Source organism: Pipistrellus hanaki, assembly GCF_964339955.1.
Source record: "Pipistrellus hanaki genome assembly, chromosome: 11".
NCBI lineage: Eukaryota > Metazoa > Chordata > Mammalia > Chiroptera > Vespertilionidae > Pipistrellus > Pipistrellus hanaki.
The window spans coordinates 14,484,660-14,556,748 of record NC_140513.1 but is presented as its reverse complement, the minus strand read 5'-3'; the positions used below and the strand labels follow the sequence as shown (position 1 = coordinate 14,556,748).

Below are 72,089 nucleotides of genomic sequence, written 5' to 3'. Positions count from 1 at the left end.
AACATTTGGGTACTTGGCTAGAGACCTTTCCTTATCTTTCTTAATTAAATCCACTCAGCAAACTTACATTCTCCGATTTTTAAACAATATAATTGAGTTCATGGAAGTTCGGAGAGGGAGAGAGATAGAAATATCAATGATGAGAGAGGATCATTGATTATCTGCTTCCTCCACATGCCCCACCTCCCCCTACTGGGGATCAGGCCCATAAGCCAGCCATGTGCCCTCACAGGGAATTAAAGTGTGACCTCATGGTTCATAGGTCAATGCTCAACCACTGAGCCAATGTATCTGGGCACATTCCCAGATTTTATAACCTCTTCACAGCTGTACTAAGAATTTGCTTTCTTTTGCCTATTTTAGCTTTTAAGAAATAAAAATATAAATGACACAAATCTGTAGTCACACTATACATTACGGGACAGAAGGGCACATATACACATGTGTATATATCTGTATCTAAATATATGGGATATGTAATGTTTAGAAATGGATATATATGTATTATTTTCTCTGTATGAAATATTTCTAGGTATTAGCTAATTCTTCAGGTTTCGTCTAATATATTTGTGATCAGTAACTATTATACATGGAAACTTCCCTTTTCTTGTTAAAGGAGTCAAAAACAACGTATTATTTTAGAGCTGTGAGGAACAAAAGTTGTCAAAAGTTCTTGGTCCTCTTCCAAGGAAATTTCTTTTCTTCATATTTATATTCTTTCCAACTGACAATAAATTTTCAAGTACATTAACTTTTTTATACAATAAATATTTACTGAGACTCTGTGTAAGGTTCACAGAAACAAGGAAACTGAGGCCAAAAATTTATGTAACTTGCCCTAGCTGGTTTGGCTCAGTGGATAGAGCATTGGCTTGCATACTGAAGGTCCCTGGTTCAATTCTGATCAAGGCCAGGTACCCTGGTTGCAGACTCTTTCCCTGTCTGAGCCCTGATCCGGGTGCTTGTAGGAGGCAATTAATTGATACGTTTCTCTCATATCGCCATTTCCCTCTATCTTTTCCTCTTTCTTTCACTCCCTCTAAAATCAAAGGGAAAAATATCCTCCAGTGAGGATTAAAAAATTTATGTAATTTTCCCAATGTCTCACTGCTATATAGTGGTGATTCTGCCCTATTACTTCACACAGCATGATACCTTGAGTTTATTTTGCTTTCATGTTTAATAAAGTAAAGAAGAGGTTGTAAAATTCTGGTCAGTCCACTTGGGTACATGGAAATGAGGACAGATTTGTTTTATAGAATCAAGGAGAGACCTGGCTGGTTTGCTCAGTGGATAGAGCGTTGTCCTGGGAACTGAAGGATCCCAGGTTTGATTCTGGTCAAAGGCACATGCTTGGATTGTGGGCTTGATCCCCAGTAGGGGACATGCAGGAGGTAGCTGATTCTTATCATTGATGTTTCAATCTCTCTCCTTCTCCCTCTCCCTCTCTGAAATCAATAAAAATATATATTTTATAAAAGAATCAAGGGGGGACTTGGAGTGTTGTTATCTCAGCTAATGGTGCCCCAGAAGGAGGACACTTAAGAAAATTCTTGAGGTCCTAAATGCAACTCACATACAGAGATGCACACCACACACACACACACACACACACACACACACACACACACACACCTGATTTGAAGATTCCAGTCACCAATGCCCATAACCCCATCCTAAGGGAAGTATAGCCTATCTGTGGTTCACACATGAATATTCATATATATACAAGTTATAAGTAACATACTAAGTGATATATGCACAACACTCAGCAATGTTCCATTCACCCACAAACACACTAATACATATGACCCATGACAATCTGGTAAAGACTTAACTCACCATATATACATAACTCAAACACTACACACACTTCACCAAAAACACACAAGACCACAAGCAATTCAAAATCTCACAAGAAGCACAAACCAATGACACATATGCTCACCCAGCCACACTCCCTACAGCAAACAGCATACATGTTCCTATTAATCAAAGACATGTCTCCCCACTTCTGACCACCCCTTTCATGGGGGAGGGCAGTCAGCATGGAGTAGTTCAGCCTGTTTAATCACGGGCAGCATCTTTAAAATACCCCTATGCCCCATGCACGTGGTCACATACACATGGTCACATACACAAAGAAAACGCAACAGTACACCTTCATACTCTAAATATGAGTGTCTCCCCCATAGACACAGCAACCCACATTGCTGAGCAGAGGTGTGAGCCCTCTCTGACCTGACCTGACCTTGATTCCTAGTGAGGTGGGCATCTTCCTGTCCAGCAGCAGAAACAATAGTGTGATTAGAGACATGAATCAGGAGTCCCTAATCACACGCCTGAAGGTGATAACTTGTACTACCTGTGCTAAAACAGGACTGTAGTTCACACACACACACACACACACACACACACACACACACAACTATTAGCACATACACAAACACACACAGTACATGCACCCACACAGTCATGGACACAGAGTCTCACACATGAACCCACTAGCACTCAGGCAGATCCATCACCAAGGGCAGATTTGCAGCTCCTCTCACCTGGTGAGTTCAGACACCTTCAGCTCCTCAGGTTTTCTTTAGGAGACCTCACATCCAGATACACAGAAGCAATATATGGAGACTTGGTCCTTCTACAGACTGTTTTTCCCCTTAACCAGCTCTAGAGAAATGAATCCAATGATAACACTTAATTATTAATGAGAGACTGCAACCAAGTCCAAGTCCACAAATTTCTGGCTAATTAATGACTGCCCGTTGGGGAGTTGTGGGTCCAAGAGCCAGAGGAATCCTAGGGGACAGTGTCCCTGATTCTACAATAGTGATGCCCTGATGCCTTTCTTCTTGGGCATTATTCCAGCTAGGACAAAGGATTTTCAACCTAACATTATAAATTATTTTAAACCTAGAGAAAAATTGTAAAATGCCATATATTATGGTTGGAAAAAGTAAGTTTCCAGTTATGAGTATGCAAAACAGTTTATTCACATAGTAGAGGCCTGATGCACAAACATTTATGCAAGAATTGGTCTTTCTTCCCCTGGCTGCAGGCACTAGCTTCCCTCTGGCACCCAGGACCTGGGCTGTTTCGCTCCAGCTGCTGCCAGGCACCCAGATCCCGGATTGCTTCACTTTGGCTGCCGCTGCCATCCAGGACCTGGGCTGCTTTGCTCCAGCCACCGCTAGGCATCTGGGACCGGAGCTGCTTCTCTCTGACTTCTGCCATCACCCACCAGGGGTGTGCTGCAAGCCATGCCGCAGTCGCTCTGAGCACGCTCCCAGCCCTGGTGTATGTCTGCTCAAAAACACTTGTCTACACACATGCAAATCATTAGTAACACACTAAGTGAGACATGCAGGGGGTGACCACTTGGAGCATGCCCCCACCCCTGGTGTGTGTCCGCTGGGGCTGGGGGTGGCATGCAGTCCCCTCCTGCTCATCTGTGCGCGAAGCTCCTTCTGAGAGATAGTGATGCAGCCTCCTCCTAAGCCAGTTGTGATGCCCAGCTAATTTGCATATCACCTGTTTTTATATATATTTAATTATTGTTGTATTATTTTTCATGCTAACATACATACAGAGAAAACCAAACACATTCTCCATCTCTCTAAACATACTTTTGCCCTAACTTATAATTGGCTAATGTAGTATCTGCCAGGAAACTTACTATTTTTTTAAGTTACTATTCTAACCTTGTAATTAGTAGATATTATTTTGGTAGATATTTTGATACTATACAAACATTTCCTTTACTAAAATTTCAACTCACTATATTTGACATCCATTGGTGATTCTTATATTAGAAAATTATTGCTAATGTTGTTGTCAAATTGTGATATTATAATTCCACTGGAGGCCCTGTTCATGAAATGCGTGCACTAGTAGGGTCCCTGGCTGGTGCCAGCTGCCAGCCAGTACTCCCTCCTTTCCCCAGCTGCTTGTTGCCACTGCCACTGCCACCAGTTGGGGCCTCCCTCCATTTCCCATTGCTTGCTGCAGGCCAGGGCTTCCCTTTCTTCCCCTGGCTGGCCTTGACCCCTGGTCGAACTCTTGGATAAACAATCTGTCAAGGGGACAATTTGCATACTATGTTTTAATTATATAGGACTGGAGTCCAGGTGCACAAAATTTGTGCACTGAGGCCAGCGGGGAGTGTCCCTCAGCCCAGCCTAAACTCTCTCCAATCTGTGACCCCTCAGGGGATGTTCGACTGCCACCAGGATCGGGTCTAAATGGGCAGTTGGACATCCTTCTCACAATCCAGGACTCCTGGCTTCCAACTGCTCGCCTGCCTGCCTTCCTGATTGCCCCTAACCACTTCTGCCTGCCAGCCTGATCACCCCCTACCAACTCCCATGCCAGCCTGATTGATGTCTAACTGCTCCCACACCAGCCTGTTTGCCCCCAACTTCCCTCTGTCAGCCTGGTCATCCCAACTGCCCTCCTCTGCAGGGTTGATCGCTTCTAACTGCTCTGGTCCGGTCCATCTCAACTGTCTTTCCTTGCAGGCCTGGTGCCTCCCAGCTGCCCTTCCCTGCTGGCCATCTTGTGGTGGCCATCTTGTGTCCACATGAGGGCATCTTGTGTGTTGGAGTGATGGTCAATCTGCATATTACTCTTTTATTAGATAGGCTAGAGTCCTGGTGCACGGGTGGGGGCCAGCTGGTTTGCCCTAAAGGGGTCCTGTATCAGGGTGGGGGTTCCCTTGGGGCCTGGGGTGGCTTGGGCGAGGGGCCTGTGGTGGTTTGCAGGTCAGCCATGCCCTCCCGGCAACCCAAGTGGACACCCTGGTATCTGGAATTTATTTACCTTCTACAATTGAAACTTTGTAGCATGGAGCAGAGTCAAGCCTTCTCCTTGCTCTGTGGCTGCCACCATTTCTATTTGGGTTTGTTTACCTTCTATAATAGAAACTTTGTAGCCTTGAGTGAAGGCCTAGGCCAACCAGGGCAGGTGGAAAGCTTAGCTTTCTCCATTGCCCGGGGCAACCCTAGCTTGTTCTCTCCAGCTCTGTGGCAGCCGCCATTTTTCTTGGGATTTATCTTCTATAATTGAAACTTTGTCTCCTTGAGTGGAGGCCTAGGCTGGCCAGGGTGTGTGGAAAGCTTGGCTTCCTCTATTGCCGGGGAAACCCAAGTCTCTCAACTGCTCTCTGTGGCTGCAGCCATCTTGGTAGGGGTTAATTGGCATACTCACTCTGATTGGCTGGTGGGCATGACTAGTGGATGTGGCTGGTAGACGTGGCTGATGGGTGTAGCGGAGTAATAGTTAATTTGTATATTACTCTTTTATTAGGTAGGATTATTTCTTCTTGATTTATTATTTGTACTCTCTTATAAGACGAAAATTACTGTTTTTCCACACTCATTAGTTTTTTATTTATTTACTAGAAGCCTGATGCATGAAATTCATGTAAAAGTAGGCCTTCCTTCCTCTGGCTGCTGGCACTGTTTCCCTCTGGCACCCAGGATCAGGGACCTGGGCAGTCAGACATCCTTAGCGCTGCCTAGGAGGCAGGAGAGGCTCTCACCACCACCCCTGCTCTCTCAGCCATTAGCCCAGCTTGTGGCTAAGTTGAGTACCCCCTTTGGAAGCGCACTGACTTCCAGGGGGCAGCTCCTGCGTTAAATGTCTGACCCCTGGTGGTTATTGCACTTCATAGTTACTGGTAGTTCTGCTGTTAGGGTTAATTTGCATATCGCTATTATGGACTCATAGATTCTTATTCTCTAAGTTATAATCATTAATCATTTATTATTCATTTTGAAACTTTATTTCTGCCATCCCCTGCAAACCTGGTCCCCCCAACTTCTCTCCCCTTCAGGCCTTGGTCCCCCCCAACTGCTCTTCCCTGCAGGCCTGGTTGTCCCCAACTTCCCACCTCTACCAGCCTGGTCACCCTTAAGTGCCCTCCCCTGCAGTATTGATTGCCCCTAAATGCCCTTCTTTGCAGGCCTGATCCCTCCCAATAGCCCTCCCCTGCTGGCCATCTTTTTGTGGCCACCTTGTGTCCACATGGGGGTAGTCATCTTTCACCACATGGGGGAAGCCATCTTGTGTGTTGGAGTGATGGTCAATTTGCATATTATTCTTTTATTAGATAGGATTAGATAGGATAGAGGCCTGGTGCACTGGTGGGGGCCAGCTGGTTTGCCCTGAAGGGTATTCCAGATCAGGGTGGCAGTTCCTTTGGATTGTGCAGTGGCCTGAGTGAGGAGCCTGTGTTGGTTTGCAGGCTGGCCATGTCTCCCAGCAACCCAAGTGGAGGACCTGGTATCTGGGATTAATTTATCTTTTATAATTGAAACTTTGTAACCTTGAGTGGAGCCAAGCCTCCTGCTTGCTCCGCGTCTGCAGCCATTTTGTTGGGATTTATTTATCTTCTATAATTGAAACTTTGTAGCCTGGAGTGGAGGGCCCGGCCAGCCAGGGCAGGTGGGAAGCTTGGCTTCCTCCATTGCCAGGGAAACCCAAGCCTCACTCTTATTCTCTTTGTTGCTGCAGCCATCTTGGTTGGGTTTATTTGCATATTCGCTCCTGATTGGCTGGTGGGTGTGGCTGGTAGACTTGGCTTGCATGTATAGCAAGGTATGGTCAATTTGCATATTACTCTTTTATTAGATAGAATGTTACCCCAGTTGACTCAACTGGAATAAAAAACACACAAGAAGACATGAGAATCCTAAATATATAGGTACCTAATGACAGAGCTTTAAAATGCATAAGCAACACAACAATGTGGATTTACCTAATGCTGTTGAACTGTATACTGAAAAATGGTTATAATGCAAATTGTGTATTTTAACACAATAAAAAAAACTACTTGAAGAAGAAAAAAATTCCCCAGGAGGGAATCATGTTGCAAAAATCAGTGTTCTCAAAATCATAGTATAAAAAATAAATAAACAAAAATGACATATCTCAAAGGACAAAGTAAAAGCAGATCCGTAGGTATAATTCTGCAGTGTATTTTGCATATATCTTATAAGATATGATGGACAAGCAAAAAATAACAATGAATTATTAACAATCCAAGTAGCAAATGTGACCTAGTTGACATATTATAACACTTGTACATGACAATAAAATGTATATTATATTAATGTTATATGGAGATGTCGACCATAAATAATTTTATATCTATTTCCCTGTGCTTCTGTTTGCAGCAAGGGGATTTAATGATTGTCACTTTAAAAAGTTAATTCTATTCATACACATCTCTAGGGCTTGTTTTATATCTCTGTTCCTCAGGCTGTAGATGAAGGGGTTCATCATGGGGGTAACTACTGCATACATGACTGAAGCAATTATGTCCTTGGAACCCCATGATGAGGAGAAAAAGTAAATACCAGCAAGTGTCCCATAGTATAAAGACACAACAAAGAGATGGGAGCCACAGGTAGAAAAGGCTTTAGAGATTCTCTTAGCAGAGGGCACCCTCAGGATAATAGTTGCTATACAAATGTATGAGCCCAAAACAATGCTCAGTGGCAGGAAGTAAAGCATACCTCCCTCAATGAAGATGACCAGATTATTGAGGGAGATGTCTGAGCAGCTCAGCTTCAGGAGTGCTGTGAGCTCACAGAAGAAGTGAGTGATGCTATTTTCAGCACAGAAGGACAGTTGAACCAAGAGGAGGGTATGAGTAAGAGCATGAACACAGTTAACCATCCAGGATCCAGCCACCAGCAACGTGCACAGTGCCTGACTCATGATTGTGGAATAGTGCAAAGGGTGACAGATGGCCATGTACCTGTCATATGCCATCACAGCCAGAAGAAAGTTGTCAAGACAACCAAAAAGTATAAAAAAATACAACTGAGAAATGCATTCCACATAGGAGATGGTTTGTTGCTGAGTCTGCATGTTCATGAGCATCTTAGGGACAGTGACAGAGGAGAAGGATATGTCAGTGAGGGCCAAATGGCTGAGGAAGAAGTACATGGGCGTGTGCAGGCGAGAGTCCAGCCTGATGAGCAGGATGATGAGCAGGTTGCCCAGCACCGTGGTCAGGTACATGCCCAGGAACAGAGTGAAGAACACACCCTGCTGCCCTGGTGGGATGGGGAGCCCCAGGAGGAGGAACTGGGACACGCTGCTCTGGTTCTCAGGCCTCATGCTGCTCTTCTGTCTGCTTGGGATGAAGAAGGGTTGCGAGTCTCAGGCACCTAGAAAGGAAGATCAGAACCATCACATCTCATACTATCATTCTCTGAGAAAGATATTCATTTTTAAATAGTTTCATATTCCCCACACCTATGGATTTATATATCTTCCCTCTCTCACAGTCTGGCTCCTGGAAAACATTGAACCTTAAAGTAGTCCACAAGACAGTAGCAAGAAGGGGTTCTTTGTTTTATTCAACCGTTACTTTTAACATCACGTCTGTGTCAGGATCTCTACTAAAAATTGAGATGTAGCAGTGAACAAGAAAAGCAAGGTCTCACTTCTATGAAATTAGATCTTGATGAGCATGGAGGGATAATTTCTACACCAGCCCAGAGATAATTTCTACACCAACCCCTATAATAATTCACTGTGGCAGAAACAGAAGATGAGCCCCAGAAACTAGTATCAGTTGTTGGTGTATTGAGTTAATGTGAGACTTCAGAGATGAGTTGGAGTTCTCAAAGCATTTTCACACTCCTCCTGAGAACCCTCCAGAGAGTCCCTCTGGCTTACAGCTGTAAACTCAGACACTATCAAGTGGGTGGCCACTTAAAACCAATTGGTGCCAGAATAGCTCTGAAACCAAAATACGATAGTCCACAAACTGTCACAATATGGTTGAACATTAAGGAGAACATTTGGGTACTTGCCTAAGGACCTCACCTACATTTCCTAATTAAATCCACACATCAACCTGACATTACCAGATTTTAAAACCTCCTCACAGCTTCAGCAAGAAAAGGTGTTTTTTTCACCTATTTTAGTTTTTAAGAAACAAAAACATAAATTATACAATTTTTAGGCCCACATAAATGTAGGAAATAGAAGGGCAGATGTGTATGTATCTATATGTATAATGTATGTAATATGTAAGTATATAACTTGCTAGATATATTATCATTTCCTATATAATAAAAATCACCAAGTATTAGCTACTTCATGGGGTTTGGTATAATATGTCTGTGTGATCAGAACCTATGATTTTAACATTACACATAGAAACTTCCCTTCACTTGCTTAGTGGAGCCATGCACATTGTATTACTTTGGAGCTCTGAGGACTCAAAGTTGTCCAAAATTCTGAAACCTCTTACTAGATAATTTCATTCCTTTAGATTTATATACCTTCCAACTGACAAAAAATCTTCAAATATATTAACTTTATATACACAATAACTTTTACTGAGAACCTCAGTATCATTCATAAAACAAGTGAAATTCTTTCCATTTTATAAATGTGGAAACTAAGACCAAAAGTTTAAGTAACTTGCACAATGTCTCTCTGATATTTAATGGTAATTTTATTTTATTTAATAACTTCATACAGCATGATGTCCTGACATTTTTTTTTCCTGGGATATTTCATAAAAGTAAAGAAGAGGTTGCAAAAACTCAGGAACTCAGTCCCACTCAGATGCATGGAAATAAGAGCAGATTTGTTTCAGGAAACCAGGAGTTGCTTAGAGTGGGGCTATCTCAGCTAATGGTGCCACAGAAGGAGGAAAGGTAAAGACATACGTGATTTCTGACACCCATAAGTGTGTGTGTGCATGTATACACACACACACACACACACACACACACACACACACACACACTGCTGATGTGAGGATTCTAGTCACCTCTGCCCATGTTCCCATCTTAAGGGAAGAATAGACAATTTGTGGTTCAGCTCAAAAACACTTGTCTACATACATACAAATCATAAGTAACACACTCAGTGAGACATATGCAACATACAATGGATCACCCACTCAAACATACTAACACAACCTGTCTCAGGACTCATCTCATAAATACTCAACTCACTGCATATACATAACATAAGCATTGTACACACATCACCAAAAGCACACAGACCACAACAATTAGAAAATATCACAAGAGTTGGCCAGTATAGCATTGACCTATGAACCAGAAGGTTACAACTCTATTCTCAGTCAGGGCACATGCTAGGGTTGTGGGCTTGATACCCAGTGGGGGGGAGACATACAGGAGACAACTGATAAATGATTCTCTCTCATCATTTGTTTCTATGTCTCTCTCCCTTTTCCTTCTTCTCTGAAATCAATAAAAATATATGTATTTTTTCAAATTTCACCAGAAGCACTCACCACAACACATATGGACACCCAGCCACACACTCACTGCAAGTAGCATACACCCTCCTATAACAGAGAGGCAGGCTTCCACCTTTATAGCCATCCCCTTCCCAGGGACAGGTGTCTACTTGGTGCAGGGAAGCCTATCCAGTCACAGGCAGTCATTAAACCAGCAACAACATCCAATGCACCTGGTCACATAAACATGATAACATACACACAGAGAAAATCAAACAAAACCCTTTCATCTCTCACACACAAGTGTGTCACCCACAACACAGCTCCCAGGTGCACCAGCACATGCTGCTGAGCAGAGGTCTGAGCTCTCTCTGAACTGACCTTGGTTCCTGGTAAGGTCGGGCATTTTCTTGTTCTACAGCAGAAACAACAGTCTCACTCTTGATTCTCAGCTGTGATGCCAGTGTATTTCGATGACAGGCATTACTGAGGAGTCCCCAATCAAACACCAAGAGCCTGATAACTTGTTCTACATGCATTAAAACCAGGCTGTGTGTCAGTTATATAGCACACTCATACACACAAACACACTCATGCAACTATTAAGTGACATGTGCACAACCATATACAATACACACATACATACATAATCATGGACATAGAGTCTCACACATGAACCCACTAGCACACAGGCAGATCTGTAGCCAAGTGCAGATTTCCAGCTCCTCTTACCTGGGCTCATCGGTGAGTTCAGACACCCCTGCTCCAGATTATTGCCCACCTCCTCAGGTTTTCTTCAGGAGGCCTAACATTCAGACACACAAAAGCAATATCTGGGGCCTTGGCACTTCTTCAGATGTTCCTTTTTCTTAACCAGCTCCAGAGAGTTGAGTTCAAAGGTAACACTTAACTGCTAATGAGAGACTGCAAGCAAGTCCCCAAGCTTGTGGCTAATTTCTAACTGCCCTTTAGGGAGCTGTGTGTCCAAGAGCCAGAGGGACTGGAGTCCTAGGGGACAGTACCCCTGATTCTAGTCATGCCCTAGATTTCTTTGTCCTTGGGCATTGCTCTAACTAGGAAAAACTTTTTTCAGCTTTTTATTTTGAAATGATTTCAAAGATATGTAAAAGTTGTGAAAATGATATCAAGAATTCCTGGACAGTTTTTAAAGATACTCTTTTAAGTTTGTAAATAATAGGTACCATTTAGTTGTTATTTTGTTACTATAAACATAACATTTTTCTTATTAAAATCTCACCTACTATTTTTCACACCTACTCCTGATGCTTATATAGCAAATATGGTGGTATACTGGTGATTTTTTTTTAGTTATATAATTTTTTCTTTATTAGTTGTATTCTTTTCTTTTTATGAAAAAAATTTGATGTTGACATTATTGCAAATTCCCCCTTTTTTCCCTCTTTGCCCTGTTATCCTCTCCCCCGCCTTTTTCCTTCATTACACTATTGTACATGTCCATGAGGTATGTAAATGTGTTCTTTAGCTAAGTCTTCTTTATCTAGTCACCACAAGTCTTCTCACCTCGGGTTTCTGCCTTTCTGTTCCATTTTGTTCATAAGTTTATTTCTTCATTAGATTCCACATATTAGTGAGATCATGTGATATTCATCTTTCTCTGACTTGCTAATTTTGTTTACCATAATACTCTCCAGGTCCATCTATGCTGTTGCAAAGGGTAAGAGTTCCTACTTTTATACAGCCATGTAGTATTCCATTGCGTAAATGTACCACAGCTTTTTAACCCACTCATCTGCTGATGGGCACGTGGGTTGTTTTCAGTTATTAACAAATATAAGTGGTGTTGTATTGAAAATAGGGGTGCATATATTCTTACTGATTGTTGTTTTGGGATTCTTAGGATATATTTCCAGAAGAGGGATCACTGGGTCGAAAGGCAGTTCCATTTTTAATTTTTTTGTGGAAACTCCACACTGTTGTCCACAGTGGCTGCACCAGTCTGCATTCCCAGCAGCAGGGCCCTGGGGTTTTCTTGCCTCCACAACCTTGCCAGCAGTTGTTTGTTGATTTATTGATATGAATCATTCTGGCAGGTGTATGTTGATATTCATTTATAAGATGGAACTTATCCTTATTTCATACTCATTTCTTATTTATTCATTTATATCATTATGGATACATGGATTATTATTCTCTGAGTTATAATTCATTGCTAATCTTACTTATTTTGAAGCTTTTGGTGTCTTCATTGCTTAAAAGGATTCTAAATGATGTCAGAGATGCCAACTAGAAAATATGTATAAAAGCAATACCAGGAAAAAACCTAGATACTAAGAAACTAAAGGAAAGTTTACCCACAGGAGGTGAGTCAGGAGTGGGGCCGAAAGAATAGGGAAAGAGAACAGTATACGTGTTCATATATAACCTATAAATTGCAATCTATTTATACATTTTAAAACCCATGAGTTCGAATTGATATTTCCAATTCTAGTTTGATACCATAGAGTTCTTCCCAGCCTCTCCTTTTCCATATACAGAGCTCCTTTCCCTAAGAGTGAGAGCCACTCCCTGTTCCTCCAAATTTATTTAATTGTTGAGTCTTTGGATACATGGTGAGCTGTTTTAGAATCTTGAACACATGCCACAGTTAATGGCACTCTACAGCTTAAACTTTGTTTAGAGGTATTTTTTTTTAGTTATGAGATTAAATTCTGACAAAATATAGACAACATTTTGGTTTTAAGAATTTCTTAGGTTACTTATTTTATTTTCCCCTTAAGAGTAATTATGATGTTAGTTCAAAATATAATTTAGATTCATTTGTATTGTTTTAATGTAGTTTGCTTTATTCACCACCTCTCCTATTTATTTTTTTTAGTGGCAAAATACAGCATAGTCAAAACTATATAAGTAATTCTACTCATCTCCCCGTTTCTTCTATCCTACCTCCTATAGGTAAACAAAGATTCTAAATGATCTCAGAGAAGCCAACTGGAGAATACATATCAGTTTCTTATTAATTCTTCCTATGCTTCTTTCTGATCAGATGGGCAGACACATATATATTTCATTCCCCTTCATTTTTATATAAAAAGAAGCATGCTATAAATGTTCTTTTATACACTGCTTTTTTTCATTTAGCAATATATTCTAATATTTCTCTATTGGTTCATAAATATCTTTATTCTTATTTTTCTCACAGTTGAAAAATATTCAGTTGATGTTTTATAGAGTTTTTTTACGAGTCATAAAATGAGATTGTTGATATGTGTCCTAAATGCCACTGAATCACATACCTCAAATAGCTAAAAAGAAAGAAAGAAGTGATCTCTGCATACAGCACAGAAATGAATAATAAAACAATAATAATGATGTATGATTAATAAGGTAATAGAGGGATAATTGAATTTGAAAACATGTATTTACTTTAAAGTGGAAGATGAGAGAATATATGTAAAACAGATGTATCAAATAAAAAACAGTAATATGGAAAATATACATTCAAATGTATTATGATTACATTAGAAGAAAATAGACAAGATTCTCCAGAAATATAATTGTTGCTTTGCATAAAATGAGCAAAATTCAGCATTGCATTTTTAACACTGCACACCTCATAGAAGAACAAAGAAAAGTTTAAAATGATAGAAAAGAAATACCATTTAATCACTCACCAGGAGAAAGCTTCATCTTGACCAGCTATACAATACTATAATAGTAACTATATCTCTACCCATATCTTTATCCTTATATCTATAACTATAGCTACAAAATATCTATACTACTATCATAAATAAATGAGGTATTAAGGTAGGACATATTACTAGAAAAGTTTTCATAATTATAAATGAAAGTGGGTGATCTTAAGTGCATTTTTAAAAAGTCTCTTTCTCTCTTTTTCTAACAGCCTGGCTTTGTAGTACATAACAATTTTCATACTGTAATTATTCTTTTTTTAAAAAAATATATTTTATTGATTTTTCACAGAGAAGAAGAGAGAGGGATAGAGAGTTAGAAACATCGATGAGAGAGAATCATCGGACTAGCTGCCTCCTGCACACCTTATTGGGCATGTGCCCGCAACCAAGGTACATGCCCTTGACCGGAATCGAACCCCGGACCTTTCAGTCCGCAGGCTGACGCTCTATCCACTGAGCCAAACCGGCTTCGGCTGTAATTATTTTTATCATGGCTGATTGCAGTCAGATAAAATGATGTCAGTGATTGTGAGTTAGGAAGAGATGCACAACAAGCAGCTTGAAGCCAACAAAAGCCAGCTTAAAAAAATCAAGTTATGCCCTAACTGGTTTGGTTCAGTAGATAGAGCATTGGCCTGGGACTGATGGGTCCCAGGTTCAATTCCAGTCAAGGGCATGTACCTTGGTTGTGGTACATCCCCAGTGGGGGGTGTGCAGGAGGCAGCTGATTGATTGAGAGTTTCTAACTCTCTATCCCTCTCCCTTCCTCTCTGTAAAAAAATCAATAAAATATACTTTTTAAAAATAAGGTTATAAAATAGAAAGAGCACCAGGAGAAAATTATGAAGCTAAATAAGAGGCTCTTTAATAACATAAAAATTCTTTAAATGCATTAGCAGAAAATGACATATCACAAAACAGAAAGTCACAAAAGCACATTATGATTGTGCAACATATTTTGCATATTCTATATAATAAAAGCCCAGGGACTGAATGGCAGAACGACCAGTCAACCAGTTGCTATGATGCACCCTGACCATCAGGAGGTAGACGCTCAATGCAGGAGCTGCTCCCTGGTGGTTATTGTGCTGACCGGGGTGAGCAGTGCTCCAAAGCAGGAGCAGCTGCTCAGAGGGTGGGTCCTCAGCCACCTGACTTACCAGGATGAGCAGCGCTCCCACAGTGATGATCTCCATAGGCCACACCCCACACCAGTGCATGAATCTATTTACAGGGCCTGTAGTCTCTATTTAAAAGCCTAAGTGACCATTATGATGGGATAACCAGCTGGTAGCTATGATGCTCACTGCATAAGCTGCCCCTGGTGGTCAATGCACTCCCACAGCCAACATCCCATGATGGCCAACCTCCCACGGTCTCTCACCCCGGCCTGCCGGCCCCCATTAGGATTGGGTGAGACAGCCTCAATTGGCCCTGATTGCCAGTCAGGCTGAAGGACCTGAATTCATGCACTGGGCCTCTAGTATATGATCAGAGATGATATATCTACAAGCAAAGACTATCAATTAGGAATAAAAAAAATTAACAATCCTAGAAGCATATATGTGTGACCTAGTGCACATATAACACTTATACATGATGAGAAATGGATATTCTATGAAAGTTGTATGGAGGTGTCAGTCATACAATAATTTTAGGAGATCTATCTCCTTGTGCTCCTGACTACAACCAGAGGATTTAGTGATTGCATCTTAAAGAACTTAACCCTATTGACAAACATGTCTAAGGCCTGTTTTATATCTCTGTTCCTCAGGCTGTAGATGAAAGGGTTTAGCATGGGGGTAACTACCGTATACATGACTGAAGCAATTATGTCTTTGGAACCCCATGAGGAGGAGGAAAAGTAAACACCTGCCACTGTCCCATAGTATAACAGCACCACAGAGAGATGGGAGCCACAGGTAGACAAGGCTTTATAGAGTCTCTTAGTGGAAGGCACCCTCAGGATGATGGTCCCTATACGGATATAGGAGCCCAAAATTACACCAAAACACAAAAATAAAATCATTCCTCCCTCGGTGAATATGACCAGCTCATTGAGGAAGGTGTTTGGACAGCTCAGCTTCAGAAGTGCAGCGAGGTCACAGAAGAAGTGGGTGATGGTATGGTCTGCACAGAAGGACAGTTGGGCCAATAGGAAGGTGTGCAACAGGGCACTGCCACAGGAGAGAATCCAGGAGCCAGCCACCAGCAGCACACAGAGCCCCTCCCTCATGATGGTGGTGTAGTGCAGAGGGTGACAGATGGCCACATACCTGTCATATGCCATCACAGCCAGAAGAAAATTGTCAATACCAGCAAAATGTATGAAAAAATACAACTGTGTAATGCATCCCACATAGGAGATGGATTGTTGCTGAGTCTGCATGTTCCTGAGCATCTTAGGGACAGTGACAGATGAAAGAGAAATGTCAGAGAAGGCCAAGTGGCTGAGGAAGAAGTACATGGGCGTGTGCAGGCAGGAGTCCAGCCTGATGAGCAGGATGATGAGCAGGTTGCCCAGCACCGTGGTCAGGTACATGCCCAGGAACAGGGTGAAGAACACGCCCTGCTGCCCTGGTGGGATGGGGAGCCCCAGGAGGAGGAACTGGGACACGCTGCTCTGGTTCTCAGGCCTCATGCTGCTCTTCTGTCTGCTGAGAATGAAAGGACAGTGAAAAATGATAAGATACTTCCATGGTGTGATTCTGGCCACCTCTGTAGGGTCTTCTACTTCCTTCTGGAGAGAAAGACTATCCTTGCATAAATATAATCAGCTTGAGCTGCCATAGCAGCCAACACACTCTCAATGCCCAACATTGTGTTTTGTGTTGTTTTTTTTTCAAATGAAACTAGAACAAATTCATTCTTAATTTTTTAATTAGACAGGTTACTGGCACTGTGCTATCAATTGGAAATGCATGAATAAATGGGGCACACGGGAGCTCTGACCCTCTGGGTACCCCTGACACAGGACTGAGTAAACATGAAGCTCTGCAGCCAGCTTCCTTGTGCTGTAATTCTGGCCCCACTACTTTCTGGGTGGATGAGTTGAGGGGGTGATTGTCTTTGCCTCATGTTGTGCCATTGTCTGTGGTGATGCCAATGTCACACATTCTTAGAGGATTGTAATTCAAGACACATTAATATCTAGGAACAGTGTCTTGTATAAAATAAACACAAAACCTTACCAATTATTTTTATCTGAGCTCTCACCCTCTCAAGAACCATTTTGGAGCTCATATCCTGTCATTGGGTAAATCTTCTGGTGAAACAAATGTAAATGCACATCCATCTTGTTGCCAAGAAATAAATTACCTCAGTGCATCTGTCTCCATCTGCCAAGCTGGCTCAGAAATGAGGATCCACAGGCAGGAAACACCTGAGATCTGAGATCTGGCATGTGAGAACTGGGGACCCTGAAGGATGGGAAGTGTCTTTTAGGATTCACAGTTACCTGATTGACCATCACTATTTCTAGTACGATCTTCACATTTATAATAATTGACATTTAGTGAACACTCTGTCAATGTCTGAGGCATTTTTGCATTATTGCCTCACTAAATTTTAAATAATCCCAAAAGGTAGATGTTCTAAAACTTTATTATATACATACGCAGAAGGAGTGAGAACTATCATGATCACATAATTTGTAACTGCTGTAGTCTCAATTCTTTCATGTTTCTTAGATTTATTGGAATCTCTGCTCCTATAACCCTGCTGTTTATATCTCTCTTTAGTTAGACAAAAGAGCCAGGACTTTGAGAAATATAGTCTCAGGATTTCAGAAAATCCTTCTGCTCAGACAGCAATCATATTCTTATAGCCCAGTAGTTTGCAAATGATTTTCATGAACTTCCAGTTTCATTCCATCCACCAATGTTTGTTCTGTGTCTGATAAGTAGGGAAGACAATGATTTTTGTACCTTTACTTACTAACATGAGTAGTGAGATGGCTTACATAATTTCACATAGATACTACCCAGCAAGGCCTGGTCTCAAAGGTAGATTTTCTGATAATATTTTCACTGGGAAGAGAATTCACCCATTTCTTCCTGTGGAAGTTAGAAAGGTTAAGCTAAAGTTAAATGTCAAAATGCCAATACTTTTGGGAGAGGAACTCGGCATTTAACAATGTTGTGTGGGTATCTGACAAGGTTAAGTAATCTCAGTAAGTAAGTAGGATCTCAAACATCTCCTGGAAGAGACCCATTTTGAGGGAAGGGAACAATACTGAAATGGTGCCTTGATTCTGTCAGCACCATGAGTGAAAGGGGTGGCTGGGAGACACTCAGTAATAGAGGAGAAGCGGCTGCCTGAAGGTCAGGAGGAGTCTTTGTTGGACTAATTTTCCTGTCAGTGTACCAGGTATTGTCCTCTAGCACTGAGGAAATGGAGAGTCAGGTGTCATGGCCTCTACAGGCTACAAATTACTAAGTGCTTACAATGTGCTAGAAGCTAAGCACCTTACAGACCAGATTCCACAGTGATTGTCATCATTCCCATTTGACAATGAAGGCTGCTGAGCATGTACGACCACAAAGCTATTAGGTGGGAAAAAGACAAAGAGTTGAGTGTAGACATATGTGACCTCAGATATGAGCATTTAGTTTCTAAACCATGTAACAAAGTTGAAGAAGTTCAAAAACATTGGGCCTCCAGGGATGCTCCTGTAGTATTCAAATCACTGGAAATGGCCCCCAATAGCTCTTCAAAATGGGCTTTTTTGGAACTGCCTGTGTGGGTTCTAATCTGTAGCTATGGTGAGACCAGACATATGAAATCAGGATATTTGTTGGCCTTTTTCAGTATCTTGGTTTTAAGTCTTCATCCTACATATCTTCTGTGTGAAGGAAGTCAAGATGTGCGTTTGTTACACACAAGAGCACTCACACACTATCATAGCCACAACCTTGCCAAAGGGAGACTTATAGACTTCCCTGGCTTACACTCAAGCTAGGTAAATACAGCCAGAGTGTGAGTCAACGTCACACAAATCTATCACACGTAACTATCAAGCATTCCCTACCACACACATTGCAGTCACAGACAGTCACACATTCAAATCACAAGTGATGCACAAGGTCTTCTATGCAGCACACAGGCAACAAAACACAAGTAAAATAAGGCACACATCGCTGAGGAAACTTACCACCTTCTCTGAATTATACATGTCCTCGGTGGAGGCATTCAGTGTGTGAGTCAGTGACACACACACACACACACAACTATGGAGATTTCTGTGTCCCTTCTAATCTATACCAGGACTACGAGTTTTGATACCTTTTGCTTTGTGCTCTTTCCCGAATCCTCAGTCTGTGGATCAGCAGGAGACCCAGGATTAAATGAAAGGGAACAAACCTTTGTGGCCCTAGGACCTTTACAGACTCTCATGTCTGTTCAACAGCTTCAAAACAACAGGCAGAATCTCCCCTGTTAGTAGCAGAAAGAGACCTCAGAAGGAGACAGCCCCAAATCCCTGAGTAGAGCAGCAATCAGTTGGGATAACTGCGCACCTTCCTCCAGGCCCCTTGGGAAGGAACATGTTTAGAGGCCAGAGGAGCTGAGCTGTACCTGGAGTCCCAGGAGAAAGTGTTCTTAATGCCAGTGATACCTCAGGCCTCTGGTCAAGTCTCTGGATGGGAAGCAGGAGGTTCTCAATTGCCAGTGGCCTCTGCATCACTATTTCAGCTTCTCCGCACAGCAATGTATGGCCCGGGCAGTGTTCCGGCTTCAGCAAGCTGGCAAAACACTACTCAGTTCTCTGTTCTAACACAAAGCCCCTTCAAATGCACTGGTCTCCCCATTCTCTGTGGGGCCTGTAGGGTAGGGTCTGTGCCTGGAATGGAGTCTAAAGGCTCTGGGAAAAGACTCTGGGCTCTGTTCCTTACTAAGAAAGCATGTCTGAGAGATTTATCAAAGATCTCTGAGACCTGGGTCCTTCAAAGTAGGAATAGTAATACTACTCTTCAGGTGAGTTTGAGGGATGATTCAATGAGCACATTAATAGAAGGCTAATAAATGTTTAGAATTACTGTCAATCTCTGTGTAACAATAACTATGAGCTATGACTGAAATAGGCACTTGGTAGTGTTTAATGTTTCATTTGTTCATTTATGGATACATTCTCTTAAATAATTACTAAGGTTCTCACAAAAGTAAATATACTCTGGAGACACAGCAGTGAATAAAACAAACACAAATTCCTCTTGGAGAGCACACATTCAAGCAGGGGGAGCAGTAAACAACTTTTAATTAAAAATATGGTTGGCAAAAAGTGCTCAGGTACAACAAAAAATCAGGGTTGCAACTAGGAACAATCTCAAATGTCCATCCACAGATGAATAGGCAAAAAGCTGAGGTACATCTAAACAATGGAATTCTACTTGCCAATAAAAAGCATGATCTAATGAGCTCAAAGAATGTACCATGTATTGATACATATTAAATATAGATGAATCTCAAAATGCTTATGCTGAGTGAAAGAAGGAAGCAATGAAAGAATATATTCTGTATGACCCCATTTAGGTAAACTTCTAGAAGGTGCAAACTAGTTGATGTGACAGAACCACATCAGCGGTTCCCCTGGGGGACAGAGGTGAGGAGCAAAGAAGGAGCAGGAGGTAGGCTTGGGGAAACTTTCTGGTCCTGACAGCCTGTAGTGATAGCTTAATATTTTAAAATTTATTATGTCACTTAAACCTCAAAAAATCTTGGTGTTTTTATTTTTTAAATGTATTTTTATTTAGTTGAAAGCATTATAGATGTCCCCTTTGTATTTTTTTATATTGACCCCCTCCATCCCACAACCCCCCTTCCAGGCCTTCACCACACTATTGTCTGTGTCCATGGGCTATGCAGGTCTCTGGTTAATCACTTCCAACCCCCGCTCCCCCACCTTCCCTCTAAGATTCTTCAGTCTGTTCCATGCTTCTATGTCTCTGGATCTATTTTGTTCATCAGTTCATCTTGCTCATTAGATCCCATATATGAGTGAGATCGTGTGATACTTCTTTTTCTCAATTTTTAAATAAAAAATTAAGTTATAGTTTACATACAATATTATTTTGTTTTAGTTTCACATGTACAGCAGAGTGGTTAGGCAATCATATACTTCCCAAAGTGTTCATCCTGATATTTCCAGTATCTAATGGGCAACACACAGTTATTACAATATTATTGACTATATTTCTTATGCTGCAGTTTATATCTTCATGACTATTTTGTAACTTCTTTTAATTTTTTCTTTATTGTTGAAAGTATTACAGATGTTCTCTTTTTCCCCATTGGCCTCTCCTCTACCTTGGTGCCACCCCCTCCCCATGTCTTCACTGCACTATTGTCTTTGTCCATGGTTATGCATATATGCATATTAGTTCTTTGGTAAATCTCTCCCAGCTCCACCTCCTTCCCTCTGAAATACATCAGTTGCATGCTTCAATGTCTCTGGATCCTTTTGTTCGTCACTTTATTTTGTTCATTAGATTCCATGTATAGGTGAGATCATGTGTTACTTGTCTTTCTCTGACTGGCATAACACTCTCCAAGACCCACCATACTGTCTCAAAGGTTAAGAGACCCTTATTTTTATAGCTGTATAGTATTCCATTCTGCAAATTTACCACTGCATTATTTTTTTTTTTTTATTAAATTACATACTGATGGCCATTTCAGTTGTTTCCAGATCTTAGCTATTGTAAATAATGCTGCTATGGCTATGGGGATGCATATATTGTTTCTGCTTGGTGTTTCAGGCTTCTTAGGATATATTCTGAGAAGTGAGATTATGGGGTCAAATGGCAGTTCCATTTTTTATTTTTTGAGGAAACTTTACACTATTTTCCATAGTGGTTGTTCCAGTCTACATTCCCACTAACAGTGTACTAGGGTTCCTTTTTCTCCACATCCTTTCCAGCACTTGCTGGTCATTGATTTATTGATGATGTCATGCTGGTAGGTGTGAGGTAACATCTCATAGTGGTTTTAATTTGCATGTTTCAGATGATGTTGAGCATTTTTTCATACGCTCAATATCATCTGTATGTCCTCTTTGGAGAAGTGTCTCTTCAGGTCCTTTGCCCATTTTTTCATTGGATTAGTCTTCCTGGTGTTGAATTATAGACATTATTTACATATTTGGGAAATTAACCCCTTATCAGATGTATTATTGACAAATATGTTCTCTCATAGAGTGGGTTACCTTTTCATTGATGTTGATAGTTTATTTTGCTGTGTAGAAGCATTATATTTTCATGTAGTCCCATTTTTTTCCTTATGTTCCATTGCCCTAGGACATATATCAGCAAAAATATTGCTATGAGAGATGTATCAGATTTTATTGCCTATGTTTTCTTCTAGGATTTTTATGTTTTGCTACTTACATTTAAGTCTTTTACCCATTTTGAGTTTATTCTTATGTATGGTGTAAGTTGATGATCTAGTTCATTTTTTTTGCATGTATCCGTCCAATTTTCCAGATACCACTCAATGAAGGGATTGTCTTTATTTCATTCTATGCCCTTCCCTCCTTTGTCAAAAACTAATTGACTAGAAAGCCATGTGTTGACTTCTGGGTTCTCTGTTCTGTTCCATATATTCTATATTCCTGTTCTTATGCCAATTACAGGCTGTTTTGATTACAATGGTCTGTAGTTTAGTTTGATATGGAGTATTGTGATGCATCCAACTTTGTCTTTCTTAAGAATGCTAAGGTTCTTGGGGACATTTTGGTTCCATATAAATTTTTGGGACATTTGCCCTAGATTGTTTTGGTTCTATGGACATTTTAATGATGTTAATTTTTCAGATCTGTGCATATGGTATATACTCCCACTTATTTGTATCTTCCTCAATTTCTTTTGTTTTTCTTTTTTCCCCCCATTCTTTTTTTTAAAACCTTTATTGTTTAAAGTATTACATATGACCCCTTTCCCCCTCCCATTGACCTCTCCATACCACCCCCGAATCCGCACCCCACCACAAGCCTTCACCACTCTAATGTCTGTGCCCATAGGTTATGCATACAATTTCATTGGTTGATCTTTTCCCACCCAATCCCACTCCCCTGCCTTTCCTCTGAGGTATGACAGTATGTTCAATGCTTCTATGTCTCTGTATCTATTTTTGTTCATCAGTTTATGTTGTTCATTACATTCTACAAATGAGTGAAACCATTTGATATTTGCCTTTCTCCAACTGACTTATTTCACTTAACATAAAGCTCTCCAGGTCTATCCATGCTGTTACGGATGGTAAGAGTTCTTTCTTTTTTAGAGCTGTGTAGTATTCCATTGTGTAGATGTACTATTGTTTTCTAATCCACTCATCTGCTGATGGGCACTTAGGCTGTTTGCAAATCTTAGCTATTGTAAATTATGCTGCTATGAACATAGAGGTGCATATACCCTTTCTGACTGGTGTTTCTGGTTTCTTGGGTTATATCTCTAGAAGTGGGATTACTGGGTCAAATAGGAGTTCCATTTTTAATTTGTTGAGGAAACTCCATACTGTGTTCAACAGTGGCTGCACTAGTCTGCATTTCTACCAGCAGTGTACAAGGGTTCCCTTTTCTCCACATCCTCACCAACATTTGTCATTTGTTGATGATAGCCATCTGACAGGTATGAGATGGTACCGCATTGTCATTTTGATTTGCATCTCTCCAATGGTTAGTGACATTGAGCATTTTTTCATATGCCTTTTGGCTTTCTATATATCCAACAGGTGGGCAGAGAGGCATAGATTATGTACTGGAGGTAGAGGAGCCTCTTCCTCTTTCCCACACCACAGTTTAGTCTCTGCCTGGGTCTTCACCCCAAAGGCTTTCAAGAAAATAGATGGCCCCTTAGTCATCTAGGTGTGGCCAGCAGACCCCTCCACATGACCTGAGTATGGCTGTGTGGCCTCTGTAGCAGTCAGAATTTGGTGTGAACTCCCATCTGAAAACAATAAGAGTGCAATTTCCCTGGGGTGATATGGTCCAAATCTCCCAGGTGGACAGAATCCCCACCACAAGATGCTACTCAAGCTCCTCTTCCTGACTTTGTTGCCCAGGGTTGGGATCTCTATGTGGTGTTGAGACTCCTCGCCCCTAGAGGGAGTGACCTTCACAACTGCCATATTCCTCAGATTCTCAGCCACAGTCCCACCTGTGTGAGGGGTTCTCCCTTCCAAGGTCTTTACCCTTCATGCAAGTTTCTATGTGGTCTCTTCTATACTCCTTAGTTATAATTTTTCACATCAAGTCTCCTTCAATTGGTCTTTCAAGTTGATTTCCCTGCAATTTAACTGCAAATATGTTTTGGAGCTTGTAGCTAGTGGGCACAGATTCTAGCTTCTCAGCAGCCATCATGAAATCTCTAGTGCTTTTACCCTTGATCAATGAACTAAGGCAGTCTGCCAGATTCTCTACAGAAAAGCCTCCATGTTAACCTTATAATTAAGAGTTCTCAAGTTATTTATTTGTAAATATATGAATATAATTTTTTTTCTTTTATACACACACACACACACACACACACACACATTCAGAGAGGAAGTGAGAGTGAGATAGAAATATCAATGATGAGAGAGAATTATTCACCAGCTGCCTCCTGCACACCTCACACTGGGGATCAAACCTGCAACCCAGGTAATATGCCCTGACTGGGAATTAAACTTTGACTTCCAGGTTCATAGATCAATGCTCAACTACTGAGTCACACCCACTGGGCTTCACTCTTTTTTTTAAATTGATCTATATAGACAAAATACTGAGTTCAATACTTACTTCGGGTATCTACTTTATTTTCCATTTTTAGTCAAATTTTGGAGTTAATTTGAAATGTATTTAGGTTCATTTGATTTGTTTTATTTAATTTTTCTTTATTAACCACTTTTAATATTTATGTTTTACTTGCAAAAGACAATATAGTTAAAACTACACAAATAATTCTACTCATCTTCTCATCTCTTCTGCCCCACCTCCTGTAGGTTAACAATTTCATTAGTCTATTTATTTATTTTAAAGTCAGTAATACAATATTTTATTTTGCTTTAAGAAGTGATGAATTTTGTGCAGCAGGCCTCTAGTGTATTATAATTATGTTAGACTAAAAGCCTAATGCACGGAATCCGTGCAAGGGGCTCGGTCCTTGTAGCCCCTTGCAGCCCCAGCTTCTTCTGGAAGGTTGTCGGGACTGTCATTCTGCTGTTTGGTCTAATTAGCATATTAGCTCTTTACTATATAGGATGTGCATAGGCAGTATATCCAGAAATATAATAATTGTTGTTTCACATAAAATGAACAATATTCAGAATTACATATTTATCAAAGCACACCTCACAGATATAAGGACAAACAAAAGTTTAAAGTAATGGAAAAGAAATGCCATTTAATTTTTTTTGCATTTACATTTATTTATTGATTGTAGTATTACATACTTGTCCTCATCCCCCCATTACATTACCAATCCCCCCACTCATGCCCTCACCTCACTGTTGTCTGTGCCCACTGGTTAGGCTTATATGCATGCATACAAGTCCTTTATTTGATCTCTCCCTCTAACCCCCACCCTCCTCTACCTTCCCTCTGAAGTTTTGATGGTCTGATCAGTGCTTCCCTGTCTTTGGGTCTGTTTTTGTTCATCAGTTTCTGCTGTTCATTTTTCCCATAAATGAGTGAGATCATGTGATATTTATCTTTCTCTGACTAGCATATTTCATTTAGCATAATGCTCTCTAGTTCCATCCATGTTGTTGCAAATGGTAGGAATTCCTTCCTTTTTAGTGCAGCATAGTATTCCATTGTGTAGATGTATCATAGTTTTCTAATCCACTCATCTGCTGATGGGCACGTAGGCTATTTCCAAATCTTAGCTATGGTAAATTGTGCTGCTATGAACATAGGGGTACATATATCCCTTCTAATTGATGCTTCTAGCTTCTTGGGATAAATTCCTAGAAGTGGTATTACTGGGTCAAATGTGAGTTCCATATTTTAGTTTTTTGAGGAAACTCCATACTGTTCTCCAAAGTGGCTGCACCAATCTGCATTTCTACGAGGGTTCCTTTTTCTCTGCATCCTCACCAACATTTGTCATTTATTGATTTGTTGATGATAGCCATTTTTAGAGGTGTAAGATGGTACCGCATTGTCGTTTTGAATTGCTTCTCTCGGATAATTAGTTATTTTGAGCATGTTTTCATATGTTTCTTGGCCTTCCTTCTGTCTTCTTTCGAAAAGCTTCTATTTAGGTCCATTGCCCAATTCTTGATTGGATTGTTTATCTTCCTTTTGTTAAGTTGTATTGTTATAGAAGACCAAGAAAGGGGGGGAGGGGGGGGAGAAGAAGAAGAAGAAAACAAAAAAACCCAAGCCACGCTTAGAGAAAGGGAGCTACATTTTATTAAGCAGGGATAGAGAAAAATGTGCCTTTCAAATTCAGCCCCCCCCCCCCCTTACATGGAGGAAACCTATTCTATTTATACTTTTCCTAACTTTTTTTTGTCTTCCAAATTTGGAATGAGACTTCTTGATCTTTTGGGAAAGAAGGCCTACGTGCTGGGAAGGGTCCACGAGACCCTATCTCAAGGCCTGGCCTGTGTCATCACTGGCAGCTCTGTCTGGGGTATAGTGTACTGCCTCTCTGGAATGGGAGTAGTCTTATTTTCCTTATTATTTAAGCAAGCAAGCATTTACAGAAGCCAAAATAGCAGGGTTAAAATTTCAAACAGCAGTTTTTATATAAGATGGATGCTTCCATATGAGTTCTCTGTAAATGTTGAAGATTAAACCCTTATCAGTGATAACATTGGCAAATATGTTCTCCCATGCAGTGGGACTTTCTTGTTGTTTTGTTGATGGTTTCTTTTGCTGTGAAAAAGCTTTTTATTTTGATGTAGTCCCATTTGTTTATTTTCTCTTTAGTTTCCACTGCCAGAGGAGCAGTATCAGTGAAGAAGATCCTTCAGCATATGTCTGAGATTTTGCTTCCTCTAGTATTTTTATGGTTTCCCATCTTATGTTTAAGTCTTGTATCCATTTTGAGTTTATTTTTGTGTATAGTGTAAGTTGGTGATCTAATTTCATTTCTTTTTGCATGTATTTGTACAATTTTCCCAATACCATTTGTTGAAGAGACTGTCTTGATTTTATTGTATGTTCATGCATCCTTTGTAGAATATTAATTGGGCATTATGGTTTGGGTCGATTTCTGGATTCTTTACCACATGTGTCAAACACAAGGCCGGCGGGCCAAATCCAGCCCGCCAGGCCTTGCAATGTGGCCCGCACCACGCTGTCATCACTGCACTCTGCTGTCAGTTTATGACATTGTCAGTTTATGACTGTTCAGTAAACCATTCGGCCCGCGATTTTGGCTGGATTTTAGATTTTGGCCCCTTCTCTGATTGAGTTCGACACCCCTATTCTATTGCATTGATCTATATGTCTGTTCTTGTGCCAGTATCAGGCTGTTTTGAGAACAGTGGCTTTGTAATACAGCTTGATATCTGATATTGAGATTCCACCTACTTTGTTCTTTTTTCTCAGGATTGCTGCAGCTATTAAGGGTCTTTTTTTATTTCAGATGAATTTTTGGAGAGTTTGTTCTAGGTCTGTGAAATATGCCATTGGTATTTTAATGGGGAGCACATTAAATCTATAGACTGCTTTGGGTAGTATGGATATTTTGATTATGTTGATTCTACCAAATCCATGAACATGGTATGTTCTTCATCTATTTATATCTTCCTCTATCTCTTTATTCAGTGTCCTATAGTTTTTTACATATAGGTCTTTTATCTCTTTAGTTAACTTTATTCTTAAGTATCTTAATTTTTTTTGGTATGATGGTAAATGGGATTGCTTTTTTAGTCTCTCTTTCTGTAAGTTCACTATCGGTGTATAGAAATACCATAGATTTCTTGGCATTAATTTTGTGTCCTGCTACATTGCCAAATTAATTTATTAAGTCTAATAATTTTTTGATGGAGTCTTTAGGGTTTTCTATGTACAGTATAATGTCATCTGTGAATAAGGACAGTTTTACTTCTTCTTTTCCAATTTGGATGCCTTTTATTTCTTCTTCTTATCTTATGGCAATGGCTAGTACTTCCAGTACTATATAGAATAGAAGTGGTGAGAGTGGGCATCCCTGTCTTGTACCTGTTCTTAGGGGAAATGGTTTTAGTTTTTGCCCATTGAGTGTGATGCTGGCTGTGGTTTTGTCATATATGGCTTTTATGATGTTGAGATATGATCCTTCTATTCCCACCTTGCTGAGTGTTTTTATCAAGAAAAGGTGTTGGATTTTGTCAAAAGGTTTTTCTGCATCAATTGATATGACTATGTGATTTTTCTCCCTCAGTTTGTTTATGTGATGTATCATATGTATTGATTTGCAGATATTGTACCATCCTTGCATCCCTGGGATAAATCCTGCTTGGTCATGATGTATGATCTTTCTGATGTACTGCTGGAGCCGATTTGCTAGAATTTTGTTGAGGATTTTGGCATCTATGTTCATGAGGGATATTGGCCTGTAATTCTCTCTCATTGTGTTATCTTTTCTGTCTTTGGTATTAGAGTGATGCTGGCTTCATAGAAGGAGCTTGGAAGTGTTCCTTCCTCTTGAATTTTTTGGAATAGTCTTAGGAGGATAGGTTTTAGTTATTCCTTGAATGTTTGGTATAACTCCCTGTGAACCCATCTGGCCATGGGCTTTTGTTTGTTGGAAGCTTTTTGATTACTGGTTCAATTTCTCCCATAGTTATCGGCCTATTGAGATTTTTAGAATCTTTCTGATTGAGTTTTGGAAGGTTGTATTTTTCTAGGACTTTATCCATTTCCTCCAGGTTGTCTAGTTTGTTGGAATAGAGTTGTTCATAGTATTTTTAAACAATCCTTTGTATTTCTGTGTAGTCTGTTGTTATTTTACCTCTTTCATTTCCGATTTTGTTTATTTGGATCCTCTCTCTTTGCTTCTTGGTCAGCCTGGCTAGAGGTTCATCAATATTATTTATCCTTTCAAAGAACCAGCTTTCTTGGTTTCATTGATCTTTCATACTGTTTTTTGGTCTCAATGTCATTTATTTCTGCTCTAATCTTTATTATCTCCTTCCTTCTGCTCACTCTGGGATTTTCTTGTTGCTCTCTTTCTAACTCTTTGAGTTGTAGTGTTAGATGATTTATTATTTTTTTCTTGTTTTTGAGGTATGCCTGAAGAGCTATAAATATCCCACTCAGGACTGCTTTCATTGTATCCCATAGGTTTTGGATTGTTGTGTTTTTATTGTCATTAGTTTCCAGGATGTTTTTAATTTCTTCTTTTATCTCATTGGTAACCCAATCAATATTTAATAATATGCTAGTCAGCTTCCAAGTGTTTGAGTGTTTTGGGTTGTTTTTATTTTAGTTTATTTCTAATATTATGCCATTGTGATCTGAGAATATGCTTTGTATGATTTCAATCTTCTTGAATTGGGGGAGACTTTGCTTGTGACCCACTATGTGGTCTATTTTTTAAAATGTCCCATGTGCATTTGAGAGGAACATATATTCCGTGGCTTTGGGGTGAAATGTTCTGAAGATGTCAATTAAATGTTCTGAAGATGTCTATCTGATCTAGTGAATCATTTAGGATTGCTGTTTCTTTGCTGGTTTTTTATGTAGAGGATTTATCCAGTGATGTCAGTGGTGTATTAAAGTCCCCTACTATGATTGTATTGTTGTTGAACTCTCTCTTGATATCTTCCAGGAGATTTTTTTTATGTATTTGGTTGCTCCTGCATTGGGTGCATATATGTTTATCATGGTTATATCCTCTTATTGCATAGATCCCTTTAGTATTATGAAGTGGCCTTCCTTATCTCTTGATATGGCCTTCACTTTGAGGTCTATTTTGCCATATATAAGTATGGCTACCCCAGCTTTTTTCATTTCCATTTGCCTGAAGATATTTTTTCATCCCTTCACTTTCAGTCTGTGTGTTCCTTGTTCTGAGGTGGGTGTCTTATAGACAGCATATATATGGGTCATATTTTTTTTATCCATTCAGTCACTCAATGCCTTTTGATTAAAGCATTTAGTTCGTTTACATTTAAAGTTTTATTGAAAGGTACTTGTTTGTAGCCATTTTTTTTTTTTTTTTTTTTTGAGGCTGTGTTCCTTCTTACCTTTTTGTTTCTTCTTTTTACAGCATTACCTTTAGCATTTCTTGCTTTGCTAGCTTGGTAGTGATTAATTCCCTTAGTTTTTTTTTTGTTTGTTTGTTTTGTTTTGTTTTTATCTGCAAAGCTCCTGATTTCCCCTCCAATTTTTTTTTTAAATCAATCTTTATTGTTCATATTATTACAAAAGTTCCTCATTTCTTCCCCCCTCCACCAGGTTCCCACCCCACCCTCTGCCCCCTCTCCATCCCCCATTGTCCTCATCCATAGGTGCACAGTTTATGTTCAGTCTCTTCCTCCCTCCCTTTCCCCGATAGTAAATCCCTTTTCAGATAGTAAATCTGTTACTTAGCATTTTCTCATATCAATAATACCTCCACATGCCCAATGATACACTTCACACAAAAGACATTTTCAAATAGGTCAACCAGCCTCATCCAGGCCCCACCCAAGGCACTCACAGATCAACACCCCAGCGCTATACTAACTCAACACATCCAGATCTAAGCCTTCATCACTTGATTCAGCAGACCCTCAAGTTCCCCCAAAAGTTTCCAGCCATGTCTGAGAGGCAGCCGTGGGCAGGTACAGGCGAGGAGCGAGCTGTTTCGGGCCTGGCTGCTCCGGGCCTGGCCTCTGTTGCTCTGGTTCGTTCCACAACCAGCTGCTCCGGGTCTGGTCACTGCCGCTCCCGACCTAGTTGCTCTGGACTTGGCTGTTGCTGCTACAGGCCTGGCCGCACCCGACCCGGCTGCTCTGGGCCCGGTTGCTCCGGTCCCGGCCGCTCCGGGCCTGGCCGCTCCCAGCCTGTCAGCCGCTGCTCCGGGCCTGGCCGCACAAGACCCGGCTGCTCCGGGCCTGGCCGCTCCCAGCCTGGCAGCTGCTGCTCCGGGCCTGGCCGCTCCTAGCCTGGCAGCCGCTGCTCCAGGCCTGGCCGCACCCAACCCGGCTGCTCCGGGCCTGGCCGCTCCCAGCCCGGCAGCTGCTGCTCCGGGCCTGGCCGCTCCCAGCCTGGCAGCCGCTGCTCCGGGCCTGGCCGCACCCAACCCGGCTGCTCCGGGCCTGGCCGCTCCCAGCCCGGCAGCTGCTGCTCCGGGCCTGGCCGCTCCCTGCCTGGCAGCCACTGCTCCTGGCCTGGCCGCACCAGACCCGGCTGCTCCGGGCCTGGCCGCTCCCAGCCTGGCAGCCGCTGCTCCTGGCCTGGCCGCACCAGACCCGGCTGCTCCGGGCCTGGCCGCTCCCAGCCTGGCAGCCGCTTCTCCAGGCCTGGCCACTCCCAGCCTGGCAGCCGCTGCTCCGGGCCTGGCCGCACCAGACCCAGCTGCTCCGGGCCTGGCCGCTCCCAGCCTGGCAGCCGCTGCTCCGGGCCTGGCCGCTCCCAGCCTGGCAGCCGCTGCTCCGGGCCTGGCCGCACCAGACCCGGCTGCTCCGGGCCTGGCCGCTCCCAGCCTGGCAGCCGCTGCTCCTGGCCTGGCCGCACCAGACCCGGCTGCTCCGGGCCTGGCCGCTCCCAGCCTGGCAGCTGTTGCTCCGGGCCTGGCCGCTCCCAGCCTGGCAGCCGCTGCTCCGGGCCTGGCCACACCAGACCCGGCTGCTCCGGGCCTGGCTGCTCCCAGCCTGGCAGCTGCTGATCCGGGCCTGGCCGCTCCTAGCCTGGCAGCCGCTGCTCCAGGCCTGGCCACACCCGACCCGGCTGCTCCAAGCCTGGCCACTCCCAGCCTGGATGCTCCGTGCTTGGCTACTGCTGTTCTGGGCCTGGCTGCTCCCAACCCGGCTGCTCTGGGCCCGGCTTCTCCGGGCCCAGCCACTCCGTGTCTGGGTGTTCCTGGACTGGCCACCCTGGGCTTGGCCGCCTCTGCCTCAGGCCTGGCTGCCACTGCCCCAGGTCTGGCTGCTCCAGTGCTGGCCGTTGATGCTCTTGTTCTGGCTGCTGCTGCTCTGGGGCCTGGCCACTGCTGCTCCGGGCCCAGCTGCCACTGCCTTGTGCCTGGCCACTCTAGGCCTGGTCGCCTCTGTTCCAACATTCTGTCCCTTTTTTCTCTTTTTTTTTTTCTTTTTTAAAAAAAAACAAAAACGCATTTATGTTGCAATGTTGGCTGGTGCGTTGAGTTCTGACTTAGTCTTTGATTTTTCAAGATCTTCTTTGTATTCTTTCTTAAGTAATTTTACTATCATTTGCTCTCACTTGATTTCTTCACATTGAGAACTTCTTTGGTTTCTTCCTCCTTGTCCTGGGAGCTCAGCAGGTTGGCCTGTGGCACCCCTTTGTTCTCCGCGGGCTCCCGCGCTGCTCCAGCCTGTTGCCGGGGGTCAGCGCCGCCCAGGAAGCAGCCCCCGTCCTTGGCTCCGTTGCCCGCGCTCAGCAGTCGAAGGCTCAGGGGCACCCCCCCCCCCCCTGGGGGCCCCGTCGCCCGGCTCCTTGCTGGCGCCCGGCTGGCCGGTGTCCGGCAGGGGCTCCTGCTCCTCGTCGCGTTCCTCCAGTCTGGAGCTTTCTTTCTCCCTCCCACTAGGGGAGTCCAGGATCAGAGTCAACAGACTGTCCTCTGCGCACAGTGTGCGCGACTCCGGGGGCTCGGCCTTTCGCCGCGCTCCCAGGACTCCACCTCACAGCTCCGTCTCCCCCTGCCCGAGCCTGGGTCCCCAGGGACTGGCCCAGACCTGGAGTTTGGGGCGGTCTGGACTGAGGCTCAGAGCTGCCGCCGGAGGCTTTGTTTCTTCCGGCTAGGGTAATCCAGCATCAGAGTCAACATTCAGTTCTCTGCGCGCCATGTGCGCGCGACTCCGGGGGCCCCGCATTTCGCTGTCCCCCGGGATTGTCTCCCCCTGCCGGAGCCTGGGTCCCCAGGGTCTGGCCCATAACTTGGGGCTCAGCGCTGCCGGTTCGGGGGTTCAGCCCAGGCTGGGGGTTCTATTTCCTTCCTGCTAGGGAATGCCAGGCAGCACCCAGCCCTCTCCTCCTCTCTGGCTGCGACCTCTCCGCGCGCGCATTCGTGCGAGCGCACAGCATGTCTCCGTACCTTAGGCTTTTTTTCAGCTCCTCTGATTTTCCTTCTGGTTTTCTCCCTCCTTCCTGTTGTAGAGTTTTCAGTCAGTCGACTACCTGTAGCTCTGGGCAATGTCCACTCTACCTTTTAGTTGTATTCCCTTGAAATTGTTGTGAGCTGCTGCGGCTAGGTGTATACCCGAGCAGCCATCTTGGATCCTCTCCCTCCCCTCCAATTTTGATTGATAGTCTTGCTGGATAAAGTATTCTTGGATTCAGTCCCTTGCTTTGCATAACTTTGAATATCTCCTTCCATTCTCTTCAAGCTTCATGTATTTCTGTTGAGAAGTCATTTGATAATCTGATGGGGATCCTTTGTAGGTAATTCTCTGTCTCTCTCTTGCAGCCTTTAAGATTCTCTCTTTGTTGATAACATTTGCCATTGTAATTATGGCATGTATTCATGTGGGTATTTGGGGATTCATCTTGCTTGGGACTCTCTGTACTTGTGTAACTTTTTTCTTCCCCATATCAGGGAAGTTTTATGTCATTATTTCTTCAAATAAATTTTCTAATCCTTGCTGCACTTCTTGTCCTTCTGGCAGCCCTATTATATATATGTTATTTCGATTTGCATTGTCCCAACACTCCCTTAGGCTCTCCTCCTTCTTTATAATTTTTTTCTCTAGTTGCTGTTCAGATTGGGCTTGTTTTTGTACCTTATCTTCTAACTCACTAATTCAGTCCTCTGCTTCTTCTAGTCTACTGTTGAAACCTTCCATGGTGTTTTGAATGTAGCTATATCATTTTTCATTTCTTCCTGATTTTTGCATAGGTTGTTGATTTTCTCATTCATCCAGTGTATGAACTATATGATCATTACTCTGAATTATTTATCTGTCATGTTGCTTGCTTCCATTTTCCTTATTTCCTTTCTTGGCAATTCTTCCTTTTCTTTCCTCTGGGGATTGTTTCATTGTCTTCCCATTCAGACTGTGACCAGAAGATTCAAATGTCGGGTTGTGGGTGCCTGGGCCATGTGTACTGGGAGTTTTGCAACCCCCAAGTGTTACTGAAGAGCTCTGACACCAAGATGTGCAGCTGCTGTGGGTTGGCGGGGGCCACACTTGCCCCAAGTCAGGACCACAGGCATTTAGTGTGGCTTCATATGCACACCTAGAATCAGGGACCCTTCCTGCACCATGTTGAAACAGAGAACCTTCTGGTGTGTGTCAAAAATCCAAGTACCCTAGTGCGTATCAGGTGTCAGAGGCTTCCTTTGTCTGTGTCAAGAATTGAGTATCAGAGTCTCTGTTGCTTGTTGTTACCTCTCACTGAGAATCAGGGTCCCTGTGTGTGCATGTGCCAAGAATTGGAGTCACTGGCTCTTAGTATGAAAGTACTAGGTATCAGGGATCCCAGGCCCATGCATTGAGGAACAAAGTCTAATCACTGGTGCTCATTGCTGCCCCTTGCATGGAGATTCAGGGTCCCCGATCTGCTTGGGAAATAGTTGAACAGTCACACTGTGTTGGCAGGAGGTCCACTTCTGCCCTGCAGTAAACAGCCTTCTGTGTGCACTTACCCTGAATCAAAGTCAGGTGACACTGTTGCTTAGTGTAGATGTGGGGTCCAGTCACATGGGTGTGCACTGTGGAAAACAAACTCCCCATGTCCATGCACCCAGGTTCAAATTCAGCGCTGCCCTCCTGTGTGGGCACGGGGTCTGATCATGGGGAACCAACTCCCTGATTCACACATCCAGGTTCAAATTCAGCACAGCCTCTCTGCTAGGGTTCAGGGTCTGGCCATGAGAAACAAACTCCCTGGGTTTGCACCCCCATGCTCAAATTCAGCACTGTCTCCCTGTGTGGGCGCAGAATATATTCACAGAAAACAATCTCGCCAAGATCATGCACCTATGCTCAAATTCAGCTCAGCCTCCCTGCCTGGGCACAGAGCATAGTCACGTGAAACAAATTTCCCAAGTTCTCAAGTCCAGGCTCGAATTCAGCACTGTCTCCCTGCCCTTTGTGAGCACAGGATCCGGTCACAGAAAACAACCTCCCTAAGGATGCGCAGATAGACTAAAATTCAGCTCAGTCTCCCTGCCTGGGCATGGGACCTAATCACGGGGAACAAATTCCCCGAGTTCACAAGTCCAGGCTCAAATTCAGCGATGTCTCCCTGCCCTGCATGGCGCGGGATCTGCTCGCAGAAAATAATCTTCCCAAAGATGTACACTTTGGGTCAAACTCAGCACAGTCTCCCTGCCTGGGCATGGAGCCTGGTCACGGGAAACAAACTTCCTGTGCCTGACACCAAGGCTCAAAGTCAGGTCGAGCTGCAGCTGCTGTGTATGTACAAAAAGCCCTATTGTGTGGCTAGGGTCTGACAGATCCTATACCACTGCCGCAGGGGCGGTGGGGGAGGGGGATTGGTTTTGTGACTCACAGAAATCTGCAGCAGGGTGCCTGGAGTATTGATGTCTGCAGCTGTGGTTGCAGGTCTTCTTCCAGAGCGAATGTAGGGTCCTTGTTGCTACTGAGACCAGACCAGTCTCAAGCAGTTCTGTTCTTCAAGATGGCATGGTCTCTGTGCCACCAGTGTCCTCCCTGGAGTGTTAGCGGCGGCAGCACGGTTTTGCTGTCTAAGACTGCCTGGATGGCAGCCCCTTGGAAGACCTGTAGGATCTAACTGTCTCTATTTCACTCACACACACACCCACACACCCACACATACCTCTATCACTCCCTTACTCTCTCACACACTCTCCCTCCCTACCTTCTTGCCGGTCGCCATCTTGCCTCCCTCTGATGTAGAAATACCTTTTAAACACCAACCGCAAGAAAGCTGCATCTGGACTATACTATACTATACTATACTATACTATACTATACTATACTAGTATCTATCTATCTAACTACAATATCTATCTATCTATCTATCTATCTATCTATCTATCTATCTATCTATCTACCTATCTATCTAAAAGGCTAATATGCAAAGTGTCTCCTTGGAAATTCTACCAGGTGTCCGGGAGTTCAATCGTTTGCTATGATGTGTGCTATTCATATCCATGAAATGAAGGAAGGCCCCAGCCAGAAGGCCCCAATTGGCGCTGATTGCTGGCCAGGCCTAGGGACCCTACCAGTGCACAAATTTCATGCAACAGGCTTCTATTGTTGATATAAAGCATTTATATTACTATCAGAAGTAGATGTGGTATTAAGGTAGGGACCCATTACAACAAACTCTTCCTAATTATAAAATTAGCCAGAAGCCAACAAAAGCCAGCATTAAAAAAAAATCATTTAAAAAAAAAAAAAAAAAACCACAAAGATCACCAGGCACAGATCATGATGTTAAATAAGTGAGTGTTCTATAACATAAAAATGTTAACATTGTTGCTACCGAGGGTTTTCCTGGCCAGTGTCTCTCCCTCCAGTCTACAGCATGAGAAATCTTTGTGCAAGGGCATTTTTTGGCAAAAAAGAAATGTGGGCCTGGACACTGTGGGGAAGACCACCCCTCAGACCCCTTGGAGGGACCCCAGCCTTCCCTTCAGTCAGTGTGGGTCAGCTTTGGTGGGACCACTCTGGTCAGAACAGGAGACCCCCCCTCCCCATGGTCCCTACACACACACACACACACACACACACACACACACACACACACACACACACACTTGCTCCAGGTTGTCTGGGAATCACCAATAGGAATGCAGACAAGTGACCAGTCATCTTAGAGCCTGGCTTCTCATAGCTCTGGACCACATGTGTTTTCACTCCCTCAGCTTGCAAGGGTCAGATTGACATAAAAAAACAACAACCTCTACTTTTTTCTTTTGTATTTTGAAAAACTCTGAAGAAATTAGAGCTGTTAAAATTTATCTTGGGGAAAATATCAGAACAGGTTTATCTGGTGTCATGGAACCTCTTACTCCTACCATTACCTCCTCCACTCCCCCTACTCATTCCCTCACACACACCTCCATTGTCTGTGTCCATTGGTTAGATTTATATGCATGCATACAAGTCCTGTGGTTTATATCTTCCCCTTAACCTCACCCTCCCCTACGTTCCCTCTGAGGTTTGATGGACTGATTGATGCTTTTCTGTCTCTGGATCTGTATTTGTTCACCCATTTATGTTGTTCATTATATTCCATAAATGAGTGAGATCCTGTGATGATTATCTTTCCCTGACTGGCTTACTTCACTTAGAATAATGCTCTCCAGCTTTCAATACATGGAAAAAAAAATTCTAAAATGCATAAGAAAAAAAAAAGACATATCTCAAAACAAAGAGAGACAAACCCGTGATTATGATTGTGCAACTTGTTTTGCATTGGATTTTGGATTATCCTATAAGAGATAATGAATAAGCAAAAATTATCCATTGGGAATAAAAGATTATTGACATCGCAAGTAGCAAACATGAGTTAGTGCACATATAAAAATTCTTATACGTGACAAGAGAATGAATATTTTAGGAAAGTTAAATGTAGGTGTCAACTATACAATAATTTTGGGAGTTATATCTCCCTATGCTCCTGAGAGTGACAAAAGGATTTCATGATTGCTGCTTAAAGAATTTAACCCTATTGACACACATGTCTAAGGCCTGTTTTATATCTCTGTTCCTGAGGCTGTAGATGAAGGGGTTCAGCATGGGGGTAACTACGGTATACATGACTGAAGCAATTATGTCTTTGGAACCCCAAAGACATAAATGATGAGGAGAAAAAGTAAACACCTGCAGCTGTCCCATAGTATAACAGCACTACAGAGAGATGGGAGCCACAGGTAGACAAGGCTTTATAGAGTCTCTTAGTGGAGGGCACCCTCAGGATGATGGTGCCTATACGGATATAGGACCCCAAAATTACAACAAAAGCCAGGAAGAAAAGCATTCCTGCCTCAGTGAATAGGACCAGCTCATTGAGGGAGATGTCTGAGCGGCTCAGCTTCAGTAGTGGAGCAAGGTCACAGTAAAAGTGGGGGATGGTATTGTAGGCAGAGAAGGACAGGCGAACCAAGAGGAGGGTGTGCAACAAATCATGGACACAGGAGAGAATCCAGCAGCCAGCCACCAGCAGCACACACAGCCCCTCCCTCATGATGCTGGTGTAGTGCAGAGGATGACAGATGGCTACATACCTGTCATATGCCATCACAGCCAGAAGAAAATTGTCAAGACTAGCAAAAAGCATGAAAAAATACAATTGAGAGATGCATCCCACATAGGAGATGGATTGTTGCTGAGTCTGCATGTTCATGAGCATCTTAGGGACAGTGACAGAGGAAAGAGAAACATCAGAGAAGGCCAAGTGGCTGAGGAAGAAGTACATGGGTGTGTGCAGGCGGGAGTCCATCCTGATGAGCAGGATGATGAGCAGGTTGCCCAGCACTGTGGTCAGGTACATGCCCAGGAACAGGGTGAAGAACACGCCCTGCTGCCCTGGTGGGATGGGGAGCCCCAGGAGGAGGAACTGGGACACGCTGCTCTGGTTCTCAGGCTCATGCTGCTCCTCTGTCTGCTGGGGATGAAGAACGTGTGGGAGTCTCAGGCACCTAGAAAGGAGGAACAGAACCATCACATCTCATACTATCATTCTCTGGGAAACATATTCATTTTTAAATAGGTTCATATTTCCCACACCTATGGATTTATACATCTTCCCTCTCTCCCAGTCTGGCTCCAGGAAAATATTGAACCTTAAAGTAGTCCACAAGACCTCATCATACAGTACCAAGAAGGAGTTCTCTGTTTTATACAACCATTTTAACATCGCATCTGTGTCAGGATCTTTACTAAGGACTGGAATGCAGCATTGAACAAGTAAGGTGCCCACTTCTATAAGTTTACTTTTTTTTTTTTTTTTTTTTTTTTTTTTTTGTACAAACATCTTCCTACACTCTGTTCTGAACCTGAGAAGCTCTGTAACATTGTCTCTCAACTATGTTTTAGAGTTTAATGCTACTTTGCAGTGAGGAAAAGGCTTTCCAAAGCCATTTAAATGTCCTTGTTTATGTATTTCCATGATATTTTGCGTTGTATGACACACATTTAGAGTTCTACGCTACTTTTAAGTGAAAAATAGAGGTTTCACAGACTGTTCAATGTGCTCTTTATTGTAAGGATTTCCTGCATCTTAGATACACTTTCTGTACTAACTCCTGACACTGGGAAGTGTTTTCCACTTGTTCTATACCAGTTCTCACCTATTCACTGTTACTTTCTATGAACCACTCATGATTTCTTACAGTGTCCTATAATTGGCCTTCTCCTCTAAGTATAAGAATTGCCCACATGTACAAACATCTTCCTACAGAACTGTAAATCTGTGTCATACAATGCAGAATATCCCTGGAATACATAAATAAGCACATTTAAACATCTTTGGAAAGCCTTAGACTTCACTGCAAAGTAGCATTAAACTCTAAAACATAGTTGAGAGACAATGTTACAGAGCTTCTCAGGTTCAGAACTCAGTTTATATCTTGATGAGCATGGAGGGATCATTTCTACACCAGGCCAGAGCCAAACCATAATTATTGACTGTGGCAGGAATAGAACATGAGCCCTGCAAAGTGGTGTCATTTGTTTCTGCCTGAAAGTAATGTGAGACTTCAGTGCTGAGTGGGCATGGTTGGAGCATTGTCAGACTTCCTGTGAACCTGCCTGCTCCCATTGACCCTCAGCTGTAACTCAATGACACTCTGGAAATGGGTGGCCATTGAAAGCCACTTAATGCCAGAATATCTTCAAAACCAAAATTGTCCACCAATTCTTTCAAAATAATGCTGAACATTTAGATGAACATTTGGATACCAGGCTTAGGGCTTTACATACATTTCCTAATCAAATCCACTCATCAGCCTTACATTCCCAGATTTTAAAACCTCTTCACAGCTGCTCTAGCGATTTGTATTTTTTGACCTATGGAAACATGAATGACACAAATTCTGTAGGCACACTGCAGTACAGCAGGGACAGAATGGCGCACAAATACATGTGTGTATATTAGTATCTATAACATATCTGCTATGTAATGTTTATAACTTCATATATATATATATATATATATATATATATATATATATATATATTACCATATTCTATTAATTAAAAATGAAAATGACCAACTATTACCTACTTCATGGAGGTCAAGCTGATATGACTGTATGATCAGAAACTTCCCTTTTCTTGCTTAGGAGCCAAGCGCAATATATTATTTTAGAGCTGTGAAGACCCAGAGTTGCTCAAAATGTTTTTATTCCCTTTACTAGATAATTTTATTCCTTCATATTTATTTACTTTCCAATTGACAGAAAGTTCTCAAATACATTAAATACTATATATGTAATATCTATTTATGAAGAGGCTCTGCAAGATTCATTAAACTTGTGTCATTCTTTCCATTTCATAGATGTGAAAGTGAGGCCAATGTTTTATATAACTTCCCCAAGGTCTCATCACTATATAATGGTAATTCTGCCCAATACCTTTGCACATCATGATGCCTGCAGTTTATAGTTTGCTTGTTTGTTTGTTTCCCTGGAGTGTTTAGTAAAAATAAAGAAAAGGTTGGAAAATTCTGAGCAACTCAGTCACACTCAGGTACATAAAAATGATTTCAAGAAACAGGTTATTTGTAGTATCTTAGTAATTTCTTAGTATCTTAGTAATGGTGCCCCAGAAGGAGGACACTTTAGGAAATACTTTAATCATGGATCTCTCTCTCTCTCTCTCTCTCTCTCTTTCTCTCTCTCTCTCTCTCTCTCTCTCTCTCTCTCTCTCTCTCTCTCTCTCTCTCTTTCCTGATTTGGAAATGTAAGTCACCACTGACCAAATTTCAATCCTAAAGGAATAATAGCCAACATGTGGCTCAACTCATACACTCATATGCATACATACAAGTCATAATTAACACAAAGTTAGACATACAATATACAATAATATACCTCTCATTCCAAACACACTCATAATGCACATCAACACACCTGCTTCATGAGGCACCAGGTGAACACTAACCTCACCACATATACATAAACAGTATACACAAACAGGATAGACGATCCTATAAATGAGAGTATATTAATGAGCTTCCATCCACCTGATCTTCCCCTTGCTGGAGGAGGGCAGTCAAGCATGGGTCAGTTAAGTCTATCCAGTTTACTGGCATAGTCATTAAACCACCACCAACACCCATGCATATGGTCACACACACGGTCACATACACACAGAGAAAATCAATAACATAACTTCTAGCTCTCATACACGAGAGTGTCACCCACAGGCACAGCTCACATGTCCACAACACACTGCTGAGCAGAGGTCTGAACTCTGAGTTGACTTTGTTCCTTATGAGGTCAGCGTCTTCTTGTCCAGCAGCAGAGTGAACAGTCTCACTCCTGGTGCCCAGCTGTGATGCCAGTGTTTACTATCACAGACATGAATCAATCATGAGTCCCTAATAACATGCCAGGAGGCTGATAACCTGGTTTACATACATTAAAAGGAGACTGCAGGTCAGGTTCATAGCACATACACAACTGTCAAACAGCACATATACAAGCATGTTCAATACATGCCATGCGCACTCACAGTCATGGACACAGAGTCTCACACATAAAAACCCTAGCACACAGGCAGATCTGTCAGCAAGAGCACACTGATATCTCCTCTCACCTGGGCTCGTCATTGGTGAGTTCAGACATCTTCTGCTTCAGAGTATTGCCCATCTCCTCAGGTTTTCTTCAGGAGACCTCACATCCAGACACACAGAAGCAATATCTGGGGCCTTCGCACTTCTACAGACTTTCCTTTTCCCTCACCAGCTCCAGAGAAATGAGTCCAATGATAACATTTAACTGCTAATGAGAGACTGCAAGCAAGTCCCCAAGCTTGTGGCTAATTTCTGACTGCCCTTTGGGGAGCTGAGTGTCCAAGAGTAGGAGGGACTGGATCCTGGGGGACAGTGTCCCTGATTCCAGTCATACCCTGGACTGCTTTCTTCTTGGGCATTGCTCCAGCTGGGAAGAAAGACTTTTCAACTTTCTAATTTGAAATGGTTTTAAAGATACAGAAAAGTTGTAATAGTGATACTAAGAATTCCTGGTCAATCTTCAGCCAGTTTCACAATGGTTAACATTCTACTATGTTTCCTACCTTCTCTGTGTGAATATGTAAATATGTATGTATGTATGTATGTATATATATATATTTCAGGCTTAGATTTATTGCTGATATACCAGTGCATATTATCTGAAGGAATATGATAATTTTTCCAGTAGCTAGTGTTTTTATCCTTTTTAACAAATTTTCAAAAAAAAATTATTGTTGAAAGTATTACATATGTACCTTCCCCCTGCCCCCATATTAACCCTTCTAGCCAGCCCCACTCCCTACCCCAAATCTTCACCATACTATTATCTGGACCCACTGATTATGCATATCTTGTCCCACTAATTATGCATACATGCATACAAGTTCTTTGGTTGATCTTTTCCCACCTATGTCTGCCTTCCCTCTGAGATTCGACAATATGTTCCATGCTTCTATGTCGCTGGATCTATTTCACTTATCAGTTTATTTTGTTCATTGGTTTCCACATTTAAGTGAGATCGTGTGATATTTTTCTTTTCTGACTGGCTTTTTGCTTAGTGTAATACTATGCAGGTCCCTTCATGCTGTCTCAAAGGATAAAAGAGCCTTCCTTATTACAGCTACATGGTATTCCGTGGTGTAAATGTACCACAGCTTTTTTATCCACTCACCACTGGTGGGCATTTGGGTTGTTTTTGGATCTTAGCTTTTGTGAATTGTGCTGCCAGGAATATAAGGGTGCATATAGACTTTATGATTGGTGTTTTAGGTTTCTTAGGATATATTCCTAGAAGTAGAATGTCGGGGTCAAATGGCAGTTCCGTGTTTAATTTTTAAGGAAACTCCATACTGTTTTCCATAATGGCTGCACCAATCTGCATTCCCACCAGCAGCGTATACAGGTCCCTTATTCTCCACAGCCTCACCAACACTTGTCATTTTCTGATAATATTGATGGTAGCTATTCTGATAGGCATAAGGTGATACTTAATTTTAATCTGAATTTGCATCTCATTTCTCTGATGATTAGTGATTTTGAGCATTTTTTCATATGTCTCTTGGCTATCTGGGTATTGGAAAAGTGTCTAGTTATTTTGCACATTAAAAAATACGTTAAAAATATATTTTATTGATTTTTTTTTACATAGATGAAAGGAGAGGGATAGAGAGTTCGAAACATTGATGAGAGAGAAAAATAGATCCCTCCTGGGCATCTGCCTGCAACCAAGGTACATGCCCTTGACCAGAATTGAACCTGGCACCCTTCAGTCTGCAGGCCTACACTCTATCCACTAAGACAAACTGGTTAGGGTTCTCATAAAACTAGTATAATTCTTTCCATTTTATAGACGTGAAAGTGAGACCAATGTTTTATATAACTTCCCCAATGTCCCATCACTACTTAATGGTAATTCTGCCAAATACCTTCACACATCATGATGCCTGCAGTATATGGTTAGTTAGTTAGTTAGTTAGTTAGTTAGTTAGTTTTATTGTTTCCCTGGAATGCTTATTAAAAATTAAGAAAGGTTGGAAAATTCTGAGCAATTCAGTCACACTCAGGTACAAAAAATAATAGCAGTGATAGCAGAACCATTTCAAGAAACAGGGTGTTGCTTAGAATTTGAGTATCTTAGGTAATGGTGCCCCAGAAGGAGGACAATTTAGGAAATACTCAGTCATGGGTTCACACACACACACACACACACACACACACACACGCACACACACACACACACGCACACACACAGCTGATTGGAGAATGTACATCGACCCTGATCTAATTTCCATCCTAATGAAAGAATAGCCAATATGTGGCTCATCTCATGAACACTCATATGCATACATATAAGTCAGAATTAACACAAAGATTTAGGCTCAGTGATCTGGACATTAACTCCAGAACACACAAGGTCTCATCTTTGTGGTTGACAGCATGACCGAGAGCATGTGAATGAGGCTGGAGAGGAGCTTATGCAGATGCTGGAGGAGGATGAGCTCAGGGATATTGTTCTGCTCATGTTTGCAAACAAGAGGACCTCCCCAATGCCAGTAATGCAGATGAGATCACAGACAAGCTGGGCTTCCACTCTCTGTGCCCAGGAACTGGTCCATTGAAGCTACCTGTGCCACCCGGGATGTGGGGTCTATGAGGGACTGAACTGGCTGTCCAATCAGCTCCAGAACCAGAAATGAGAGGAACTCCTCACTTCCCCCTCACTCCCTCCTTCACCATTGCTTTCCTCTCAGGTGGCAGATGTGCCCCTGTGATATGAGTGCCAGAAGCTCTCTCCCTCGTTGGTCCCACTGTGCTTCATCACACTGTACATGTGCAGATGGAGCCTGCAACTGGGTTTTTATTTAGTGTAAATAGTTCTTGTTTTCAATGAGAGAGTTTCTGGTTCTCCTATGCCATATTACTCAGCTTTTCTTGTTGTAAACAAACAAACAAACAAACAAACAAACCAGGTAAAACAGAATCAACCCATTGTTTAGTACTGAGAAGGGATTTTAGGCACCCGGGCGGGGCCCATAGGAGTTGCTGTGAAATCACCTCAATACTCCTCTTCTGGGCTTTAAATGTGTGTTGAGATCCATTTTGGTGGTTGGTTTTTAACCCAAACTCAGTACATTTTTAATAATATAAATACAAGGTTTGGAGACACTTTAACACAGAGAGGGTAGAAATGTTCCTAGTGTAGGTTCTGCAGTAACAGCTTGAGTCCAGTCTGCCTGTGGTCTGTCTCCCATCTGGAACGTGCAGGGGACACAACCAGCCACAATACGTTCTGCATGGTCACTTACGGCCTTGTCTCGCTGGGTCATGTGCATCCTATTGCATTTGTGCTTGTACCTGTGCTTACACCACTGATAATGGGGGTGAGCTGAGGGTGCTGCCACCCCTCAGACTCCTTGTAGGGACCCCAGCCTTCCCTTCGGTCAGGGTGGGTCAGCACAGGTGTTTTGGTGGGACTACTCTGGTCAGAACAGGTGACCCCCCTCCCCATGGTCCCTACACACACACACACACACACACACACACACACACACACATACACACACACACACACATACACACACACACACACACACACACACACACACACACACTTGCTCCAGGTTGTCTGGGAATCACCAATAGGAATGCAGACAGGTGACCTGTCATCTTAGAGCCTGGCTTCTCATAGCTTTGGACCACATGTGCTTTCACTCCCTCACCCTGCAAGGGTCAGATTGACATAAAAAACAACAACCTCTACTTTTTTCTTTTGTATTTTGATAAACTCTGAAGAAACTAGAGATGTTAAAATTTATCTTGGGGAAAATCTCAGAACTGGTTTATCTTGTGTCATGGAATCTCTTATTGCTTTATTTTATTTTTTAATTTTTTTATTGATTAAGGTATTACATATGTGTCATTCCACCATTACCTCCTCCACTCCCCCTACTCATTCCCTTATCCCCCCCTCCCCATTGTCTGTGTCCATTGGTTAGGTTTGCATGCATACAAGTCCTGTGGTTTATATCTTCCCCTTAACCTCACCCTCCCCTACGTTCCCTCTGAGGTTTGATGGACTGATTGATGCTTTTCTGTCTCTGGATCTGTATTTGTTCACCCATTTATGTTGTTCGTTATATTCCATAAATGAGTGAAATCCTGTGATGATTATCTTTCTCTGACTGGCTTATTTCACTTAGAATAATGCTCTCCAGCTTTCAATACACGAGAAAAAAAAATGTTAAAAATGCATAAGCAAAAAAAAAAAAATGACATATCTCAAAACAGAGAGACAAACCTGCCAGTATGATTGTGAAACTTGCTTTGTATTGGATTTTGGATTATCTTATAAGAGATAATGAACAAGCAAAAATTATCTATTGGGAATAAAAGTTTATTAACAATGCAAGTAGCAAACATGAGCTAGTGCACATATAAAAATTCTTAGACATGACAAGAGAATGCATATTCTAGAAAAGTTAAATGTAGGTGATGACTATACAATAATTTTAAGAGATATATTTCCCTATGCTCCTGAGAGTGACAAGAGGATTTCATGATTGCTGCTTAAAGAACTTAAACCTATGGACACACATGTCTAAGGCCTGTTTTATATCTCTGTTCCTGAGGCTGTAGATGAAGGGGTTCAGCATGGGGGTAACTACGGTATACATGACTGAAGCAATTATGTCTTTGGAACCCCATGACGAGGAGAAAAAATAAACACCTGCAACTGTCATATAGTATAACAACACCACACAGAGATGGGAGCCACAGGTAGAAAATGCTTTATGGAGTCTCTTAGTGGAGGGCACCCTCAGGATGATGGTGCCTATACGGATATAGGACCCCAAAATTACAACAAAAGCCAGGAAGAAAAGCATTCCTGCCTCTGTGAAAATCATCAGCTTATTGAGGAAGACATCAGAGCAGCTCACCTTCAGGAGTGCAACAAGGTCACAGTAGAAGTGGGGGATGTAAATGTCGGCAGAGAAGGACAGGTGAACCAAGAGGAGGGTGTGCAGCAAACCACGGACACAGGAAAGAATCAAGCAGCCAGCCACCAGCAGCAGACACAGCCCCTCCCTCATGATGCTGGTGTAGTGTAGAGGGTGACAGACGGCTACGTACCTGTCATATGCCATCACAGCCAGAAGAAAATTGTCAATACTAGCAAAAAGTATGAAAAAATACAATTGAGAAATGCATCCCACATAGGAGATGGATTGCTGCCGAGTCTGCATGTTCATGAACATCTTAGGGACAGTGACAGAGGAAAGAGAAACATCAGAGAAGGCCAAGTGGCTGAGGAAGAAGTACATGGGCGTGTGCAGGCGGGAGTCCAGCCTGATGAGCAGGATGATGAGCAGGTTGCCCAGCACTGTGGTCAGGTACATGCCCAGGAACAGAGTGAAGAACACGCCCTGCTGCCCTGGTGGGATGGGGAGCCCCAGGAGGAGGAACTGGGACACGCTGCTCTGGTTCTCAGGCCTCATGCTGCTCTTCTGTCTGCTGGGGATGAAGGGTTGGGAATCTCAGGCACCTAGAAAGGATGAACAGGACATCTCATCTCATACTGTCATTATTGAGAAAACCATTCATTTTTAAATATTTCATATTAATTTCTCACATCTGTGGATGTGTGCCTCTTCCTTCTCTACCAGTCTGGCTGAAAGAAAACATTGAGCCCCCAAAGTAGTTACAAGACCTCATCATACAGAAGTAAGAGGGGTTCGCTATTTATTCAAATATTACTTTTATCATCACATGTCGGAACCTCTACTAAGGACTGAAATGCAGCAGTGAACAAGGAAAGAAAGGTGCCCACCTCTATGAGTTTACGTCTTGATGAGCATGGAGGGATCATTTCTACACCAGGCCAGAGCCAAACCATTATAATTCAATAAACAAGTGGTGCCATTTGTTTCTGCCTGAAAGTAATGTGAGACTCCAATGCTGAGTGGGCATGGTTGGAGCATTGTCAGACTTCCTGTGCACCTGCCTGCTCCCATTGACCCTCAGCTGTAAACTCAGGGACAGTCTGGAAATGGATGGCCATTGAAAGCCACTTAATGCCAGAATATCTTCAAAACCAGAATTGTCCACCACGTATCTTTCAAAATAATGCTGAACATTTAGATGAACATTTGGGTACCAGGCTAAGGACTTTACCTACATTTCCTAATAAAATCCACTCATCAGCCTTATATTCCCAGATTTTAAAACCTCTTCACACCCCTACCCAGTTTGCCTTAGTGAATAGAGTGCCAGCCTGCAGAATAAGGTGTCCTGGGTTCAGTTCCAGTCGGGGACATGTGCCTTGGTTGTGGGCACATCCCTAGTAGTGGATTTGCAGAAGGTAGCTGATCGATGTTTCTCTTTCACCGATGTTTCTGTCTCTCTGTCCCTCTTCCTTCCTCTCTGTAAAAAGAATCAATAAAGAATAGTGGTGTTGTTGTTGTTTTTTTTTGGGGGGGAGAACCTCTTCATGGCTGCTCAAAGGATTTGTTTTCTTTGACCTAGTTTTTAAGAAATAGAAACATAAATGACACAAATTCTGCAGGCTCACAGCAGTACAGCAGGGACAGAATGGCGCACAATGATATGTGTGTATATTAGTATCTATTACATATGTGATATGTAATCTTTATAACTTGATATTTATATATTACCATTTTCTATTAATTAAAAATCATCATGTGTTAGCTACTTCATAAGTTAAGTCTAATATGTGTGTGTGATCAGAAACTTCCTTTTATTGCTTAGGACCCAAGCACAATTTTTATTTCAGAGCTGTGAGGACCCAGAGTTGTCCAAAATATTTTTATTCCCTTTACTACTTAATTTTATTCCTTCATATTTATTTATTTAACAAAAAAGTTCTCAAATACATTAAGGTATATTTATGCAATATTTACTGATGGCCTTAGCAAGATTCACAAAACTTGTTTCATTATTTCTATTTTATAGACATGAACGTGAGACCAATGTTTTATATAACTTTCCAAGGTCTCATCACTGTTTAATGCTAATTCTTCCCAATACATTCACACATTATGATGCCTGAAGTTTATGGTTAGTTTGTTTGTTTTCACGGGATGTTTAGTAAAAATAAAGAAAAAGTTTGAAAATTCTGAGCAACTCAGTCACACTCAGGTACATAAAAATGATAACAGATCCATTTCAAGAAACAGGGTGTTGCTTAGAATTTGAGTATCTTAGGTAATGGTGCCCCAGAAGGAGGACACTTTAGGAAATACTTGAGTCATGGATACAGATCACACACACACACACACACACACACACACACACACACACACACTGCTGCTGCTGCTGCTGCTTTGAGAATGTAAACCACCCCTGACCAAATTTCCATCCTAAAGGAAGAATTGCCAACATGTGGTTCATCTCATAAACACTCATATGCATACATACAAGTCATAATTAACACAAAGTTGGACATATAATATACAATAATATACCTCTCACCCCAAAACACACTCATAATTCGCATCAACACCTGCTTTATGATGCACCAGGTGAACACTCAACTCACCACATATACATAAACAGTATACACAAGCTCCTATAAATGACAGTATATTAATGAGCTTCCATCCATCTGATCTTCCCCTTGCTGGGGGAGGGCAGTCAGCATGGGGCTGTTAAGTCTATTCAGTTTACAGGCACAGTCATTAAACCACCACCAACACCCATGCATACAGTCACACACACACACACATGTCACATACACAGAGAGAAAATCGATAACATAACTTCCAGCTCTTATACACTAGAATGTCACCCACAGGCACAGCACACATGTGCATAACACATTGCTGAGCAGAGGTCTGAGCTCTCTCTGAGCTGACCTTGGTTCCTGATGAGGAACAGTCTCATTTCTGATGAAGCAACAGTCTCACTTCTGGTTCTCAGCTGTGATGCCAGTTTACGTTCACAAACATGAATCAGGAGTCCTTTATCACATGCTAGGAGGCTGATAACCTGGTATACATATACTAAAAGGAGACTGTGAGTCAGATTCATAGTACATACACACACAATTATCACCACATATACAAGTGTATACAATACATGTGCACACACAGGGTCATGGACACAGAATCTCACACATTAACCTCTTGGCACACAGGCAGGTTCATAGCCAAGGGCAGATTTCCAGCTCCTCTCACCTGGGCTCATCGGTGAGTTCAGACACCTTCTGCTCCAGACTGTTGCCCATCTCCTAGGTTTTCTTCAGGAGACCTCACATCCAGACACAGAGATGCAATATCTGGGGCGTTGGCACTTCTACAGACTTTCCTTTTCCTTAAACAGCTCCAGAGAAATGAGTCCAAAGGTAACACTTAACTGCTAATGAGAGGCTGCAAGCAAGTCCCCAAGCTTGGGCTAATTTCTGACTGCCCTTTAGGGAGCTGTGTGTCCAAGAGCCAGAGGGACTGGAGTCCTAGGTGACAGTGTCTTTCTCTGACTGGCTTTTTGCTTAGTATAATACTGTGCAGGTCCCTTCATGCTGTCTCAAAGGGTAAAAGATCCTTTTTGACAGCTGCATAGTATTCCATGGTGTCAATGGACCACAGCTTTTCCAGTCATGCCCTGGACTGCTTTGTTTTGGGACATTGCTCTAGCTGAGAAGAAAGATTTTTCAACTTTCCATTTTGAAATGATTTTTAAAGATACAGAAAACTTGTAATAATTATATTAAGAATTCCCGGACAATCTTCAGCCAATTCCCCATTGGTGAACATTCTACTATGTTTACCTTCTCTGTGTGTATATGTATATATGTATGTATGTTTGTATGTATATTTCAGGCTTTGATATATAGCTGATATACCAGTGCATAATATCAGAAGGCATATGAGAATGTTTTCAATAGCTAGTAGAAAGTTTTCTAGCAAGTTTTCTAAAATAATTTATTGTTGAAAGTATTAAACTATGTCCCTCTTCTCCCCCCCGCCCCCCCAACCCTTCTAGCCTGCCTCCACTTCCTACCGCAGACCTTCACCATACTATCATCCGGATCTATTGGTTATGCATACATGCATACAAGTTCTTTGGTGGATCTTTTCCTACCCACCCACCCATTCCTGCCTTCCCTCTGAGATTCGACAATATGTTCTCTGCTTCAGTGTCGCTGGATCTATTTTGTTCATCAGCTTATTTTGTTCATTAGATTCCACATTTAAGTGAGATCATGTGATATTTATCTTTCTCTGACTGGCTTTTTGCTTAGTATAATACTATGCAGGTCCCTTCATGCTGTCCCAAAGGGTAAAAGATCCTTTTTTACAGCTGCATAGTATTCCATGGTGTTAATGTACCACAGCTATTTTATCCATTCATCTACTGGTGGGCACTCGGGCTGTTTTTGGATCTTAGCTATTGTGAACTGCGCTGCTATGAACATAGGGGTGCATATATTCTTTCTGATTGGAGTTTTGGGTTTCTTAGAATATATTCCTAAAAGTGGAATCTCAGGATCAAATGGCAGGTCCATATTTAATTTTTAAGAAACTCCATAGTGTTTTCCATAACTGCTGTACCAATATTCATTCCCACCAGGAGTGTATTAGGGTTCCCTATTCTCTACATCTTAGCCAGCATTTGTCATTTGTTAATATATTGCTGGTAGCCATTCTGATAGGTATAAGGTGATATCTCGTAGTTTGAATTTGCATCTCATCTCTCTGATTTTCAGTGACTTTGAGCATTTTTTCATATGTCTCTTGGCTATCTGTGTGTCTTCTTTGGAAAGGTTTCTATTTAGGTCCCTTGTCCATTATTAATTGGATTGTTTGTCTTTCTTTTATTTAGTTGTATCCTTTTACTTTTTGGATATTAATCCTTTATCAGATGTATCATTGGCAAATATGTTCTCCCATAAGTAGGTTCCCTTTTCATTATGTTTATGGTTTCTTTTGCTGTTGAGAGCTTTTATTTTTATGTAGTCCAATTTATTTATTTTCTCTTTTGTTTCTCTTACCCTGGGTGATATTATTAAGTATTCATGGATTCTTATTTTCTAAGTTATAATCCATTACTATTATTCATTTTAAAGCTTTGGATGAGTTCATTGCTTTCAAGAATTCTAAATCGTCTCAGAGAAGCCAATTGGGAAATATATAAAATAAACACAGGAAGGAAAATCTAGAAACTAAAACCTAAAAGCATGTTTTCCCATAGGAGGTGGGTCAGGAGCAGGACAGAAAGAATGAGGGTGGGAACAGTATAAACGTTGATACATAACATGTAAATTGCAATCTGTTTATACATTTAAAACTCAGGAGTTTGAATTGATAGCTGCAATTCTAGTTCGACACCATAGAGTTCTTTCCAGCCTCTCTTTTTCCATGTACAGAGCTCCTTTCCCCAAGAGTGAGGGTCACTTCCTGTTCCTCAATGTTTGCTTATGTACTGAATCGTTGGATACATGGTGACTTGTTTCAGAACCTTGAACTGTTAATGCCATACAATGTACAACTTAGGCCATTGTTTTTACAGTGTTTTATTTTTAACTACAAGCATGGTGCATGAAAATTCATGTACTGGAGAGGGTGTCCCTCAGCCCAGCCTGCCCCCTCTCACCGTTTGGGAGCTCCCAGGGGTGGGAGGTGATCCGGCAATCAGAGGAAAGCAACTTCCCATCACACCTCTGCTGCTGCCATTGCTGGCAACACAATCCACCGGAAGCCCTGGTTACCTGAGTATCGGACAGCCCTGGGCAGATGGGCAGCCACCATCCAAGGCTTGCCTAGGCCTTGGGCTGACCATGGGTGGCTGCATGGCTGAAGAGACTGGGGGACTCCAGAGGCAGTCGTGCGAAGTGACCAGGCCTGCCTGGGGGTGGGCCTCTTCTTGCAGTGTGCCTGCCACCCCAATGGAGTGAGGGGACTGAGCACCATCATCTTGTGCCAGTGGGTGTCTATATCTTTGAGGGTAAGGCAGTCAATTAGCATATTCCTTTCTTATTGGCTGTGGGCACCACCATCTTTGAGGGCAAGGCAGTCAATGAGCATATTCTCTCCTTATTGGCTGTGGGTGCCGCTACATTTGCGACAGCATGTGGGTCAATTAGCATATACCCCATTTATTAGATAGGATTGAGAGATAAATATAAAGGCTGGGTTCAACAATATCTTAGGGCACTTAATTAATTTTCCCCTTTACTCTAATTTTGGACTTAATTTAAAATATAGTTAAGTACATTTGATTTGTTTTACTCTATTTTGCTTTATTAACCAACTTTAATATTTATGTTTTACTTGCAAAGGCAGCATAGTCAAAACTACACAAATAATTGTACTCATCTCTTCTGCTCCAACTCCTGTGGTAAACAATTTCATTCATTTCTAATTTATTCTTTCTGTGCTTCTTTCTGCTCAAATGGGCAGACACATATACGTTTTATTCCCCTTTGTTTTTACATGAGAAGTAGCATTCTATAAACACTCTTTTACACATTGCTTTTTCCATTCAGCACTACCATACTAAAAGAAGGGTAATATGCTTATTAGGGGGACGTCTTCCAGACATCCAATTGGACGTCCATTCAACAAGCCACAGCAGCTGTAGGCTCATGGCACCCATGAGCTCAGGAAGCGGGAGGCCCGGGGCTGAGGCCTCTCAGCCACAGTGACCATCTGTGGCAGCAGCAGCAGCAGAGTGATGGGGATGGCGGCTTCTCCTGATCAGCCTGGTCGCTACCCACATATGAGCTTTAAGTGGGACATCCCCTGAGGGCTCTCAGACTGTTAGAGGGGGAAGGCCAAGCTGAGGGACACACTTACAGTGCATGAATTTTCATGCACCAGGCCTCTATTATTCTAATATTTCTCCATATTGATTTATAGATATCTTTGTTCTCTTTCCTCACAGATGAAAAATACTCAGTTGATGTTTTTATAGAGTTTTCTTTAATGATCACGAAATGAGATACTGGTGATATGTGCCCTAAATGCTAATGAATTGTATACCTCATAGCTAAGTAGAAATTAAAAAGTGATGCTTGCCTATGGCACATAAAAGGATTATAAAACAATAATGATGATGTATGATTAATATGTTAATAGAGGGAAAATGGAACTGAATATATTTATTTACTTATAACAGAGGAAGACAAGAGGAATATATATGAAACAGAGGAACCAAATGGCAAATATAGTAATAAGGAAAATACAAATTCAAATGTATTATAATTATATTAGATGTCTATGCACAGTATATCCAGAAATATAATAATTGTTGCTTTACATAAAATGAACACTATCCAACATTACATGTTGAATAATGCACACCTCACAGATATGAGGACAAAGAAATGTTTAAATTGATGGAAAAGAAATACCATTTAAACACCAACCAGGAGAAAGCAGCATCCTGACTATACTGTACCAAACTTACTATACTAAACTACATACATTACGCTATGCTATGCTATGCTATGCTATGCTATGCTATACTATACTATACCAAACCATATCATGCCATGCCATGTGATGCTATGCTATGATATGCTACACCACACTACACTACACAGCACTATACTATACTATGCCCTGCCATACCATACCATACCATACCATACCATATCATGCTATACTATGCTATAGTAATATCTATATATATAGCTGTATCTTATCTGAATATGTATCTATATCTATATAAATATAACTTGTTTAGATTAATATTGAAAAAAGATAAGGTATTAAGGTAGGACCCAGTACTAGAACCTTTTCCTAATTATAAAATTAGTAGTGTGCTCTTAAATGCATTCCTTAAAAGTCTCTCTCTCTCTAACATCCTTGCTTTGTACCACATACCAATTATTTATTATGTAATTATTATTATGCTTGATTGCAGTCAGCCAACATTAGGAAGAGATATACACAATCACCCAGAAGCCAATAAAAGGCAGCATAAAAAATACTATCTAATAAAAGAGTAATGTACAAATTAATCATCATTCTGCTACACTTACAAGCCATGCCCACAAGCCAATCATGAGTGAATATGCAAATAAACCCAACCAAGATGGCTAAGACCACAGAGAGCAGGAGAGAGCTTGGGTTTCCCTGGCAATGGAGGAAGCCAAGCTTTCTGCCTACCCTTGGTCTCCATTCAAGGCTACAAAGTTTCAATGATATAAGATACATAAATACAAACAGAAATGGTGGCAGTCACAGAGCTAGGAAGAGCAGGAGGCTAGGGTTACCCCTGCCAAGGAGGAAGCCAAGCTTTCCACACATCCTGGCTGGTTGGCCCAGGCCTTCACTTAAGGCTACAAAGTTTCAATTATAGAAGATACATAAATACCAATAGAAATGGCTGCGGCCATGGAGCAAGCAGAAGGCTTGGCTCCGCTCCAGGATACAAAGTTTCAATTATAGAAAATAAATATACCCCAGATACCAGGACCTCCGCTTGGGTTGCCAGGGTTGTGGCCAGCCTGCAAACCACCACAGGCCCCTCTCCCAGGCTGCCCCACACCCCAAGGAAACCCCCATCCTGATCCCGGACACCCTTCAGAGCAAACCAGCCACCACCACCACCACCCACCCTCCCATCCCACCCATGCAACAGGCCTCTATGCTATCTAATAAAAGAGTAATATGCAGATTGCCCATCACTCCAATACACAAGATGGCTGCTTCCATGTAGTCAAAGAACCTGCCTCCCTGTTGATATAAGATGGCCACCACAGGATGGCCAGCAGGGGAGGGCAGTTGGGAAGGGGCCAGGCCTGCAAGGTAGGGCAGATGGGGGTGATCAAGCCTTCAGGGAACGGCAATTAGGGGTGACCAAGCTGGCACAGAAGGGAAGTTAGGGGGGACCCAGGCCTGCAGGTAAGAGCAATTGGGGGGAACCGAGGCCTGCAGGGGAGGGCAGTTAAGGGTGACCAGGCCTTCAGGAGTGGGCAGTTAGAGGCAAACAGGCTGGCAGGGGAGCAGTTAAACATCAATCAGACTGACAGGGGAGTGATTACACGGTGATCATGCTGGCAGGCAGAAGTGGTTAGGGGCAATCAGGAAGGCAGGCAAGCAGTTGGGAGCCAGCAGTCCTACATTGTGAGAGGGATGTCCAACTGCCCTTTTAGGTCTAAATCGGCAGTTGAACATCCCTGAAGGGGTCCCAGATTGGAGAGAGTGCACGCTGGGCTGAGGGACACCCCTCCCCCGTGCACAAATTTCATGCACCAGGACTCTAGTATATTATAAGAGATGATGGACATGTGAAAAATATTAATTGGGAATAAAAAATTATTAATAATTCAAGTAGAAAACTTAACATAGATGACATATTAACAACACTATACATATGACAGCAAGTATATTGTATGAAAGTTGTATGGAGATATCAACCATACAATAATTTCAGGAGATCTATCTCACTGTGCTCCTGATTGCAAAAAAAGGATTTAGTGATTGCTGCTTAAAGAACTTAACCCTATTAACACACATGTCTAAGGCCTGTTTTATATCTCTGTTCCTCAGGCTGTAGATAAAGGGGTTCAGCATTGGGGTAACTATGGTATACATTACTGAAGCGATTATGTCTTTGGAACCCCATGTTGAGGAGGAAAAGTAAACACCAGCAAGTGCCCCGTAGTATAAAGACACCACAGAGAGATGGGAGCCACAGGTAGAAAAGGCTTTAAAGAATCTCTGAGTGGAGGGGACTCTCAGGATGATGATCCCTATATGGACATATGAGCCTAGAATAATACCAAGACAAAGAAAGAAAATGACTCCTGTTTCAATAAATATGACCAGCACATTGAGAGAGGTGTCTGAGCAGCTCAGCTTCAGGAGGGCAGCGAGGTCACAGAAAAAGTGGGTGATGGTATTGTCAGCACAGAAAGATAGCTGGACCAAGAGGAGGGTATGAATAAGGGAATGGACACAGGCAACTATCCAAGAACCAGCCACCAGCAATGCACACATCCCCTCCCTCATGATGGTGGTATAGTACAGAGGGTGACAGATGGCCACGTACCTGTCATATGCCATCACAGCCAGAAGGAAATTGTCAAGAGCAGCAAAATGTATGAAAAAATACAACTGAGAAATACACCCCATATAGGAGATGGATTGATACTGTCTCTGCATGTTCCTGAGCATCTTAAGGACAGTGACAGAGGAAAGAGCAATGTCAGAGAAGGCCAAGTGGCTGAGGAAGAAGTACATGGGCGTGTGCAGGCGGGAGTCCAGCCTGATGAGCAGGATGATGAGCAGGTTGCCCAGCACCGTGGTCAGGTACATGCCCAGGAACAGGGTGAAGAACACGCCCTGCTGCCCTGGTGGGATGGGGAGCCCCAGGAGGAGGAACTGGGACACGCTGCTCTGGTTCTCAAACATCATGCTGCTCTTCACTCTTCTGTGGATGAAAGGTTGACGAAAAAGGCCAGAGACTTTGAAAATGTGATTATGGTCACCACTGTAGGGTTTCCTACTTTCTCCTGGAGAAAAATAACATCCCTGGCATTCATGTAATCTGCTAGAGTTTTTATTGCAAGCAACACGACTTTAATTCCCAGTATAGTCTTCTCTTAAATGAAACCAGAACAAATTCATCATTTTTTTTTTTTTTTTTTTTTGATCACCCAGGTTCCTGGCACTATGCTGCTAATTAGAGATGCAAGAATAAGTGGGACACATAGGACTTCTTTCCTCTGCCCCCCGACTGTCTGGGCACACCTGACAGAGGACTGAGTGAAGGTAAGGCTCTGCAGGTAGATTCCTTGTGCTGGGAGTCTGGTGACATCGCTCTCTGGGCAGCTGACTTAAGGAGCTGAATCTATAGTGGCCACATTTTGTGCCTCAGTATGTGAAGATACCAATATCATACATTCCTAGAGTTAATAATAGGGTTCTAATTCAAGGCACATTAATATATGAGAACAGTGTCTATATAAAATAAACACACAGAATGTTAATTAGTATTTTTCTGATGTGCTAACTACCCAAATAAAGCCAAGATCAAATGAAGGAATTTAATCAAACAGCATCTTGAGAAGATCAGCGCAAAGGGCCAAGGTGCTGACCTAGCTCCTTGTGCTACCTTATCTGAGCTCTCACCTTCTCAAGAAGCATTTCGGAGCTCACATCCTGTCATTGGGTAAATGTTCTGGTGAATCTAGTCTTAATGCATGTTCATCTTCTTGCGAAGAAGTAAACTTACCTCAGTGCATCTATCTCCATCTGCATCTGGTGTTTCAAGATAGCTTCAAAATGAGGATCCACAGGCAGGAAATCCTGAGATCTCAGGTCTGGCATGTGAGAACTGGGCACCCTGATGGGAAGCGTATTTTAGGATTCACCATTACCTGGTTGGCCACCACTATTTCTAGAAGTGATCTTCATATTGATAATAATTGACATTTAGTGAGCACTCTGTCAAACCAATACATTTTGCATTATTGCCATATTAAATTTCAATAGTTCTAGGAGGTAGATGTAAAACTTCCTCATATACATACTCAGAAGTTGTGAGAACTATCATGATCACATAGTTAGTAACTGCTGTAGTCTCAATTCTCTCATGTTTCTTAGATTTATTGGAATCTTTGCTCCTATGACCCTCTGTTTCTCCCTTTTTTTAATTAGACAAAAGAGTGAGGACCTTAAGGAATATAGTCTCAGGATTTGAGGAAGTCCTTCTGCTCAGACAGCAGTCACCACTCATAGACTTACAGCCCAGTATTTTGCAAATGGCTTTCATGGACCTTCAATTTCACCCAATCTACCATTGTTTATTCTGTATCTGGGAAGTAGAGAAGATGGTGGTTTTTGTTCCTTCACTTACTAACAGTAGTGGGATGGCTTACACAATTTCACATTGATATTGCCCAGCGCATCCTGGTCTCAAAGGTATATTTTCTGATCATCTTTTCACTAGGAAGAGAATTCATCCACTTCTTCCTGTGGGAGGTAGAATGATTAAGTGGATGTTAAATGTCAAAATACCCATAAGCTTGGAAGAGGAACTTGGCATTGATATTGTTGTGTGTGTGTCTGACAAGGTTAAGGTATGCCAGCAAGCCAACTAGGCTTTCAAAAATCTCCTGGAGCAGACCCATTTTGAGGGAAGGGAATAATACTGAAATGGTGCCTTGATTCTGTTAGCACCATGAGTGAAAGGGGTAGCTGGGAGACACACAGTAATAGAGGAGAAGCGGCTGCCTGAAGGTCAGGAGGAGTCTTTGTTGGACTAATTTTCCTGTCAGTGTACCAGGTATTGTCCTCTAGCGTTGAGGAAATAGAGAGTCAGGTGTCATGGCCTATACAGGCTACAAATTACTAAGTGCTTACAATGTGCTAGAAGCTAAGCACCTTACAGACCAGATTCCACAGTGATTGTCATCATTCCCATTTGTCAGTGGAGGCTGCTGAGCATGTACGACCACAAAGCTATTAAGTAGGAAAAAGACAAAGAGTTGAGTGTAGACATATGTGACCTCAGATATGATCATTTAGTTTCTAAACTATGTAACAAAGTTGATGAAGAAGTTCAAAAACATTGGGCTTCCGGGGATGCTCCTGTATTATTCAAATCACTGAAAATGGCCCCCAACAGCTCTTCAAAATAGGCTTTTTTGGAGCTGCCTGTGTGGGTTCTAATCTGTAGCAATGGTGAGACCAGACATATGAAATCAGGATATTTGTTGGCCTTTTTCAGTATCTTGGTGTAAAGTCTTCATCCTACATATCTTCTATGTGAAGGAAGTCAAGATGTGTGTTTGTTACACATAAGAATACTCACACACTATCACAGCCACAGCCTGGCCAAAGGGAGACTTACAGACTTCCCTGGCTTACACTCAAGCTAGGTAAATACAGCCAGAGTGTGAGTCAATGTCACACAAATCTATGCATAACTCACACAAAAACTCACACAAAATACACTCACACATGTGCAACACATTTGCACACACATAGCTATCAGGCATCCTCCACCACACACATTGCAGTCACAGGCAGTCACACATTCAAATCACAAGTGATGCACAAGGTCTTCTATGCAGCACACAGGCAACAAAACACAAGTAAAATAAGGCATACATTGCTGAGGAAACTTACCGCCTTCTCTGACTTCTACATGTCCTCAGCGGAGATTTCTGGGTCCCTTCTAATCTAAACCAGAGCTATGAGTTTTGATACCTCATTCTTTGTGGAGCTTCCCAAATCTTCAGTTTGTGTGCAGGAGACCCAGGTTTAATGGAAAGAGAACAAACTTTCATGGTCTGAGGACCTTCACAGATTCTTGTGCCTGTTTACCAGTTTCAAAACAGTGGGCAGGTGATCTCCTTTTTGCATCAGAAAGAGACCCCATAGGGAGACAGTCCCAAGACTCCAACTAGAGCAGCAGTCTTTGGAAAAATTGCCCAACTTCCTCCAGGCCCTTTGGGAAGGAACATGGTGAGGGGCCAGAGAGACAGAACTGTAACTGGAGTCCCAGCAGTTTCCGTAATGTCATTGATACCTAGGGCCTCTGGCCAAGACTCCAAATGGCAAGCAGAAGGTTCCCAGTTACCTGTGGCCTCTGCCTCACAATTTCAATGGAAGTCATATACAGACCTCTGTTAGAACACAAAGCCCCTTCAACAGATGAGTTGAAATTAAGGATACATTTAATAAATGTATGAAAAATAAGGATACATTTTTTAAAAATACAGAGATTTTTTTTAAGTTTAAATTATATGTATATATATTTGTACAGTGGTATAGGACTTGCCAATAAAAAAGAATAAAGAGCAAAAAGAATATAAAAATGCCTTGATACATACTCATCGTTAAACATAGATGAATCTCAAAATGCTTATGCTGAGTGAAAGAAGGCAGCAATCAAAGAATATATTCTGAATGATCCCATTTAGATAAACTTCTAGAAGGTGTAAACTAGTTGATGTGACAGAACCAGATCAGCGGTTCCCCTGGGGGACAGAGGTGAGGAGCAGAGAGGGAGCAGGAAGTAGGCGTGGGGAAACTTTCTGGTCCTGACAGCCTGTAGTGATAGCTTAATGGGTGTATACATATGTCAAAACTATCCAAATTGTATACTTTAAATATATTTAATTTATTATATGTCATTTAAACCTCAAAAAATCTCTGTATTTTTTAAAATGTATCCTTATTTTTTAAAGTATTACAGTTGTCACCTTTTTCCCCCCATTGACCCCTTCACCCAGACCCACCCCTCCCAGGCCTTCACCACACTATTGTCTGTGTTCATGGGCTATGCATATCTATATGTATAAAAGCCTAAGTGAGCATTACAACAGCTTAGCCAGTCAACTATGATGCACACTGACCACCAAAGGGCAGACGCTCAATGTAGGAGCTGCCCCTGGTGGTCAGTGTGCTCCCACAGCAGGAGCACCACTCAGCCAGATGCCAGGCTCACAGGTGGCAAGCGCAGCTGTAGCTGGGGGAGCCTCTCCCACCTCCGCAGCAGTGCTACCACGATTGCCACAGCAGCGGGCACAGGGGGCCAGATTGAGTGGGAGTGGTGCAGCACCTGATCCGGGCTTGGGCTCCTCCCCAACCACCTGCCACTTCATGCACTGCTATATCCCTGGAAGAAACTGGTCTGAAACCAGCAGTCTGACATCCCCCAAAGGATCCCGGATTACAAGCGGGCACAGGCCAGGCTGAGGGACCCCACCGGTGTAAGAATCTGTGCACTGGGCCTCTAGTATGCATATAAGTTTCCTGGTTTATAACTCCTACCTGCCCCACCTCCACCTTCCCTCTAAGATACTTCAGTCTATTCCATGCCTCTATATCTCTGGATCTATTTTTTTCATTAATGTATCATATTCTTTAGATACCACATATGAGTGAGATCATGTGATGCCTATCTTTATTTTACTAATTTTTAATTAAAATTTTAAATTACACTTTATATTCCATATTATTTTCTATTAGTTTCACATGTACAGTATAGTGGATAGACAACCGTGTACTTCATAAAGTATTCATCCTGATATTTCCAGTATTCAATGGGTAACACACCAGTTAATCACAATATTATTGACTATCTTCCCTATGCTGTAACTTAGATCTTCATGACTATCTTGTAACTTCTTTTTTATTTTATTTTATTTTTTTTAAATTTATCTTCATTGTTGAAAGTATTACAGATGTCCTCTTTTTTCCCAATTGATTCCTCCACCCCACTGTCACCCATTCCCCATGCATTCACTGCACTATTGTCTGTGTCCATGGTTTGCATATATGCATATTAGTTCTTTGGTTAATTTTTTATCCTGCTACATTGCCGAATTAATTTATTAAATCTAGTAGTTTTCCATTTTCTATGTACAATAATGTGTCATCTGCGAATAATGAGAATTTTACTTCCTTCTTTCCAATTTGGATGACTAATATTTTCTTCTTGTTTGGTCACAGTCCTAGCACTTCCAGTACTATCTACAATAATACAAATGTGATATGCTAATTAGACCAGACATCCTTCTGGACAACCTTCAGAACAAAGCCAGGGCTGTGAGGGAAGCCTGAGTCCCAGCTGCCAGACAGAAGCCAGTGATGGCAACCAGGGGTAGGAAGGCCTACTCTTGCACATATTCCGTGCATAAGGCCTCTAGTGTTGAATAAGAGCGGTAAAAATGGAAATCCCCTATTGTTCCTGTTCTTACTGGAAATGGTTTTAGTTTTTGCACATTGAGTACAATTTTGGCTGTGGGTTGATCATATATGACCTTTATTATGTTCAATTATGATCCCTCTATCTCATTTTGCTGATAATTTTTGTCAAAAATGGGTGTTGGATTTTGTTGAGTGCTCTTTCTGCCTCTGTTCATATAGTCATGTGATTTTTGTCTTTCAGTTTGTTTATGTGATGTATCAGTTTTACTAATTTGTAAATATTATACCAGCCTTGCATTTCTGGGATAATCCCAGTTGGACATTGTGCATGATCTTTCTAATATATTGTTGGATCTCATCTGCTAATATTTTATTGTGAATTTTGGCATCTATGTTCATCAGGAATATTGGCCTGTAATTTCTTTCTTTGTAGTGTCCTTATTTGGTTTTGGAATTGGGATAATGCTGGCCTCATAAAAAGAGGTTTGAAGTTTTCCTTCCTCTTGAATTTTTTGGAGTAGTTTGAAGATAAAGTGTTAGTTCTTGAAATATTTGGTAAAACTCCCCTATGAAAGCCATCATTGGATATTCTTAACTGAGAAAATTATTGCAAATGTGAAGGCCAAATGGTGATTTTTCAAATTCTATGCTTCCTTCTTTATTAGTTGTGCTATCCTAAAAGAAGGAAATTATTCTTATCTAACACCTGTTAGTTTTTTATTTATTCATTTATACTAGAGGCCCCGTGCACGGAGGTGGGAGGGGGTCCCTCAGACAAGCCTGCACCCACTTTAATCTGGGACAACTCGAGGGATGTCCAACGGCCCTTTAGGCCCGATCCCAGTAGACATCCCTCTCACAATCCAGGACTTCTGGCTCCCAACTGCTCACATGCCTGCCTTCCTGATTGCCCCTAACTGCTTCTGCCTACAAGGCTGATCACCCCCTAACCACTCCCCAGCCAGTCTGATTGATGTCTAACTAAACCCCTGCCAACCTGTTTGCCCCCAACTTCCCTCCTCTGCTGGTCTGATCACCCCTAACTGTCCTCCCCTTCAAGCTTGATTGCCTCCAACTGCCCTCCCTTGCAGGCCTGGTGCCTCCCAACTGCTCTCCCCTGCTGGCCATCTTGTGGTGGCCATCTTGTATCCACATGGGGGCAGGATCTTTGACCACATGGGGGCAGCCATATTGTGTGTTGGAGTTGATGGTCAATCTGCATATTACTCTTTTATTAGATAGGATAGAGCCCTGGTGCATGGGAAGGGGCCAGCTGGTTTGCCCTGAAAGGTGTCCCAGATCAGGGTAGGGATTTTCTTGGGTGTGGGGTGGCCTGAGTAAGGGGCCTGTGGTGGTTTGGAGGCCAGCTATGCCCCCTGGCGACCCAAGCAGAGGCCCTGGTATCTGGAATTTATTTATCTTCTTTAATTGAAACTTTGTAGCCTGAGCAGAGCCAAGCCTCCGCTTGCTCCATGGCTGGAAGCCATTTCTTTTGGGGTTTGTGTGTCTTCTATAATTGAAATTTTGTAGCCTTAAGCAGAGGCCTGAGTCGACCACGGTATGTGGAAAGCTTTGCTTCTTTCATTACTGGGGGCAACCCTAGCCTCCCGCTCTTTCCAGCTCCGTGGCTGCCGCCATTTCTGTTTGGATTTGTTTACCTTCTATAATTGAAACTTTGTAGCCTTGAGTGGAGACAGAGGCCAGCAAGGGCAGGCGGAAAGCTTGGCTTTCTTCATTGCCTGGGAAACCCAAGCCTCCCTCCTGCTCTCTGGCTATAGCCATCCTGGTTGGGTTTATTTGCATACTCACTCTGATTGGCTGGTGGAGGATGTGGCTTGTGGGTGTAATGGAGTGATGGTTAATTTGCATATTGCTCTTTTATTAGATAGGATTATTATGTATTCATGGTTTCTTATACTCTAAGTTAGGGGTGTCGAACTCAATCAGAGAAGGGGCCAAAATCTAAAATCCAGCCTAAATCACGGGCCAAATGGTTTACTGAACAGTCATAAACTGACAATGTCATAAACTGACAGCAGAGTGCAGTGATGACAGCGCGGTGCGGGCCACATTGCAAGGCCTGGCGGGCTGGATTTGGCCCGTGGGCCTTGTGTTTGACACATGTGCTCTAAGTTATAATCCATTACAGTTGTTAATTCATTTTGCAGCTTTGGATGAGTTTGTTGCTTTCAAAGATTCAAAATGATATCAGAGAATCCAACTGGAAATATATATAAAAGAAACAGGAAGGAAAAATCTAGAAACTTAGATTAAAAAGCATGTTTTCCCATAGGAGGTGGGTCAGGAGCAGGACAGAAAGAATGAGGATGGGAACAGTATAAACGTTGATATATAACATGCAAATTGCAATCTATTTATACATTTAAAACATAGGAGTTTGCATTGATAGCTGCAATTATAGTTTGACCCCATAGAGTTCTTTCCAGATTCTCCTTTCCCATTTACAGAGCTCTGTTACCTGAGAGTGAGGGTCACTTCCCTTTCCTCAATGGTCACTTATGTACTGAATAATTGGATACATGGTGACTTTTTCAGAGCCTTGAACTGTTAATGCCATACTTAGACATTGTTTTTCAGTGTTTTATTTTTAACTAGAAACCTGGTGCATAAAAATTCATGCACCGGAAGGGGTGTTCCTCAGCCTAGCCTGCCCCCACTCACTGTCTGGGTTCCCTCAGCGTTGGGAGGCGACCCGGCAATGAGGGCAAGGGGACACACCATCACACTCTGCTGCTGCCACTGCCGACAACACAGTCCATGGTAGCCTTCATTACTGGAGCCTCGATCTGCCCTGGGCAGCTGGGCAGCGGCCATCTGAGGCTTGCCTAGGCTTTGGGCCGGCCCTGGGTGGCTAGGTGGCTGAGGGGACTGGGAGACTCCAGAAGCAGTTGCACAGAGCGTCTGGACCCACCTGGGGACTGGCCCCGTCTTGCTGCATTCCTACCACCCCAGTGGGGCCGAGGGGACTGAACACTGCAATCTTGTCGCGTGAATGACACCATCTTTGAGGGTGTGGCAGTCAATTGGCATATTTCCTCCTTATCGGCTGTGGGTGCCAACATCTTTGAGGGTGGGCCAGTCAACTAGCATATTTTCTTCTTATTGACTATGGCGCTGCCATCTTTGCAACTGTGTGTGAGTAAATTAACCTATTCCCTCTTTATTAAATAGGATTGAGAGATAAATATAAATTCTGGGTCCAACAATATCTTAGGGCACTTGCTTAATTTCCCCCATTACTCTAATTTTGGAGTTAATTTAAAATATAGCTAAGTACATTTGATTTGTTTTATTATATATTGCTTTATTAACCAACTTTAATATTTATGTTTCACTTGCAAAGGCAGCACAGTCAAAACTACACAAATGATTCTACTCATCTCTTCATCTCCTCTGCTCCAACTCCTATTGATAAATAATTTCATTTGTTTCTAATTTATTCTTCCTATGCTTCTTTCTGCTCAAATGGGCAGGCACATATATGTTTTATTCCCCTTTGTTTTTATATAAGAAGTAGCATGCTATAAATACTCTTTTACACATTGCTTTTTCCATTCAGCAATATCTATACTAAAAGAAAGATAATATGCATATTAGGGGGACGTCTTCTAGACATCCAATTGGACGTCCATCCAACAAGCCACAGCAGCTGTAGGCTCATGGCACCCATGAGCTCAGGAAGTGCGAGGCCTGGGGCTGGGGCCTCATAGCCACAGTGACCATCTGTGGCGGCAGCAGCGGGACAATGGGGATGACGACTTCTGCTTATTAGCCTGGACGCAGCCCACAGATGAGCTTTAATTATTAGCCTGGACACAGCCCACAGATGAGCTTTAAGTAGGACATCCCCTGAATGGCTCTGTGAGGGGGAGCAGGCTAGGCTGAGGGACCCCCTCCAGTGCATGAATTTTTGTGCATCAGGCCTCTAGTGTTCTAATATTTCTCCACATTGATTTATTCTTATTTTTGTTCTTATTTTCCTCACAGTTGAAAAATACTCAGTCAATGTTTTACAGAGTTTTCTTTAATGGTCATGAAATGAGATGTTGGTGATATGCGTCCTAAATGCCACTGAATTTTTACCTCCAATAGCTAAGTAGAAAGTAAAAAGTGATGCTTGTGTACAGCACATAGAAGAATTATCAAACAATAATAATAATGTATGAGTAATATGTTAATAGAGGGAAAATGGGACTGAACATATATATTTACGTGAAACAGAGGAAGACAAGAAGAATACATGTAAAACATGAATCAAATGGCAAATTGACTATACCTCCGCTATACCCACAAGCCACGCTCACCAGCCACAGCCACCCACCAATCAGGAGCACGTAGGCAAATTAACCCAATCAAGATGGCTGTGTACACAGAGAGAGCAGGAGGGAGGCTTGGGTTTCCCAGGCAATGGAGGAAGCCAAGTTTTCTACACACCCTGGCCGGCCCAAGCCTCCACTCCAGGCTACAAAGTTTCAATGGTAGAAGATAAATAAAATCCCACAACAGTGGAGGTAGCAATGGAGTTGGAGAGAGCTAGAGGCTAGGGTTGCCCATGGAGATAGAGGAAGCCAAGCTTTCTGCATACCCTGGCCTGGCTTGGCCTCTGTTTAAGGCTACAAAGTTTCAATTATAGAAGATAATAAATCCCAACCGAAATAGCTGTGGGCACGGAACAAAGAGAAGGCTTGGCTTCACTCCAGGCTACAAAGTTTCAATTGTAGAAGGTAAATAAATTCCAGAAACCAGAGCCTCCGCTTGGGTCACCAGGGGGCATGGCCAGCCTGCAAACCACCACAGAACCCTTGCCTAGGCTGCCCCACATCCCAAGGGAACCCCCACCCTGATCTGGCACACCCTTCAGGATAAACCAACTGGCCCCCAGCCATGATCAGGCCTCTATCCTATCTAATAAAAGAGTAATATGCAGATTGACCATCACTCCAACACACAATAGGGCTGCCTTCACATGGTCAGAGATCCTGCCCCCATGTGGATACAAGATGGCCACTACAAGATGGCCAGCAGGGGAGAGCAGTTGGGGGCGATCAAGCCTATAGTGGCAGGCAGTTAGGGGTGACCAGGCCAGCAGAGTAGAGAAGTTGGGTGCGACCAGGCTTGCAGGAGAGGGCAGTTAAGAGTGACCAGGCCCACAGGGGAGGGCAGTTAGGGGGAAACAGGCTGAAAGGGGAGCAGTTAGGCATCAATCATGCTGGCAGTGGAGTAGTTAGGGGATGATCAGGATGGCAGGCAGAAGAGGTTATGGGCAATCAGGAAGATTGGCAGGCAAACCGTTGGGAGCCAACAGTCCTGTATTGTGAGAGGGATGTCTGTCTGCTCATTTAGGCCTGATCCCACTGGGCCTAAACAGGCAGTTGGACATCCCATGAGGGTTCCCAGATTAGAGAGAGTGCTGGCTCGACTGAAGGACACACATACCCCCGTTCATGAATTTTGTGCACCGGGCCTCTAATATAGTAATAATGATTATATAAATTCAAATGTATTAAAATTATATTAGATATCCATAGACAGTATATCCAGAAATATAATAATTGTTGTTTTACATAAAATGAACATTATCCAGCATTACATATTGAACAATGCACACTTCACAGATATAAGGACAAAGAAATGTTTAAATCGGTGGAAAAGAAATCCCATTTAAACACCAACCAGGAAAAAGCTGCATCCTGACTATAATATCATACTTACTATAATATACTACACTGCACTACGCAATGCTGTGCTATGCTAAGCTATGCCACACCAAACCATATCATACCATACCAGGCAATTCTATGCCATGCTATAATACACTAAACTATACTATACTATACTATACTATACTATACTATACTATACTATACTATAGTTTATGCCTTGCCCTACCAAACCATACCATGCCATGCCATACCATACCATACGACACTATACTATGCTATGGAAGTATCTATCTATCTATCTATCTGTATCTCTATCTGTATATGTATCTATAGATAGATAGATAGATCATATTTATATTAATATCAGAAGTAGATGAGATATAAAGGTAGGACCCATTACTATTATAGAAACTCTTCCTAATTATAAAATTAGTAGTGTGCTCTTAAATGCATTTCTCAAAAGTCTCTTTCTCTAATATTCTTGTTTTGTGGCACTTACCAATTTTAGTAGTGTAATTATTCTTATCACGCCTGATTGCAGTCAGCCAATGTTAGGAAGAGATGTGCACAGTCAGCCAGAAGCCAACAAAAGGCAGTATAAAAAATCAGGTAATAAGAAGGAAAGTCTACCAGGAGCAGATCATGATACTTAATAAGTGGCTATTTGATAACATAAAATTCTTAAAAATGCATAAGCAAAAAATGACATATCTCAAGACAGAAAGAGACAAAACCACAGTTGTAATCATGCAACAAGTTTTGCATAAAATTATGCATATACGGTATATTATAAGAGATGATGGACATGTGAAAAGTAGAAAGTATTACATATATCCCACTTTTTCCCCAAGGACCCCTTTTAGCCTGCCACCCTCCACACCAGGCCTTCACCATGTTAAGGTTTTATAAAAAGTGGGTGTTTGATTTTTGTCAAATGCTTTTTGTGCATCTATTGATATGATCATGTGATTTTTTTCTTTCAATTTGTTTATGTGCTGACATTTACTGATTTGTGAACATTATACCAGCTTTGTATCCCTGGAATAAATTCCACTTGGTCATGGTGTATGATCTTGTTAATATGTTGCTAGATCCAATTTGCTAGTATTTTGTTGAGGATTTTAGCATCTATGTTAACCAGTGATTTTGGCCTGTAATTTTCTTTTTTTGTTGTTTCTTTATCTGTTTTATGAAATTAGGTAATACTGGCATCATAGTTATCCTTGATCAGCTAACTAAGGTAGTGTGTGCCTGGTTCTCTACTGTAAAGTTGGCATTTTCTTAGTTTCTATTTTAACCTTATAATTAATAGGTATCATTTAGGTACATATATTGATACTATATAGCCATAATACATTGCTTATTAAAAATTCACCTCTTATACTTAACAATCATTGGTGATTTTATTTTTTATATATTTTTTAGTGCTTTTCACAGAGAGGAAGAGAGAGAGATAGAGAGTTAGAAATATCGATGAGAGAGAAACATCTATCAGCTGCCTCTTGCACGCCCCCTACTGAGGACATGCCCGCAACCAAGGTACATGCCCTTGAATGGAATGGAATCAGTGACCTTTCAGTCCGCAGGCTGAAGCTCTATCCACTGAACCAAATCGGTTTTGGCCATTGGTGATTTTCATATGAGAAAGTTATTACAAATGTGGTGGCCAAATAGTGATTCTTTCAATTCTATCAGTTATGTATTTATTAATTCTATTCTCCTATAAGAAGGAACTTACCCATTTTCCACACTTATTTATTTTTATTTATTTATGTATTCATTTAAGTATTTGTTTATTTATATCATTATGGACTTATATATTTTTATTTTCTAAGTTCAAATCCATTATGGTAGCTTTTCATTTTGAAGCCTTAGGTGTGTTTATTGTTTGCAAGGATTCTAAGTTATCTCAGAGAAGCCAACTGGAAATATGTATAAAAGAAACACAAGGAATAAAACTAGAAACTAAGAAACTAAAGAAAAGTTTACTCACAGGAGGTGGGTCTGGAATGGTACAGAAAGAATGGGGAATGGGAACAGTATAGATCTTGATATATAAGCTATAAGTTGCAATCTGTTTGTACATTTAAAAACCCATAAGTTCAAATTGACATCTCTAATTCTAGTTTGGCACCATAGAGTTCTTTGTAGCATCTCCTTTTTTATGTACAGAGCTCCTTTCCCCCAGAGTGAGAGGGACTCCTTTTTCCTCAGTGTTTACTTATTTGCTGAATCTTTGGATACATGGTGAGTTGTTTCAGAATCTTGAACTCACACCACTATCAAACACACTACATACAGCTTAAAGCTTTATTGCAAGTGTTGTAGTTTTTACTCGTGATAGTATATAGATAAAACTTGGGTTCAAAAATTAATTTAGTTACTCATTGCATTTCTCCCTTTAGTCTAATTATGGCATTCTTTCTAAATATAGTTCGGTTCATTTGTTTTGTTTTATTCTTTGTTTCTGTTTTATTTTATTCTTTGTTTTTGTTTTGTTAAAACTTACCTGAAGATATTTTCCATTGATTTTTAGAGAAATATAGTTAAGTTCGTTTGTTTTGTTTTCTTCTTTGTTTTGTGTGTGGGTGTGATTTATTGATTAAGGTATTACATATCTGTCCTTATCCCCTCGTTTCCCCCATTCATGCCCTCACCCCCCTAGTTTCTGTGTGCATTGGTTACACTTATATGCATGCACACAAATCCTTTGGTTGATCTTTCCCCCTTACCCCACCCTCCACTATCTTCCCTATGAAGTTTGAGCATCTGATTGATTTTTTTGTTTTGTTGATCTTCACCCAAAGATATGTTTCCATTTATTTTTAGAGAGAATGGAAGGGAGAGAGACAGAGACTGAGAGACAGAAAGAAACATCAATATGACAGTGACTCATCTATTGGTTGCTTCCTGCATGTGCCCCAACCAGGGAAGGGGATCAAGTTTGCAACTGAAGTATGTGCCCTTGACTGGAATTGAACCTGGGATCCTTCAGTCTGCAGGCTGGCACTCTCCCCACTAAGCCAAACTGGCGACAGCTGTTTGTTTGTTTTTTCCCTTCTATTTTGCTTTATTCACCACCTCTCCTGTTTATTTTTCAATGGCAAAAGACAGCATAATGAAAAGTATACAAATAACTGTACTCATCTTCCCATCCCTTCTGCCTCACCTCCTGTAGGTAAAATGCACATTAGTTTCTGTTTTATTTAATTTATTGGGGTGACATTGGTTAGTAAAACCATAAGATTGCAAATGTACAATTCAGTAAAACATCATCTATATACTGCATGGTGAGCTCACCACCCAAAGTCATGTCTCATTTCATTCCCATTGATCCCCTTTGTTCTACCACCCCTTTCCCTCTATCACATATTGTTGTTTATAAATATATATTACATATATATTTGTAAATATATATATATTTGATTTATCCCTTCACCTGTTAATTCAGCCCCAGTAACCAATAACCCTCTGATAGCTGTCAGACTATTCTGTGCATATATGCTTCTGCTTCTATTTTTTTTAATATTATTTGTCCATTAGATTTCACATATAAGTGTGATCATATTGTGTTTGCCTTTCTCTGATAGGCTCATTTCACTCAGCATAATAATTTTTAAATCTATCCACAGTGTTGCAAAAGATAAGATTTTCTTCCTTTTTACATCTTAATAGTATTGTATAAATGTACCACAGTTTTTTAATTCACTTATCTATTGATGGGCACTGGGGCACCAGATCTTATCTGCTGTTTTATTCTTCCTTTGTTTCTTTTTACTCAAATAGGCAGCCATATATGTGTTCTATCTCCCCTTTATTTTCACTTAAATAAAGTGAAATCTTATAAATCTTATAAATGCTCTTTTCCACATTACTATTTTCCTATTTATCCTGATATTTCTTCATAATGATTCATAGATATATTTTTCAAATTAAATACATTTTTAATAACATGCAATAAAATTGCCTTTTTGGTATACAGTTTTAGCATAGGTACAGATTCATGTTACCATCACCACGATCAGAATATAGAACAGTTCCCTTTCACCTTACTCCTGGTAAACTCTGTTGCTATAGTTTTCCCTTTTCTGAAATGTCACCCAGATGTCATAG

At 41.9% G+C, this 72,089-nt stretch overlaps 5 protein-coding genes across 5 annotated transcripts; all 5 read right to left on the bottom strand.

The window, feature by feature from the left end:
* Positions 1–7,200: 7,200 nt before the first annotated feature.
* Positions 7,201–8,133, bottom strand: LOC311630355 (olfactory receptor 1J4-like; the record flags this gene model as incomplete). The annotated part of the gene is made up of 1 exon (XM_084899263.1): positions 7,201–8,133. One exon carries the CDS (start codon positions 8,131–8,133, stop codon positions 7,201–7,203), a length of 933 nt encoding a protein of 310 aa, XP_084755389.1.
* A 7,450-nt stretch (positions 8,134–15,583) lies between these two features.
* LOC311630346 (olfactory receptor 1J4-like) lies at positions 15,584–16,561 on the bottom strand (the record flags this gene model as incomplete). The annotated part of the gene is made up of 1 exon (XM_084899254.1): positions 15,584–16,561. One exon carries the CDS (start codon positions 16,559–16,561, stop codon positions 15,584–15,586), a length of 978 nt encoding a protein of 325 aa, XP_084755380.1.
* Positions 16,562–37,626: 21,065 nt separating this feature from the next.
* LOC311630265 (olfactory receptor 1J4-like) lies at positions 37,627–41,801 on the bottom strand (the record flags this gene model as incomplete). The annotated part of the gene is given in 3 exon segments (XM_084899131.1): positions 37,627–37,773; positions 37,775–38,627; positions 41,749–41,801. Coding segments are annotated over 3 exon segments (1,053 nt in total).
* A 4,417-nt stretch (positions 41,802–46,218) lies between these two features.
* LOC311630370 (olfactory receptor 1J4-like) lies at positions 46,219–47,221 on the bottom strand (the record flags this gene model as incomplete). Its single annotated transcript, XM_084899284.1, has 1 exon — positions 46,219–47,221. Exon 1 carries the CDS (start codon positions 47,158–47,160, stop codon positions 46,219–46,221), a length of 942 nt encoding a protein of 313 aa, XP_084755410.1. The 5' UTR covers positions 47,161–47,221.
* Positions 47,222–56,067: 8,846 nt separating this feature from the next.
* Positions 56,068–57,048, bottom strand: LOC311630371 (olfactory receptor 1J4-like; the record flags this gene model as incomplete). The annotated part of the gene is made up of 1 exon (XM_084899285.1): positions 56,068–57,048. Exon 1 carries the CDS (start codon positions 57,043–57,045, stop codon positions 56,068–56,070), a length of 978 nt encoding a protein of 325 aa, XP_084755411.1. The 5' UTR covers positions 57,046–57,048.
* Between the last annotated feature and the right edge of the window lie 15,041 nt (positions 57,049–72,089).